This window comes from Haemaphysalis longicornis, unplaced genomic scaffold (genome assembly GCF_048455015.1).
Source record: "Haemaphysalis longicornis isolate Haplotype H1 unplaced genomic scaffold, Haemaphysalis longicornis Haplotype H1 scaffold_5, whole genome shotgun sequence".
Lineage (NCBI taxonomy): Eukaryota > Metazoa > Arthropoda > Arachnida > Ixodida > Ixodidae > Haemaphysalis > Haemaphysalis longicornis.
This window is the reverse complement of record NW_027526385.1, coordinates 66,641,713-66,713,307: the sequence shown is the minus strand read 5'-3', so window position 1 is coordinate 66,713,307 and position 71,595 is coordinate 66,641,713. Positions and strand designations below refer to the sequence as shown.

The 71,595-nt window shown below is 48.3% G+C and overlaps 2 protein-coding genes across 3 annotated transcripts; both read left to right on the top strand.

The window, feature by feature from the left end:
* Window positions 1-21,115: 21,115 nt before the first annotated feature.
* Window positions 21,116-53,574, top strand: LOC144138357 (uncharacterized). 2 transcript variants are annotated; one of them, XM_077670600.1, is made up of 14 exons: window positions 21,116-21,964; window positions 22,063-22,203; window positions 24,224-24,448; window positions 27,500-27,774; window positions 28,819-28,979; window positions 30,338-30,429; window positions 32,826-32,948; window positions 35,511-35,660; window positions 37,764-38,016; window positions 41,656-41,876; window positions 42,171-42,323; window positions 43,152-43,280; window positions 47,446-47,597; window positions 51,200-52,490. In XM_077670600.1, the coding sequence occupies exons 1-14, from the start codon at window positions 21,961-21,963 to the stop codon at window positions 51,233-51,235; spliced, it is 2,115 nt and encodes a 704-aa protein (XP_077526726.1). In that variant the 5' UTR covers window positions 21,116-21,960; the 3' UTR covers window positions 51,236-52,490. The 2 variants fall into 2 exon arrangements, with proteins under 2 accessions (XP_077526726.1, XP_077526725.1); XM_077670599.1 differs by lacking the exon at window positions 51,200-52,490 and adding an exon at window positions 52,510-53,574 and having other exon boundaries at window positions 21,117-21,964.
* On the top strand, window positions 52,518-58,605 carry LOC144138358 (uncharacterized). The gene is made up of 2 exons (XM_077670601.1): window positions 52,518-52,632; window positions 56,470-58,605. Exon 2 carries the CDS (start codon window positions 56,591-56,593, stop codon window positions 57,194-57,196), a length of 606 nt encoding a protein of 201 aa, XP_077526727.1. The 5' UTR covers window positions 52,518-52,632; window positions 56,470-56,590; the 3' UTR covers window positions 57,197-58,605.
* Window positions 58,606-71,595: the final 12,990 nt, after the last annotated feature.

The following is a 71,595-nucleotide window of genomic DNA, read 5'->3' as shown; positions in this document are numbered from 1 at the left end:
GTCATCTTCTCATCGTTGTCTTTCAAAATATTAATAATTACCCCTGCCTCTATCATCTTCCGTCCAATAACTTTCAACGTCAGGGCATCGCTATGAACTTTATTTAGGGTGCTCGAAAACTCTATTTCAAATACCCAATGGCGCTGGGCAACAGCTTACGTACAGCTTGAAACCCAATTTTATAAATAGTACCTGAATCATTTTCCCACAAAACAACTTAAATGTGAAATTTCCATTCGAGCTAGTCTGAAATGTTTATTGCCAAAAAGATGCCGAAATATCTCTCCCTTCTTGCTGCCATTGAATAATTCGGTCACACTCAAAGATTGTGCTTTCTTGAATAATTTGTGGCCCCCAAAGTCCACGTGTTGTCCGGTCTTCATGTTTAGACCGAGCTCAAGCTGCACTGGTCATGCACCTTTAAAGAATGGAATGGCTCGTGGAATCGTCTTACCACCCACTAACTTATTTGGCCTTTTTTAAATGCAGCTCTGTCAAGTCAAACAAAGCTACCCGAGCATTGAATTCGGCGTGGCTGCTTACGACCTCGAATACGAAGACCACGAAAACATATGCGAGAGCAACGCCGCAATCAATAAGGGAGCGTTCAGCAGACTGAAGACACTGCGGCAAATTGTGGACTACTTCAAAGGGTGGGCCACCGTAACCGGGAACAAGACACAACAGTGCCTTCAGATTGAAACCCTGCAGTGGACCGACGTTGAGCAAGACTGGCAAGATTCAGCGCTGCTCCGTACATAACCTCGTCGGTGCGCGAAACAGAACGTCACCAGGCTCGACGAAAGACATCTACGAAGTTTTTGGCCGCCGTTTAGAGATACACAGCATGTACCTGCTATCTCGAAGACTTCGTTTTGGGCACACTTTTTTCCACTGGATTTTGTATTTACGTTTGTTGCTGGCACACGCTGCCTGGAGAACTTTGTAACTCGTCCTTTTCGTTTAGTCCCTGCTGCCGTTCCATCGCTATCTGCATAGGCTTGTTCTACCTGATTATATTATTCCTACGGCGTAATAAACAATCACCAAAATGTCGTGAAATTGACCGGTAATTTTACTGACGTACGTAATAATAATTCAAATGCACTGAGAACGTTGGTGTGTGTAGTGAATAAATATATATATTGTAAGGAGACAGGAAGCTTCTCCCAGGGAGGCAGCAGAGCGAACGGTTCCGTCCTTTACTTGCCAGATCGCGATTCCACACACACGCGACTTGAGATGATGATTATGTACAAATGATGATTGTAATGGTTATGGACAGGTGAGGGGTTGACCACACCGGTAGACGGTGGACGGGCACGGTATGGGGCAGTTCACCGGTGCACAAGTAAGCGCTCACATTTTCTCCCCCCCGGCCGCGAGTATTTAAGGTGCACGGTCGATGAAACGCTTCATTCGAGAAATGTGAACAATTTCACTGCCGCGTCTGCGGCGGTCCGTGGAAACAGTTGTCGGCGACACTCGATAGTTCACCGGAGAAGTTTGCTCATTGACGACGTAGGGGCCAATATACCGGTGCAAAAACTTCTCGCACAAGCCAGGTGAGCGAATTGGTGTCCAGAGTAACACTCGATCTCCCGTGCGGAAATGAACGTCGTGGTGAGTGGCATCATACCGTGTTTTCCGTTGTTGCTGCGCGGCTTCAGTGTTTTTGCGGGCTAGCTGACGGCAGTGAGTAATCCGAGAGATGAACTGGTCGGAAAATGGCGTTGCAGGAGATACCGGAGCTGAGAGGAAAGCATTGCCCATAACAAAGGAAGGGGAACGCCCGAAAACGATGAAGAAAGGTGAGTAGCCGGTGGTCCGCTGAACAGCCGAATTATAGACGAATGTTACGAAAGGCAGAACGTGGTCCCAGTTGGTATGGTCCGGCCTAATGTACATTGAGAGCATGTCGGATAGAGTTCTATGAAATCGTTCGGTGAGGCCGTTAGTCTGTGGGTGGTAGCTGCTAGTCGTTTTATGAACGATATTGGAAGCTCGAAGCACTTCCGCAAGAACTTGCGATAAAAAGGCCTTGCCTCGGTCGCTCAAAAGCACGCGAGGTGCACCGTGCCGCAACATGATGCTCTGCAGGACGAAATCTGCGATTTCTTGGGCGCATCCGGATCTCAGGGGTGACGTCTCAGCGTACCGGGTTAATTGATCAACCGCAGTCGCAATCCAGCGGTAGCCGGCAGGTGTGCATGGAAGCGGTCCGTAGAGATCAATGCTCACTGATTCGAAAGGTACCGACGGGCAAGGAAGCGGTTGTAGCGTACCTGGTGCGGGAGACGTACTGCGTTTCCGTTGTTGGCATTTGGCGCAAGAGGAAACATACTTGGCCACGTCTGTGGAGAGTCCAGGCCAGAAGTCTTTTTGCGACATTTGCAACGAAGGGAGCAGATACGCGGCCAATTTTTTTTGGTGCGGGCTTTGCACTGGCGTGACGCTGTTTCCGTTCCAACGGGAATCTTTGAACATTCAGTGGAATAAATGAACGGTGGAGTTGATAAATAGTTGTGGTAAAGTGAAGGATTGGCCGAACGAAGTCGTCTTATGAAGACTTTTGCGGCTAAGTAAGCACAAAACTCATCCATTTTTCAAACCATCCGTAGTGCTATCACACGAGCACATTTTGCCACACGCGGGTAACAATTCCTCGAAACTGTCTACAAACCGTTGCCATCACCTCGGATGTCCAGTTGAGAAGAAGGCGATCTCGCGGTCCGGTCGTTACAAAAAGCTAACAAAGCGTCAAACAGCTGGCGGGGCCGCCTGACAGGTGTCTGCCAGTCAGAAACCAATGAATAAAAACCAGTGGGCATTTTGTGCCGGCTCTGTCGTAGAGGCGAAATAAGAATGAGAAGCGATGCGCGCAAAGTAGGACCCTTATTTAGGTTCGCGAACCTGCCACCAAAGTTTTTAAGTGCGAATGCACTTTATAAGCGACCCTGAATTCCGGCGACCGCCGTCCGTCCACATAGCAACAGCTGCGGGTGCGCGCGCTCCTCGTCTTCCTTGGCAACGGGGGGAGATGGGCGCGCGCTGCCTGGCCGCTGACATGGCACATACCCACGTGGGGGATTGGCCAGGAATCTCCTCGTCTTCCTTGGCAACGGGGGGAGATGGGCGCGCGCTGCCTGGCCGCTGACATAGCACATACCCACGTGGGGGATTGGCCACGAATCGGGCGTGAGAAGGGCTAATGCACCCGCTTAAAGGAGTACTGACACGAAATTTCAAAGCTGAGATCCGCTCTAGCAATCTAGTACAACGACAACACAAATAGGTGTCTGTGCATGGCACATACCCACGTGGGGGATTGGCCAGGAATCGGGCGTGAGAAGGGCTAATGCACCCGCTTAAAGGAGTACTGACACGAAATTTCAAAGCTGAGATCCGCTCTAGCAATCAAGTACAACGACAACACAAATAGGTGTCTGTGAATAAATGCATCTTTCTTTCTTTGTAGTTGTGTGTGTGTGTGTGTGATCTCTCTTTCGCGAACATTACCGAACCGCGCAAATTCAACTCGTGCATTCGCACATTCATATTCTTCCCCTCGGGTAAATGCGGGGAATTTTTTTTAGTCCCCATAACGGGATGCTTCCCGGTAAGACAAGAAAGAGTTTCCAAAGCCAATACAGCGAACGGGTCAATGGCTAAGATTCAGGAGACTGTCTCCAGCGACAAAGAAAGCGTATACCAACAATTCTCAAGGGTATAAAAATTTAATAAAACCAAAAGCCTGTGTATAGAGTGCCGCCTGAGGGTAACACAAGAATTGCACTATATCAACGTCCACCGGCGTTTTGCAAAAAAAGAAAAGAAAAAAACTGCGCCTGGCATTATATTGCTCCTCCTAACGTAAAACAAGGTAACCTAATGCGAACTACTATGAAATGACCTAATGAACAGAAAGAAATCATTTAAAACACCAAAAAATAACCTATAACATAAAAATTATAGTTTAATTCCAAGGTGAAAAAATTGGCCGCGTATCTGCCCCTTTCGTCGCAAATGTCGACAAAAGACGATAGTCTTTGTAGACATTTCCCAAAGAAATTCCCCCCTTCGCTTTCCCGCTCACCTCTCATGCTGTTCCTCTTCCGTCGCGCTCATCCTAAGGTAAACACACTAAAGGTTTGCTCAAGGAGATTTGAATTTACCGCGTTCCACTGCTACATGCAGGGTTCCTCGATGCCAGCGCTGCAGTAGGGCGGAGACGCGCGTGAATCGAGGCGGCCGACTTCAAGCTGTATAAAACCTGTGACAGGCGAGCTAATTGACGAAGTCACAGCGAAGAAGGGCGCGGCTGCAGCTGCCACCCGGCAGAGAACGGAGCTCTGCCTACGGTGCCCGCCCCCTCCGCCAGCTGGAGAACAGGAAGACAGGACCTGGTCGCTGAAGTCACCCTCATTACAATACGACGGCCGCCATCAAGCTGCGACGCTTGGGAAGCTGCAGCCGTTATAATTGGAGAACACGGCATACGCGTTGCCGCAAAAATCAGGGGGGGGGGGGGGGACCAAGGTCCATGTTCTCCTCCCCCAGGGGACGCCCTCCCCCTTCCGCAGTGGCTCTGTCGCTGCGAGGCGTGTGCGAAGGCCAACCTCCCGCCTGCGGAAAGGGTATGCACACACGCCCGTGTGCTAGCAGCTCTCAGTGCACGCTAAAGAACCCACCAGGTTTCTTGGTGGTGAAATTACTCCTCTCAGGTGGTCCAAGCTCTGTTGAACAGCAACTATTATCATCAATTAGGCTAAATTGTAGTCTCCGGGACGGCTGGGAACTTCGATTCAGCAAATGTTTTTGTTTCCGTGCCTAATGGCCAATAAAGTTTCCAAAACACGCCATTGGTGCTCTAAAGATTTTTGAACTCTCATGAGCGTTTTGAATTAGGCGCAAATAAGAGAAGTTTTGCCTCTTGGTTTTCCAATACCTTAGTAATTTTTTATATATTGGGGCTCATAATCTGGGCATGGCGATTAACAAACAAAAGCTCGGGCTGAACAAAAATACCCTCTGTCGATTCCCGTCCCTGAATGATGCAGAGCATGCATATGCGCCTAGAAGGGGTATGGAGAGAACAAAAAATAGACTGTTCTTGATTCCTCTGTCACAGGAATCAGTAAAACATGAAAATGAAATGTGCAGCGAAATCTGCAGCTAAGCACGTTTTGCGGGTCGGTGGCTGTCTTGTGGGTGTGCTTGGCGAGCGATGTCCTGCTGGAGGGTCGCTTCGGCAAAAGTGTGCTGGTGTCATTTCCGGTACGGATATGACGTCAGTGAAATATTGGTGCATCCTGGCATAAAACACTTTTGTGTTAAAATATAAAACCCGAAAACGAACAACCTTAAGCATAATGTACTGATGATGATGATGATTGCTATTGGTTTCTCCTTTGTAGCTGGCTGATCTTAAATCCTAAGATCTTACCAAAAAGGACTAATATACCCAGGTTTTACACTCTTGGTTTGATATTAGCGCTGCATAGGCATAAAAAGCTTATTAAGCGCAAAACACTTTTTTTTACCTGTTACAGGTGGTAACTGTCCTAGGCAATTTTCCCCTCTCTGCTTTTCGTCCACAGCATTCTAATCTTCTTTTCGTTCCCTCGACAGCCTTAAAGTTACCTTCCTCTGTGAGACCCCTAAATCCTAAGTTTCTGGAAGCCCAATATTCCCTTCATATAGATTTGGATGGATACCCTCACATTCTAACACTATCGGCCGCATAGTTTCTGTTTCTTTTCCGCAAACCACGCATACCCCATCATTTTGGGAATACTTCCCCACAAAGCTCTTAGTTCGCAGGCAACCTGTTCTAGCCTCAGAAAGCAAAGCACTGCCCTGGGAATTACCGTAGAAATTTTCCTTTCTGATGTTCAATTTCTCAGCCTTGTACATCTCTAACGACGTTTTAGCTTCCATTCTTTCCCTCCATTTATTCGTTTCAATCTGCCTTGCCTCTTTTTTGGTTACCTTGGCTGTTTTGGATTCGCCACTGTTCTTTCCGTATTTCATCGTTAGCCTTCTAGTCTTTTTTAACCAGTGCGTGTCCACGCTTTTCAAGTATAGGTACCTAAAAACCTTAGCTACCCTCCTTCGTTGATCCATTGCCCTCAACCTCATCTCAAAGCATATTGTCACGGAACACCTATCCGTGATGGACCTCAGCGATGGACCTCAGTGCGGCCACCATTTCGGAACAGCAGCAGGAAGATTAAGAACTGCTACCCCTGATCGGCTCCTTGCAAGGCAACGCCAGCTTGCCGCCTAAGTCTTTTATTAGAGGTCTGCCAACATTCTGCCTTCGCAGCGGCGTGTTATACAAACGAAACTTCGCACCCAATGGCCGGCGTCACCTCCTTGTCGTTCGTCACACTTACGAAACGACATCTTGCAGGCTTGTCATGATGAGCCGTCCGCTGGCCACTTTGGTTACGCAAGCACGCTTGCAAGAATCAAGAAGGCGTATTACTGGCCCAAGCTCTCGGCGAACGTGAGGCAGTATGTCCGAACTTGTCGCGACTGCCACCCAGGCGGCACAGAAAGTGTGCCCCAAGACCGGCCCGTCTATGGCCGCTTTCTGGCATGTCCGGCCAGCATCGAGGTTCTGGCAGCCACTGATCATGCGTTGAACGGCCAACATTCGGCAACCAGCGTTTCGGCACTTTTCCGTCCGCCCGTGTCCGGACGCACAACGGCAGCTAACTGGCAGCCAGATATTCAGTTCTTTCGGCTGCGGATGTTGAGAAAGAAATCGGCCGGAGTACGGCATTAGGGCATCCGTTTTTTCTTCGGAAAGCGGTAATCGGCCGAAGCACGGCAAGCGACCGGCCACAGAATATGCGTATACTTGCGGCAGTTGGTGTTCGAAAGGAGACCGGCCGGAGCGCGGCTGCCGTGCATTCGTTGTTTCAACGATGAACCGCGCGTCCGCGCGCGTCCGGCGGTAGAATATTCGTTTTCTTCCGGCAACCAGTGTTATGAAGGATTCCGGCCGACGTACGGCCCCAGAATATACGTTTTTCATTCGGTTAGCTGTCCTCGGCCGAATTACGGTAAGCGAATGGCCACAGAATATTTGGCAACCGGTGTTCAAGAGGAGACCGGCCTACGTAAGGTATCTGGTTATACGTCATTTTTTCAGCAAACGGCATACAGCCGAACAACGGCTCGCGCCTGGGCGCCGAGAATTCATGCACAGACGTGTTTGGAAGGAGACCGACCGGTTTTTTTCCTGGGGGGAGAAAAAGCCGTTAGGGAGCCGAACGACGGGGACGCGTTTTTCATCCGCTCCGTGTTTCTACGTTTTAAATGAACGAACATCGTTTGTCAAACAGTAATGTGTGTTCTCGGTGAACGGGCAAGGTGCAAGGACTCACTGGACATTAGCAGGGAACCTTTTAGGCCATCGAAATGCCATTTATTGCCACAAGAAGACTGTGCCACACCGACGGGCGAGCTAAGCCTCGCCAGTCATCGCCGCTACCACGCCTCTGCCGCCGGCTTCGTCGACGCATCAGCTCGAGGCTATTCGCCCCCTCAGGAAATGGAGAGCATTGGAGACATCGACCCGGCAGAGATGTCCGATCCGAGATGGAGATGGTTCACCAAAATAACTGGCCTTCAAGGGCGTCGAGCAAGCGGCCACCACGCAGGAGCTAAACCGCCACCATGTCAAGGACTCCCCACCAAAGAAAGGCAAGTGCGAGCAAAAGCGCAAGTTATTCTGCTTACAATTAAACTGCGACAAGCAATGTTGCACTATGTTGTTGGTGATAAACGTAGAAGAGACTCGCTCGTGCATTGGTAGGATCAACTTCATGCCCTGCACTATGTTACTTCATGGGATTTTACGACTGCCTATTTAGAAAAAAAAAATATTTTAAATTTGCGATAACAACAGAGCCTTGTCACTGACGAAGCCTAGCTGTTAATTTAGTTCCGATGTTTGAAGGTGAGCTTAGCTACTCTTGGAATATGACTCATTTGGTTAAACATAATCGCCAGCATCATAGCAAACACGGATTTTGTCAGGATTTTCTTGCTCAACGCAGATTGTTGAGTTCACGTACGATTTGGCGCTTGCAATAGATAAGCTTAAAGTGGTTGACTGTATATTCTTCGACTGCAAAAAATCAAATTATGGTGTTCCATATCACCTTCTGCGTAGTACATTTCATCCTATTAACTGAATGAATCGGTTTTTGCATTGTTATTACTATTGGCCCTATAGCTTTGTTCAAAAGTACTGTGTAGTTTACCGGACTATAGCGAATGAACGTGATTCCGTATACCTGCAGCTTTATTCGAACTTGACAAGGCTCTGTTGTTATCGCAAATTTAAAATATTTTTTTTTTCTAAATAGGCAGTCGTAAAATCCCATGAAGTAACATAGTGCAGGGCATGAAGTTGATCCTACCAATGCACGAGCGAGTCTCTTCTACGTTTATCACCAACAACATAGTGCAACATTGCTTCATCCTGGTGTGCTGATTCAGAAAAGTTTTTGGATGTTAAACAGTGTGTTAACCGTACCTTTACAAGAAAACCGTCATTCCAATTGAATACGTATACCGTAAATTATGCGGCTGTGACAACGGCCGAGGAATATAAATACCTAGGAGTTTATTTAGGGAGTGGTTAGAGGTTAAATAGGCAGGTTCACACCATAAAAGTTACGGCTGCATATGTTTTTGGCTTTCTGAGACGAAATTTCAGTGAACCTCCATCTAACCGAAAAGAACAACCGCATTTCACTCATGTGCGCTCAATCTTGGAGTACGCATGTGTTTTCGTGGATCCCTACACCGAAAAGCTGGTTGATACGCTCGAAAACATACAGAATATGTCAGTGCGATTCGTATTAGGTAATTGGCACGCTCAACTTAGCATGAGAGAAAGTAAAAGTAAACTGAAATGGCAGGACGTGAAAGATCACAGACGAAACCGCAAATTGAACTTTTTTCGTAATATCTATCATTCGAAAACTGGAGTAGAAGGGGAGAAGTATGTCAGAGCGCCATTCTACATATCGCAAAGTGGGACCGCTAGCTTAAAGCAAATTATTAACTTTCCTTTAAAGGTGACGCCTTGCGCGATTCATTTTATTTTACATAAATACTGCAGTGTAATTATCTTCCACGTGTGATTGCATTAACTGTTTATATTGACGATTTTCAGCGCGCTTTGTAGAAATATTTTGTTATTTTGTCTCATATTTAATGCTTAGTGTTAGGTATCTCCCTTCTGTAATGCATGCAAAGGCAAGCAGGCATCAAATAAATAAATAAATAAATAAATAAATAAATAAATAAATAAATAAATAAATAAATAAATAAATAAATAAATAAATAAATAAATAAATAAATAAATAAATAAATAAATAAATAAACAAATAAATAAATAAATAAATAAATAAATAAATAAACTTCCAGAGGCGCAAGTTTGCCTCCGACGGGTTGAGAACCCTACGCATTCAACCTTGAACAATAAAATATTTATTGCCCTATTCGTTGCAGTATGCAAGGTTTCCTGTATGCATGCTACCATTGCTATGTTATTGGTTTGAAACAAATTATGTAACTCTAATTTTACGCCTTTCCTTGCGTGAACACAGAGGGATACAACTGCAGCCACCTGAAGCAGGGCGTCATTCGCAACGCGTCTAGAATTTTTTGAACGTAGTATGACATTAGAAGAAAATTAAGTTCTTTTGGACTATTAAGTGGTGTGGACGTAACTCATGAAAACAACATTAAAATACATTGAAAATGAATGCACCTGTTCGATCCTTCTTAGGATCAGCCCTGCGCAAGATCATCAGAAAAGTTGATCGAGTAGAAAATGTCTTTGCAAGAAAAATGGGCAAAAACTGGACATACTTTTTTGTGAAGGAGTTATAATTAATGATCCTGAGTGTATTGTTGAGAAGCAAAACGCTTCGTAAACGCATTCACGCCGGGTTTATATACATCAAAATTGGTCAAGCAACTGTTATAAAAATAGTTTATGTAGTCATAGCATGAGTGTTCCGGAATATTGCCCTAAAAGAAATTGGCTAAAAGCAGCGCAATTTATCTCTCTGAAATTCAACCCACTAAAGTATGCGCCCTCCGCCGCCCCCCCCCTCCTCTGTCCCCGCTTATTACAGGTAAGCCGCCCCACAGAGGATATCAGGACCTGGACAATACATCTATTCAAGCTCTACAAAGAACTGAATATTTTCGGTGTTCGGCAGTAAATGAGGCACAGCAATTAAAGGAACGACAATTTGTGAGCACTGTTTAATAAATGAATTTTGCTGTCAACTGAGGCTGTTAATTAAGCAAGGCTGCGCTGAAAGCTTGACGGCTGGTTGTTGCGCGCGAGCTCACTTTGATGTGGCTGCATTGGACCCAAAATGCTGGGTTTGTGCTGCTTCTGCACTGCGCGAATGAGTCATCTGCTTGCGCGACATGCCATGGCCGGCCTCAGTACAGTTAACGTACTGTGGCTGAACTCCAATGCCCGTAGCACGGCCGCATTTCCGGTAGCTGTAGTCCGGCTGGAGTCCGACGACCGCATCTCGGCTGTCCTCCGGCGGCCGTTCTTCGGCCGCACACGGGTGGCTTTGGAATGGCCGGAGCCCTACGGCTGGAATCTGGCCGTATGACCGTAAGCCGGTCGACTGGCCCACGGACACTGGCCGTTGGACAGCCATGGGAGTACGGCCGTATACGGCCAAAAGGCCCACATTTGGACACGGGCCGAACATGGCTGCCGGAAAACGGCCGGACAGAAAATCACCGGCCAAAGTACACCGGCCTGTTTTAGGCCGAACAGTCCTGTGCTGCCTGGGCAGAGATGCAAGGCGCAGCCCGGCAGACTAGCCGGATTTCTCCAACCAATTCAAATTCCCCAAGTGCCGTTCCAGCAAGTGGGAATGGACCTGCTGGTCCCCTTTCCCACCTCTACAGCGGGAAGCAGGTGGATAGCAGTCGCCACTGACTACTTGACCAAGTACGCAGAAAGAAGCTCTTCCAAAGGCTACCGCGCTTGAAGTGGCACAGTTTTTCCTTACAAGGATAGTTCTCCGACATGGGGCTCCCAAAGTTATTATTACGGACCGTGGAACCGCATTTACCGCGAAACTTCTGCACCAAGTACTCACACTCAGCGGCGCGTCTCAACGAAAAGACAGTGCGTAGCACCCTCAGACGAACGGTTTGACGGAACAGCTCAACAAAACCATCGCCGACATGCTCAGCAGGTACGCTGATGTTGAACACCGGACCTGGGATGCAGTCATCCCCTACATCACGTTTTCGTGCAATACAGCCCAGGAGGAAACGACTCGAATGACACCGTTCACCCTCCTCTACGGCAGAGAAGCTACAACAATGCTCGACGTCATGCTGCTTCACGACATCACCAACGAATATGACACCTCCTCCCAGCAATTCATACAACGCGCTGAGGAAGCCCGGCAGCTTGCCCGCCTCCGCATCACCAAACACCAGCACCTGGACGCCTCCCGCTGTGACGTTCGCCGCCGTCACGCGGCATTGCACCGGGTGACCTTGTTTGGGTTTGGATAACCGTTCGACGTTGCGGGTTATCGACGAAGGTACTGCGCAATTATTTCGGGCCGTACCAGGTACTTCGTCAACTTAGCGAAGTAACTTACGAGGTGGTACCCGAGAATTCCGGTGTTGCGGTCGTTATCGATCTCGACCAGAGACGGTCCATGTAGTGCGTTTGAAACCGTATGTTTCGCGCTAAGCCAACCTCACGACCATTCTGGCTTCAGACCCTGTTAACAGTGATCTTCGGCATCGGGACGATGCTATTCCGGGAGGGGGATAGTGTTACGTGTGTAACCAGTGACAGAGCGCAGACGCCAATCGTCCGGAGCCGGTGTGCGCCGTTCTGGCGTGTCTCCATCATCCTCATCCTCATCATGGAAAGCACAAGCATGGTCATCACCGCCTATGCTGCGAAGAAGACGAGAACGTGCCCCTTCGTGAGCGCGTGTTCTTGGTGTGACTGCTACCAGGCATCAGACACAAGTTTCCGGAAATACACCCTCTTTTCCTCTCTCCTATTGACCTTCATCAATTGTTGCACCGTGACAATATTTTACTCTGTGCTTCTCTAACTTCAAACGACGCCCAGCCCATATCTCCCTGAACTGCTTCGTTGGTTGGTTTTCCATGCGCGCCTAAGGCCAAACGTCCTACCGTTCTCTGGTTTACTTCAAGGCCTGATAGAACGTCGGATTTTAAGCAGAGTACAGCATTCGCAAACGTGAGACCCGGAGCCATTACTCCTTTCCACATTCCTCTTACTACTTCATATTTGTTATACCCCCACAGAGCTCTATGCTTCATTATAGCTGCTTTTCGCTTTCCCTTAACCGTAAGTTGCTCCTCGTGAGTTCTTAAGTAGTTATCCCCTTCGTTTATCCACATTCCCAAATGTTTATATATTTTAAAGGCCGAACTCTTTAGTATTAAAGGCCGCTTAGCCGCAAGAAGACCCTGTTTACAGGGATGCACCCTTTACAGGCTGCTTGATTCGTTGTACTGGCGGCGTATTCCCAAACGATATCCCATGAGGAGCAGGCCTCTCAAGCTTGGACGTTCCCTGTCTTCCCTATAGGCGGCGTAAAAATCGACGCCCCACGTGACCAACCTACAGCGCTGTTTTCGACCATCAAGCCCACCAGACGGCGCAGGCAAAATGTTACTTTTGGTATAGAATACAAAACATTCATTCCGTGACTCAAAGAGCCCACACAGTTCGCTTACAATGTGTTATTTAAAAATACTATTAACAAGTTCCGCATCAAACATCCGTTGAGCAAAAATGTACGCAACTTTTTACGAACAGCCGACTGGTGCACCACCTCGTTTCTGAATTCGCAACCACAAAGCCGCCAATTCAAATTGAAACCGCTGCAACGGCCGACCGTTTCAATGTGCGCGGAGCACCGGTTTCGTGACTGTTATTGCTGTTATGTGCTTTTGCGTCCATCAGTTGTTGAGAGGACTGGCAAAACACGGGAATTGAGTGCTTGTGGAATGACAAATGTGGGAAATTCCGCATCGGAAGGCAGCTGTCGAGCCAGAATATTCGATTCTTCCAACAGAAGGTGAGTGTTATGCACTCCGCTAGAAAGACGGTGCAAAGGAAACCGTTGTCGCCGTCAATACTTCATTTGTGCCCTTCGTTCGAAATCTTAGCGCAAGTGAACGAGTTGTTATGGAAAAAAAAATGTCACGAAAGCGACGTACAATTGCAGCGATCGAAATGAAATGATGTCCTGGCCTCTGTAAACTTGCGGATGTCAATAAACGATTTGTTCTCACTTGCTGCTCACTGTGGTCTGTGCCAGTCGAGGCCATCTGGTCACCTGGCGTAACATCACTTCACTAGCGCGGCGCAAGTAAACACGCGACCAGCGTGCCAGCCAGGAGCCAGCAGGAGCAGCCACGGCCGGACTCGACGCCCCTTTCGCGCGCGGGAGGAGGAGAGTCGAGTCCGGCCGTGGAGCAGCGAGCCGGCGGCCGCCGTGCGAGGGCAGCCATGTTATTAAGGAGCTCAAGCGGCCTGTGCAAAAAGCATCCGCCATGTTTACAAAGCCGTGTTTACAGCGCCATCAAGCGGGCGTACTGGGTAGTTCACGACGCCGCCACTACGCTTTTTCTGGCACTACAGGCAAAGCTAGACCTTTGCTTCTCTAAAATCCTCCCTGTTCTGTGGCCTATCAGATAAATATGTAAAGGTTAGCTTCACGGATGAGTCCAAAAACAAACGGTGATAGAGCCCTTGTGACCGCGCAATGTAGGTGGTTGTGTGGAGGCAAATAAGAATTTACTCGGGATGCACCTGCAAGGAAATGCTTGAGCGCGGACACCACCATAACGCGACTGCGCGCTAAATCCTCCCAAGTGGCACGCATAATCAAGCGGCTAACAAACGACCGGAATGGAATGAGGGAAGATGACACCGTCCGAATAGTACAAGCACTGATTATCCCTCGTATCGGCTACAGTCTACCATTTCAAAATCTCACGAAGTCGGACGAGGAGCACATCAACGCGGCCATAATACGTTCAAAGCTGCGCTCAACCTACCCCAGTTCATCTCCGATGAGAAACTCACTCACCTGGGGTTCACAACACCATGCAAGAGATGAAACACGCCACCCTTCAAGCGCAACGAATACGACTAGAAAAGTCCCGCACGGAGAGGGCGATCTTATGGCAAGTAGGCGATCCACTCAATCGCAGATGCCAAGAGCAGGAAACAGACATAAACCCTACACAACGATCCCACATCAAGGCGCTGCCCCTTCCCAAAAACATACATCTATAATATCCACGTAGAAAGAAGAAAGGCCAGGGTCAATTTCCTGCAAAGGAAATTAGAACATCATGTATAAGGTGTACGTCGATGCAGCGAAGTATGATAACAACAATAACAAAACCATTGCAATACTTTATTTCAACCCAGGAGGGCTGGGGTGTGCTGGAAAGGCCAAAGGCCCATACCGAAAGGCCCAGCACACCGACTTTTACAGTGCAAGAAAAGGAGGGAGTGGATGAAAAGGATGTAGAGAGAGAGAGGAGAGGATTCAGTCGTTCAGTGGACCATTCTCAGATGGCGCACTGCTTGGCGGCAGAGGCTTTTCACTTCATCCGCGTCAGTGGCAGCCTCAGGTTGGCTCCTGAGCCGCCTAAGCGCGCTTGGGGGGGAGCGCCACAACCTCACCAGGAGCGGAACGAATGAGTTCTGGTGGCGCACTGTGCGGGCAAGGATGGGGCCAGTGCGACGAATAATACCCTGCCAGTGGGTTGGGGGCACCAAGAGGGCCAACGACTGCCAGAAGCAGCCGGAGTGATGCAGCGTCGTACCTCTGCGTAAGGGACTGCCAACCGACAGCGCGAAGCTGCTCCGGTGTTCGGTGGCCGCGGTAAGGGCGGTCGGGAAGGGGGGGGACCTCTCGAGGATGGCAAATGCTGCACACCTGTGTACGCTCGCGAGACGTACAACAGGGGAGGCCTGGTGCGGCAACCACACAGGGGCACAGTACTCCAACTGGGGAAGCACAAACGCTGTGAATAGTGTTCGCAGGGCGACCGGTCCGGCGCCGAACGTAGCGCGCTGGCGTCTGTGTGTACGCTGAAGGAGAGTCTGTTGTCGATGGTGACACCTAGAAGCTTTATCTTTGTAGCCTGCGTGAGCGGCGTGTCAAGTATCTTCAGGACAGGGAGGTCTAGTTGGCTGAGCGGCGTGCTCTGCAGATCATAGAGGTGCATTTTAAGAGATTTAGCGGGAGCCGATTACGATTGGACCAGGAAACAATTTGTTCAAGTCATTCTGCAAGGAAAGAAGAGATTGGGATGTTCGGATCGGTTGGATGAGGGTGACATCGTCAGCGTACAGTAGGTTTGATTTGATTGATTGTAGGGTTTAACGCGCCGACGCAACGCAGGCGATGAGGCGCGCCGTAGTGGAGGGCTCCGGATTAATTTTGACCACCTGGGGATCTTTAACGTGCGCCGAAATCTCGTACACACGGGCGTTTTTGCTTTTCGCCTCCATCAGAAGAGCGGCCGCCGCGGCCGGGAATTGAACCCGCGACCTCGCGCTCAGCAGCGCAACGCCTTAGCCACTGAGCCACCGCGGCGGGTAGCGTAGCGTACAGTAGGGGCATGGACTCAAGGTTGTTGGTTATGTCGTTGATGAAGATGTTGAAAAACACTGGCCCAAGGACGGAGCTCCTGCGGGACACCCGAGTGAACTGGTGTGCGCTCTGAGCGACAGCCATGAAAAAGAACCTGCATGAAACTGGCGATGGGCAATGAAGTCCGTGAGCCAACAAAGAAGGTTGCCGTGTATGCCAAAGAGAACAAGTTTTTCAACAAGAAGGGCATGGTTTACCCTGTCGAAGGCTTGACGAAAATCGATCTGCAGGACGTGACAGGGTACCTTGCTATCCATATGGTCGCTCAGGATATGGACTGCAAGAGCAAGCGAGGCACAAGAGCGGCCGGGTCGGAAGCCAAATTGGTATTGGGAGAGGAGGGAATTTTGCTCCAGATATTCGGTGAGTTCTTTTGAGACGACACGTTCCATGGTGCGGCAAACAATGGAGGTAACGGAGATTGGCTGGTAGGACGAGGTTTTGTCGGTTGGTAAACTGACACCTTTCAGAAGAGGTGTGACAAACGATAGTTTCCAGTGTTCGGGGGAACATCCCATGATGAGGAAAAGAGAAAACATTGATGAGAGGACGGGGGACCATTTGAGGGGCTGAAGCTTTCAGTACTGCAGGTGTGATGCTGTCGGGTCCGGCTGCTTGGTAGTGGTTAAGACAGTTAAGAGCGCACAGAGTTGCAGCAGGGGTAATGGCCGTCAAGTCGAATTGGGTATTAGGGGGGCTAGCTTGTAAACCAGGTGCTGCAGTTGGTGGGGTAGGATCGGCAGTTTGAGTTCGAGAGAAGTGGCGGCTGAAGAGGTTAGCGATGGATTGGGGATCGGTGATATCGGCGTCTTGGGTAGAGAACTGCGGAGCTGGTTGGGACTTCCGTTGTGAGTTAACAGGCCCAGAAAAGCTTGGGGCACTGCGTGGCTTTGGCGGCGATTGACTGCACGTAACGGCCATGTGACACATAGATGAGCCGTTTCAGTTCACGCTGAAAGTCCTTTGCTCTGCTCAAGTGGCTTGGATTCCCGGTAAGCTTGGCCTTGTGAAAGAGTTTCTTTTTTGGCGCCAAAGTTTTACAATGTCATGGGTTATCCAGGGGTGACGCGAGGAAGAGGGACGTGTGGGTAGGCACTCTTTTTGGATGTCCGTCTTGAAGTCAAGCCAGACTTCGTATATATCATTGGGCGACTCCTCAGAGAGAGCCATGGACCATGGGGCCAGGTGCACGAGCTGCTGCAGATGTGGAACATCCATTCTGTGGAACAGCTGTACCGCCTTAGCAAAACGGCCGTATTTAGGCAGGTGTTGAAAGATGTCAACCGCGAGTGCGGAGTGGTCTGATCCTGGGAGACTCGGAGAAAGCTTGCAAATGTGCACTAGGGTGGCATTTGTGGCAAACGCCAGATCCAGAAATGCTCTCCTGCCAGATTTAGCAGTGTATGACGCCTCTTGAGCAAGCTGAGTGAGACCAGTGCCATGGACAACTTCCAGGAGGTAGTCGTCGACGGCATAGGAAGGGGAGGATGCTTCAACGTTGGACCAGTCGACATGAGCATTGAAGTCTCCGACAACATACACGTTGACGTAATGCTTTGAGGTGTCGTTCAACCGGGCCGCACTGAGCATGTCGTACGACTCCCTTAGTAGCGGTGGGGGGCAGTACACGCAGCATATGAGGGACGTTCCCTTGGCAAACGTCACCTCTACGAACACTGCCTAAAAGTCCGGAGACTCAAGGTCAGCCCGTCTACGGGATGGCAGCTGCGCTGGCGTTGCTATCAAAACTCCGCCCCCAAGGGAGACGCGGTCACGGCGATGAAGCGTATACAGTGCCCCTCCAGTTACTTGGCTGTGGTACACTGACGAGACAAGCCATAAGTTTCACACAATGCAAAAATGTGCGACGGGTGGGCCTGGAGACTGGCGTGGAAGTCCAGTAGTATGTTCTTGATTGATCTTACGTCGGAGAGCCAAATTGTGACAGTTTGCGAGGGTGGGTAGCGCTTACTGGGAGTTGAGCCTTGCTCGGGCAGCAGGGAACTTCGACAGAGAGCTGCTGGGGCTGCGTCTTCGAAAAGGTCGTCGGAAAAAGTAGAGAGGGAGCACCCGAAACAGTGCCACGAACAGTCGGACCGGCCGAGCCGACGGTACTCGGCGAGCGGCATGCGAACACACGCACGATGAGACCACCGATTGCACGTATCACAGCACAACGCTGCTTGATCGTCACGGACACGTTTGTCGCATCGTTGACACAGCGGGGCGGTGGGACCGGGATTCGGACAGACATCGCCGCTTAGTAGCAGCGAGGGAGTTGCACCGATGGAGGAGGTTAGGAGCAGGAGCAAGGAGAAGGAGGTACTGGAAGACGTTGAACCGGGTGAGTGAGGACGCCGGAGTAGGCCTAGCAGCGTTGCAGGCAGGGAAGCTGGCTGGGCAAGCGTAGAGCGGGGCTTCTGGTCGTACGCAGAACGCACATTGACGGCGAGCACTAACGAGCATAACACGATGAACGCAAAAAAGATTCAGGGAGGCGAATGGCGGCGGAATTTCGGAGCACGTTTGTGGCGTGTACACACACCACCCGCCATCTTGAAAAAAAAAATGAAGAAACGGCGGCATTAGTGGTGACCACCCGTGAAAGGGACATCATAGACTTCATCATAATGCGAAAAACCGCCACAAAGCACGCGGAGAGCGGAGCCCTCCTCGCGATTCGCTGGGGAGGACGAAACGACCGCGGCCTCAACATTATCATCAATTCGCAAGAGGCCGTGCGAATACTAGCGGCAGCGAATTCCACTTGCACTTGGAAAGGTGCTCCCTCGAGAAAGTTCACAAAATTACGTAGACCCCCGGACACTATAGGGACTGCCGGGTAACGAGGCGGCGAACAGGCGAGCGTGCGACTTCACTCACCACCCCCCTGTGACCGATGCCTTACGATCCCTAGCACCACTACGTATGGTGAATACCTACAAAATGCCAGAAAAGAGCGGGCTACATGTCCACACCCGCATCGCGAACTAACGCCAACTGAAGCCCAGATGCTACGTAAGATTCAAACAAATACCTTCATACATAAATCTCGCTGGGCGAATATTTTCCAAAAACGGCACCCTGACTATAGAGAAGACTGCAGACTATGCGGAGAGACTGCTACCCTCTACCATGTCGTGGGTCCTGCTCACACCTCTGGGCAGGGGCCGAACACCAAAAGAACCCGCTACTGACTTCGCGTGAAGCATAGGTGACCGCCCTCGTAAGCCCCGACTTACAGATCCACAAGGACCTAATCCGCTGGGCGAATACGCGAGCAGAAGCCACTGGAGCCCTGGAGAAAGGGTGCCACCTATGATTCTCCCATCCCTTTCTCCCCTCCCCCTTTCCTCCATCTTTACTTCAATAAAAATTATTCAGAACCCAAGGTAGCGGCGAGTTGGACAAAAACGGCGCCCTGTTTAAGAGCGCGCTCTGCAAGGCGGACAGCGGTTTCAGGAACTTCGGCCACTGCTGCTGCTGATTTGTTTTTTACTCCAGCAGCAGTTACGACTGCAGCAACGATGTGGATTCTTCATATTTTAGTTCTGATGAAGACTCTCCCATTCAAGAGCCTCAGACTTCGGCAGGTGCTGCCAGGGAAGGGTTGTTTTTTGACTTCGCACTGTATTTATAAAGAAAACGTGCCTAATAACTCACGACTGCGGTATTACTTTTATATATAGCGCGTGGACAACGCGCTGCGTGGATATTTTGGCAAATGCACCGCGCGGTATCGCGTTATCACCTTCAAGATTGCTTGGCGCTCATGTAAAATGAGCGCTGCGGAGGGACGTGCGCTGCTTCTCAAAAGCGGTAAATTTTTAAAGCAAAGCTTTGCTACTTTCGTCTAGCGGTTTCGCACCGGAAGCGCCATTTCACCTTTTGACCGGAGACACACCCCCGGCGACACACCCATCGAAGGGCATCGCGTGATTCGCCGGGCCCGCTTTCGGCGCTGCGCACAAGGCCACGTTTTCAGTTGTTCTGCGCAGCACGAGCGGCGGCCGCCGCCGCAGCTTCGGCCGATCAGCTGATCAGCAGCCGATCATCCCCGCAGCCTCCCACGTATGCGATATGCGCCGCTGGGTCACCTCGGGCTACGTGACTCGTCTCGCGCCCGGCGAAGAGGAACGGCGCGTTCGCCGTGGATGAATGCCACGTTCACCCAGGCGAACGCCTGGCCTCCTTCTGTGAGTGTCGCACGGGACCGAACGGCTATGAGCCGTGGTCGGCAATGCAGCTACATCAAAGGTTAACCAAGCGAAACCAAGACTCAACCAGACTAAGCCAAGCTTTTGCTTTGCATATCCAAGGTTAGCTGAGCCAAGCAGCAGCAATTTTTTTGTTGCTTACGGCTGCAGAGATAAGTAGTGTGTATTTTGTGTGAAAAACAAACAAGCATGCTTGGATTCATATTTTAGAGAGACCGACTGCCTCTCGAGTGGCTTCGCGGAGTGGCACATTCGTCAGCGCCATTAGGTTGACGGGTCCGCAAACATCCAAAACTTGGTGTACAGCGCTCATTTATATATTGAATCATAGCCAAGGAACGTAGGAACAACTTGTAAATCAGAATTCTTAACATAATTTTTAGGCTCACTACAATCGCCTACATACGTTGCGTGTGCATACTTTTTCGTGCATTTTTTTTTCTGATTAGTAAAATGTGCTGTTGGGCTGGTTTGGTGCATATTGCTTCAAGAAAAGGAGCGCTGAAACCAGGACAGGAAAAACAAAAAACGACGTCTCGTCGTTCTTCGTTTTTCCTGTCCTGGTTTATAGCGCATCTGTCTCGTCGTTCTTCGTTTTTTTCTGATTATTTGACCAATAAGCTGTAAATAATTGTACCTTTCACAAAACTGCTGTTGTGTGTTTGGAAGAGCAATAAATAAGCTGCAATCTCAAGCAAAGCAATACTAAATGTGTCCACTAGCTACAGAAAAAAAAATTGTGTTGTGGAAGCACTCAAGATTGGCTGTTTTTCCACCGTAACGAAAAAGTTAAAGTTTTATTTACACATGCGAAAGACGTTTTCTTTTGATTTTGATGTGGTTCAATCCAATCGTATGCACGAACATAGCGTGGTTTTTGTTTCATGCGAACGTTCCTCAGCTCGTGCGGCGCGGACACAAAAGACATCATCAAATAGACCCGTTACACCTCTTCGAAGGCGGTTTTCCCCAAAATGACCTGAACTAAGCGGCCCGTGCGCGGGGCTGATGTGTAAGCTAGGGGTCACTAGCCAACAGGATTTATTGTCTCCCTTTCCTCGATTCCGCGACATGAGGCGCTCGACCATTCCTATCTGAATAAATTCATTCATTCATTCATTTACAGAAGTCTAATTACCTGGCTGCTTGCATGCAGACATCTTTGCGTGCAATGAACCCGATACAAGAGACGAATTCATCGCAACTGTTCTTCTGTGAGACGCAAGCGTATTGAGTTAAAGGATGTTGTGCCTTACATGCATTCTTACATCGTGGCGACCTTTAGCTACCAATTTTCAACTCATTTGCCTGTTCCCTGCGCTGGTATGTGAATGTTTTGAGGCCACCCACGCGGCCCTCATAACCGTCACCAAAACAAGCAAGCATACGACCTTGCGGTGACAGTGTAAGCAACGGCATCTGAAATGCTCATAACAATATCGCCCATAGCTCTCTAACAAGCACTTCATTTTCGTCCTTCTTTACAGCCCCGACTCGTACGCAGTAGCATATTTGCGTTCCCGCTCAGTCGACGATATTCCTTCGAAACGTGGCGTTTTTTATTCGGTTTCAAAAGCCGCGGAAGACGGCCGGTAGCGGCGGCCGCATGATCGAGAGCACCGTGCAATCGCGCCACCCAAAGCCTGGTAGCACACACGCAATGGCATATCGCGATAGGCAGGCAGCACCACGAGGCAAGAAGGTTATCTTGCTCCGTGACGCAGCATCAAATGCCTGGTCATGCATGCCCCAGTGCCCGCGCGGCTGCGACTTGGAAGTTGTCTTTTTCTGTCATTTTGTTTTACAACTGGCAGAATGTTCTGGAAGGCGATAGCGATGTAAAGGAGTGGAAGGGTAGGCGGTAGCTGACCAATAGCTGCGCTCTGTAATGCCGGGATAAACGCATTTTAGAACGAGGGGCACGCCATCTTGCCCGCCTGTTGCCCGGACGCGGAGTAGCTGGAGAGCCGGCGGCGCGCTGTCGGCGTCGATGGATGGGTGAGTTTTTTTTTCCACGAGGTACTGTCTATTGTGGAAGTTTGGTTCGCGCTAAGAGTTGTTTTAACTCTATAACTGTTGTCGTTTTATTTTTCTAGAGTCATTTTTCTTAGTGCCTGTGCCATTCACCGCTCCCAACCCGGCTCGCTCGGACAAGCGCATCCAGGAGGGCCCTTCCATTGCGAACTTGCCTCACGTCAGACCTGCGCAGGCTGCTTCGCCGACAACTCTTCCAAGCGGTGAGTTCCGTGGCCAAAGGCCCGGGGCGACGTGCGGCGTACCCACGAAACCGGCTTTTGTCTCGTTTTTTCGCGCCTTTCGCGCATTTGGATTAAGTTTCAAACCGGGCGCACATTCGCCTTGGAGCCGAACGTTTCGTGGGCCGTCGCGACACAGGGACTCCGACTGTCACCAAAGCTTTGCGGTGCGCGTTAGTGAGGAGCCCCGCCGACCACGCCCCCCCGCAAACACACCGGGTGGTAGCAGACACTTGCCTTTAAAAACAACCGAACGTCCCCACGCTGGTTACCGTTGATTTCTGTGTGCTCACCCTCGTTCAAAGTGCGAGAGAAAAGTTAAAGGGAGATCCGAACGGTAAGTTTTAAGCTTAAACTGATTTTTTTTTAATCGCGGGGGAAACGAGGCGGCTGTGTATGGGCGCTACGTATTAACTAGACGCACTATGCATTCGCAACGGTTGAAAAAGAAAATCGTTGATCTTTGCAACGTCCACCCTTACTGATATGTTAAAGAAATGTTCTGGAACTCGAGAAACCACATCTCTGGAACAAATTTTTGGCCGGTGGAAGGAGCAGCATAGTCCCTAGAAGCCTCGCCAGCTTTAGCGAGACTTGCAGTAACGATTGCCGAGTGAAGAAAGCAAGGTGCTGGGGACGTTCTGATTTGAGGATCATTGGAAGACGCCACCCTTGTCATCGTCAACCTGTTGACCGCCCTTGCAGGATGAATCCAACATCATCCAAATCCATTTTTGTTTTAAAACTTTCTCATCTTGGCGAGCCCCGAAGTTTACGCCCCATAAGTTAGCACTGCAAGTACGCATTGGTCGCTACTTTTTATTACGTCATAAATCTTCCAGAAAGCACCCCAGAAGTGATAACTTTTAGCATTTAAGCACCCAGGTTAGGAGGCTGGCTCACTGCTGTGCTATTTAACATTGACTTGATATCTTCGTAGTTACATTTGAGCCTAGGACTGAGCTAACTTATGCAGTTCCTGAAACTTTCATTTGAATTCTTCGATGAGTTCACTGAACATGTCCAAAAATCTCAAAGCTCAAGTGTCTCCCATTCGCTTGTATTCCTGGTTCCCCTGCCGTGGCTTACGAACGCCTCCTTAATAACCCTTTGTCATGCATGGTGGCTATTGAGCAACTGATGTAAGAATTGATGTTATATTAGGTCATGATTTGTTGAACCGAGACAGGCGTCCCAAGAAATGAATGAGGGGAAGCCGTACTTTAAATTTTGTGTTATAAGCAAATAAGGCAGCTTTTGTTACCGAACAAACTCCTTGATAACTATAAATGCTGTAGTCTTTGCATTAAATGTTTGTTTCATTTTATGTATGTGTCTCTTGAGATTTGGTGGCTTTGACAATAACCATTTAAATGTTCAAATGACCGTGTTCTGACAGGCGTATCAAGAAAGATCATAATCTTAAATGACGTTTGCATGGATAGTGCAATGATGCATTCAGGTGGACCATGCATAAAGTTTTTATTGTCTAATAATGGTTAGCTGCAGCCTTTAGGAGTGTGACAGCGTTGTTAGGCATTGGGAAGTATGTAAAACACGGGCTGAAAAAACAAAACACATTTATTCCGAAGCAGATGTCTACTCACAAAAAATGAAAACCCTTAGTGGGTAACAGAGAATGGCTGTTAGGGGGCTGATGATCTGCATACACAAGTCAGTAAAACCTTGTGGAGAAGTTCACTTTTAAACTGCACTTCTGCATGAAAATGCAGACTCCTCCCGGACTGTGTTGGCTTTAAACATTTCAGTAAATCTTTTTAGTTATTGAATGACCAAACAATGGTTTTTGTCGTTCTTTGGCCATTAGTGCTCTTGCGCTAATAAAGTACCCATACTACTACTACTACTACTACTAATTGTATTGGCCAACTTGTCTTGCCTCTGGCAATTGCTAGAGGGTACCATTGCTGAGAGAAATCGCTTTCGTCGCTGCCTCTCAAGTTAAAGCAATACATTCTATCGCACTGACTTCCCCCCGCAGGCATGGCAGACGGCGCAGTGAAGGTCGCCGTCAGGGTGCGGCCCCCCTTTCCCCAGGAACAGAACCAATGTGTGGAAGGCTCCATCGAGGTGCTTCCGGAGCAAGCACAGCTCGTGGTGGCTCAAGAGTACGGATTCACTTTCGACTACACCTTCGACACCACTGCGACGCAAGAGGATGTCTACACCCGCTGCGTTGCCGACCTGATTGGCAAGGTCACAACTGGTGAGTCGCTATACATTTGGAAAAGTGGACAACGTCAGGAGGGAGAAGCATTCAAAATGGTTAACTTTTGTATAAGTGAATAAGCTCTTTCACTTATACAAAGTGAATAAGCTTTGTGGAATCTCTGACAATTGAAACATGTATATACCATGGATTTTTAAACCGAAGTAGGGGCAAACAAAGACCTGCGACTATCAGAGATGGCTCGAGAGGGATCCACGTGGTGAAGGTGGTGTCACTATGGCAGGGCAGGTACCTTGTAGCATGGCTAATAGGAGAGAGAGTAACAGCAAACACTGTGGGCTTGGTAGTGCCACCGTGTGGAGTGCCCTGATAAACGCATCACACCCCTTAGTCAGTCCTTGGATCTGTTTCCCCTGGCAGCTGCCCACTTCTGCATGCTGGATACCTCCTGATGTTTCCTGCATGTGGACAAACCTTTAAAAGAGTACTGAAAACAAAAATCTTATGTTCCTTTTTTATAGCTTTTATTGACACTTAATGGCCTGGAGAACTCGACAAAGCTCTTGAAATACTTGAGCGCGCAATAATTAATTACATTGAACGGCCTGAAAATCGTACGTTTTGGTTTTCTGTGCTTCCAGCTTGGAGGGCGCATATGACAGAACCACGGTTTTGTACCGACAGAACCTCACCTGTATGAACCTGTATCACAGAACCTTACCGTTTTGTACCAGTGGAGGCATTGTTTCGATTGCCCCGCCTCCAGAGAATTTAGGCCTACCATTGCGCCGTAAATTTGATGACTGCTTTCAATAAAAGTCCTTATGGCAACTTTTATACCGATTTTGGGCAATAATATATCAGGAGCCAATATATATATGGGAACCAATAGTAAAGCCAATAGGAGCCAATAATATAATATTGGCTCCTTGCCCATGTGTGGAACTTTATTTTTGGCAAGAGTGCCTTTCTGGCAAGCGGTTGTGCCTCTAGCTCAGTCTGCGTGCATCAGTTCATGAACGCACTAGTGCCCAGTCGCCACTTGCCGGGCCATGCGTGAGAAGTGGTGTCACCTCTTTTCCCTACAACTAAGTAATATCACGCCGGTGTCCATTTCCTGCGCACCGCTCCACATGCTGTCCTGCCGGCACGATAAATGAGATCGAATTGATGTTCCACACATCGCAGGCTGCTCATGTTTTAGCTTGGGTATTCTGTTGAGTAAAGGAACCAGAATGTAACAGTATTAATATCGAAAATTGGTGTCAGCACCCCTTTTTCTGGCCACCCGAGACACTGCACTTTCCTGTCTGCGCACCATTCTTTTCCAAATGTACTGAGATCAAAACTGTTAATAACGCACGAACACCTAGCCATCGATACGTGCAGCGCAGCCGGCTGATAGCCACTGGCGTGACCAGCGAGATTAGTGGACAGCGCTGTGGCAGCTAGGCATGGGAAAGATATTGCGGATGCTTCCGCGCTTTGACATACAGTTCCTGACCACGACAGCTGCCAGCACCTGTTTTTGAATTTATCTTCTGCAAATAACTAGTGAAGTTTTGATCTCTTCTTTGGCACGGTTCTTTGGCACAAACAGTTATTATCAGCGCCTTGAAGTTTAACCACTCATGCTCAATCATGTGAATTGGTGGGGACATGCGTGTGGCTTGACACTTCGTGTGTCATTTTTTAGAGTAATCGCTTGCAGTATAATTCACGCAGTCGCTCCCTTTATTTTCGCACCCAATAGCACGACCAAGACTCATGCTGCATGGCTTTCATGTGTCTGGCTGTCACAGCGCCATCCACTAATCTTGCTGGTAACGCAGGTGGCTATCAACAGGCATCGCTCCACGTATTGACAGCCTTGCATTCGGGTGTTGTTGACAGTTTGACCGCTGTACCTTTGTGAATGAGCACTGAAGACAAGGGAGACAGCAAAAGAGAAAACCAGGAGTTTGACTCGGCTACTGCAGTGGAGGCATAGAATAGTTGTGGAGAAGGTACAGTGACAGTTGATAGTCACTGGTGTCACGCATTCTAGCATATCATCCATGCAAGTGAAATAGCTGTGGACAGATGTGCGCCGTCTGCTGACGCCATGTAGCTTTCTTCTTCACTGTCGTCACTGTCGCAACCTCTTGCTCACTTGCACAAACAAGAGGCGTGAAGGTTGATCAGCTCGTGCGTGTGCACGCGTGCTGAAGTCACTGGTGCTAGAGAGAATTCATGCGCACTCAAACTTCTGTTAAACTACAAAAAAAAAATAAACGACGCAAGCACACAAAAGGGGCTACAAAAATGCTCTCCGCGGAGCTGTACAACCCAACAATACGACTCGCTGCCTCCCAGGCATGTCCTGCATGGGCTAAGGACTAATAGTGAACACTTCGGACACTAACCCTTGGCATAGACTTTAAACTACATGCTTACCCTAGACGGGGCTTTGACACTGCATGCTAATCCTAGGTATCGCCTTGACAATACACGCTAACCTTAGGCATTGCCTTCACAGTACTGTTCGACAACGACAAAGCTCGACGACGATACGTCGGCTTCGCTCGGCTACTTGCTTATGTTTTTGGGACTGGCTTGCGGAGTTGAGATGTTCTTGCGGTTCGCGACGATGATCGAGGAGATTCTGGATCCTCCGTGCAACTGGTCGTGCCACTGTGAACCTATTGATCGGACTTCCGCTAAAGAATTTTCACCCCCAGTACCCCCAGCTACTTGCACCTGGTATGAATTCCAAGCAGCTTCCCTCGTTCTGGCCTGCACGTGTCTTTAAGCTCCTGATGAGCCCACTGAAAAGGGAGCCCAGCGGCTACGCTGTCCCCAGTTGGCCCTCCACTCCTCTCGCTTGCAAAAAAAAACGGGCTGACTCATGTGTGAGACGAGGGAGGAGCAACAGAAAGAAAATGGCCGCCCCCGGCGAGGGAGCTGCAGTGGTGGACGCCTAAACGAATAAATTGAGCGCACTGGCCAGGTGTTCGTGACAGTTTCTTGCACGAAAAGTGCCTGTACTTTCAAGACGCATGTATTAGCCTCAGCAGTTGTCATATTGTCTTCCTCCCTCTCCCGCAGGCTACAATTGCAGCGTGCTCATGTACGGCCAGACGGGCTCGGGCAAGACGTACACGATGGGCACCAACTATGGCCAGAGTGAGGTGGCCGCTGCCAACCCGGGCATCATCCCCCAGGCCGTGCGGGACCTGTTTGCTGTCCTGTCCCAACAGCAGGGCTGCTGGACGGCCAAGGTGTCCTTACTGGAGATCTACAATGAGAACGTCTTCGACCTGCTGGCAAACCCCAAGGAGCGGGAGGCCATCCCCATCCGAGAAGTGGGCAAGGTCATTGTGGTGGGTCTCCTCCTTTTGTCATAAATTGGCTCGTGTTCACCTCCTCAGTCGCCTTCTTCCTTGGTAGCACTCAAGTGATGTCCTTTGCACCAGTACAATTGGAGTGCTGAAGCCCGTTTTGTTGTACAACTAGGGTTAAAAATTGGCAAAGCTTGCACTAAGTTGTGCAAGGCTTGAACTAAAGCTGAGCCAGAGGATTTCTTTCTATGTATGCACTGAAGGACACACCACCACACATTGCATTAGGTTTGAAATTGTTTATTTAGCTGTTCCGTCGTTGCTTTTCACTGTGGTAGTAGTAGCGATAGTCATGTCCATCTGTATCGTTGTCTTCCTCGTGCATGACTGGTGGGCCTGGATCGTTTCATCCGCAGGCTTTCACATTTCACGTGCTAGAACCGGCGAGAACTGGCTTCGTGAACTGGGCGTCTGTAGCTCGCCCTTTCTTGTGCTCCCCCCTTGAGGCATAGACGCCCATGAACTGTTTTCTTGGTATATTTTTGCGCCACGCGCAAGCCTGGACTACGCCACGCACTCCTCACAAGGGGCGTGCTCACGTGTGTGGTAATCAGTTGAAGTAACTATGACTTTGTGTTTTTTGGTACCGTTGCACACATTACAGCCAGAAACGACAGCTCTGCTGTTAGAACACTGGCACGGATACGAGGCCACATCCTTGTAAACAAAAGTAGTTGTAAAAGACCTGCATGCTATCTATAAGGTAGAAGAGCTTGCGGCTGGAAGTTTCAACTATTAACACAGCTTCTTTTTTACGCAGCGGCGGTGTCTACTAGTTGGAAAGCGTGGCATCAACTTTTGAGTGGCTAGTACAGTAAAATACCGCAAGCTTTCAGCTCATTTTTTTGGACCAGATTCACTGTTTATTCTTCAGTCAGTGCATTGCCCACGTAAAAGGACTTTGCATAAACACCCACGTGCTTGTGGAGATGCAGCCCGGTACACTTCTTTGGCGCGGGTGACATGATTGAGTGCTCAAATGCAGCGATTCAAGGCGAGGGTCCCTGGGGTTTCTCGTTGGTGCAGCTGCCGGGGCTGGTCAACCAGCAGGTGGGCGGTCCAGGGGAGGCCCTGCAGTGCCTAGAGCAGGGCAGCCGCAACCGCAGCACGGGGGCCACCCTGCTCAACAGCTGCTCCAGCCGCTCGCACGCCATCTTCAGCATCCACCTGCAGGGACACGTGCAAGGGTGAGGGAGGACGGGCTTTTAGGGGCGGAGCCCCTCAGGGTCTTGGGCTGTTGCCGTCTCCTGTCGTTGTCGTCGTAATCGTTGTCTCATGTAGTCATGGTACTGAAACATTGGGACACTCTTTTACGCTTCACACTGAAACGCTTCGTAACGCGTACTGAAAAAATGCCGGGACATTCGTTTACACCTCGCGCTAAGAGCTTCGTGCTTCAAAGACACGAGACTTGTGCAGCAACACTGTATACCTCTACCCCCAATGGTTTCATCTCTGTTGGCAAAAATGCCAAGGCGCCAAGAATACCCCTATAGACTGCATGCTTTGCCCCTCCCCAGGTTTCACGTTAATGGAGATGGCCCGCGATTTTTTTTTTTAATGAAACTGGCCAGGTTAGCCTAGCAAAGACACGTATCTTACTATGCCTGGTGGATGAAAAAATTGACACTTAAATGAATTACCAGTTAGATGAGGATGTGCTTGCATGTGTGGTTATTTAGAGACACTAACGTAATCCTGTCAATTCAAGAAGTCATCAGAGCTTTGGTCGCATGGAATGAATGTTTCAGACTCGGCTGGGGGCCTAATATGTTACTCGGTTGTAATCTTCCAGTAAGTGACTGGTTCAAGGACACTATAAGGGATGCACTAGGTGCTGAAAACCACACGCATTTACATTTCAGGTAATCTAAACCTCCACGTTTGTCACGGACTGGGGAAGTGCCCTGCTGCAGCTAAAACTGGGAGTACTCTGTGAAGCTACATTGAGCCACATGTTGTGTAGAGCCACTTCATCATGCTTGGCGTGCCCGTGTGACATCAGAGATGACTTGAAAGGGGTCTGTGGAGTGAAGCGACACGCACTGGTGTAACATGATAGCCCACATAGATCGCCGAATGCTGCTGGCAGTTTTTGATGCAAGAACTAAAGCATCTTTCCTGATGAAAAGGTGATGTAATTTTAATAGGTCATGCACCCTCGGTGCCGCAGTGTCTGCCTTGACATTTCCACTTATACCACTGAAGTTCTATGGGATGGTGTGCCTGTGAGGTGTGCTCAGGAGGTGCTTTGCTGGATTTTTCCTCTTCATTCACTGTCTCCCTTGCTCTTCAAAGCAGCAGCCCTTTTGGTTGAATGGACCTACTCCTTGATACAGTGAGCAGTATTATGAGTTGTATTAGAAACCTGGTCTTACAAGGGGAGATAAGGTGTTGTTTGGTGGAATAGCAAGGGAATTGGGATCTTTATACCCAGGAGTGTACTAAAGACCCTCATACGTTATCTTTGCTGGGATTGTCTTTTTTTTTTTTCTGGGCCGCTTTGATGGAACTCTCTCCTGATGTGCCAACATTTGTATTCCAGGACAATGTTCACGTCAAAGCTACAGCTTGTCGACTTGGCTGGCTCAGAGGCTGTCAAGAGGACCCACAGCACTGGAGACAGGAGGAAAGAAGGTGCAGAAACAAGAGGGGGCATCATTCATGCGCCTTTTTCTTTTTTTTTTCCCGGTACCAATGACACAAGAGAAGAGGAGCATATGATAATCCCACCCTTTTTTATTACCGTACTTACCCGATTCTAACCTGCACTTTTTTTTTTCCGAAAAAATAGGCGGAAAAGTCGCATGCGCGTTATAATCGGATACGAAACCGAAACTGCCGAAACAGCGGAAATTTTGTCCCACCCATCGTCATCGCCATCTCAAGATGGCGCCAACTTTCGGACCATCCATGTTTCAGACGCAGGAAACCTAGGCTTTTCTATTGGCGTTCGCACAAATCGTCAAATTGTTCCACTTGCACGCTTGATACAGCAATGGCAGCAGCAGCAATGAAGGTGCACCGCTTCCCCGAGTGGCTTACGAGCGGCTTCCATGCTTTCAAAACGAGCGGTCGGCTGAAGCGTGCCCCTCTGGAGAAGCTTGCGGGATAGGCGTGCGAGGTGTGGACCACGATGCCATCGACCATAGTTGAACGTTCGTTCAGTAGTGTGGCATCGCTAACGCGCTTGGCAGCACCAAGGATGAGATGTTGTAGTCGGCAGAAAGCGACGAGGAGTAAGATGAGAGATTACTTCGGGAAATAAATCGCCCGTTTCTCTCGCATTCGTTTTTCTGGGTCACAAAGTTCTGTGCGCGTTAGAATCGAAGGTGCAAGTTGTTTAGGTTTTTTTGCCAGAAAAATCGGGTGCGCGTTAGAATCGGGAAAGTATGGTAGCTTAACAAATTACCCACCGTGGTGGCTCAGTGGCCAAGGACGCAGGTTCGATTCCCGGCTGCAGCGGCCGCTTTTCTGATCGAGGCAAAAAGCGTAAACATCCTTCATGTGTTCGAGATTTTGGCGCACGTTAAAAATTCCCAGGTGGTCAAAATTAATTGGGAGCCCTCCACTATGGCACGCCTCATCGTTTGTGCAGCATCAGCGTGTTAAACCTCATAATCAGTCAAATCTAATGAAGTGAATTAACTGATCAGTCCGCCTTAATGAAATAAGAATACACTCCTCCATTGGCCAGTTTTCATGGTAGGACAGGCTACTTCAATTGATAGTGCCACTAACCTATACTAGCTCATTAGTAGATGGTGCCTACACATAGAAATAATTAGTTGCAGAGGTGAAATTTGTGGGCATACAATTTCGGCTCCACATTAGCTTACACTGCACACTTTGCCCGTTTCTATTGCTGCGCGACATATGTCTGCACGCCTCCGAGAAATCAAAAACCTGCATGCTGTTGCTTTGTTGAGCATCCTCACCTTCATTTGAGAACCCTGAACAAAATGCTGCTTTATCTCTGTAGTGAAAAGCACCTCTTTTACTTTTAGCTTGCACTTTTCTAAGGCCTGCGACTGCAGTAGTGAGCCAGGGTGGCTGCGTTCATTTCAGTGCCTGACGGTGGTGGTGTCTTGATGGTGTGAAGCACACTCTTTAGGTCTCGCATGGTCCCTACACACCTATGACCCCGCTCTGTGTTCGAAACAGGAACGAACAACATTTAACCCTCCCCGCCTTTTTAAGTGCAGAGCACTTTAGGGGCTCGCCTTGTCGTCGTAGCTCGCTCACTGGACCCATGGCGTACTGCGTAGCAGAGTCCCGTCGTAACGGCGTCCCACAGAGGCTTCGAAAGCCAAGCGGTTTAAATAATCATACGCATCCGAAACTCGTGAACCGCTGGCGCCTGTCATACATATCCCCAATGTTTAGCACAAAGAAAACTGCAGGTACATTCGAGGCAAAATATTGTTACGTGGCGGCAGAACAGAGATGAGACGAATGATGCGAAGGGGTGAAGCGGTCTATTTACATTATTCACATAGCCGCCATGAAAGAGATCGCGCAACGTGCGCGCCAAGCACTTCGTCGTCGTCACCATCGTTCTTGAATCAAGGCGCTGTGAGGCATTGCCCACCGGAGTCCTGTAACAATAAACGTAATTAACCACGAGCACCCATGTTCATTTAGTTAGGAACGCTTGTTTGGTTGTTTTTCACGATAGCAAGCGAAGAAAAAGTGGCAGTGCAACGCCAGCACATGCTGGAGAAAAAGCAAGTACGAAAAGAACAGAACTCCAGCTGGCACAGTTTCAGGCAGGGTGTGTGCGAGCACTGCAAAGGTGGGGAAATGTGAACTGCATTGGACAAACCTCCGTTCCATTCAGAGGAGTGAGACAGGGTGGCGAAGAGCGTGATGTGTGGCAGCAGTGAGTGGATAACGGCGCTACAGCCATTATGGTGACTCACTGCTCTGGACTTTCGACCGCTTTGACATTGAGCAGAACGGCTTTAATTTTTTTTTTCTCTCTCTCTCTCTCTCTCTCTCTCTCTCTCTCTCTCTCTCTCTCTCTGTTTCAGGTGTCAACATCAATCTTGGCCTCTTGGCTTTGGGGAACGTCATCAATGCACTCTGCATGCAGGGAGGAGGAAAGCCCCAGTTCATCTCGTACTGTGATTCTGCCCTCACACGTCTCCTGCGAGGTGAGCACAATCTTGAGGCGCACAATGAATTTGCACAAAAGCAGACAAATTACGCACCATATTTACACGATATTAAGTCGACTAGAATGTAGGTCGAACCCCGAAAGTTGCATCTCTCAAAAAAAAAAAAAAAAATTCGAGCGCCGCCTAGAAAATTGTATCGCAAAGAGAAGCTCTTCCGTCAACCCACACGGCGGCTCTACCATCAAAGATCGATGCTCCCAGAAGAGCCGTGCGCTCGCAGTATGCGCGGTAGATGTTAAAAAAAAAAGCTTTTGTATAAGCACCCGGAATAACCATGCGCTGTGGGTTGAGCGGGAAGAACACATTCGCTGCGAGATGACAACCATCGAAGCAACTAGCAGCGGCCACTGCCGCGTGATACCAAAACAAATAACATGGCGGCTGATGGAAGCGGCCGCGCGCGATTTACTTTTGAGCAACTAGCTAAGCTAATAGGTTTTGAGAGAGGGAGGGCGGAGAGGGGGAGAGAAAAGGGCCCGAATTTGAGCGACTAACCTCCCACCATCGTGTTCGGAAGTGTACTGAACAATGCGATAATGCCGCGAACCATGTATGGGTTTGTTTATTGTTTGTTTTTACTGCCGGGCCACGCCCGGCTGTGTTATCTGCGTTCCAAACGAAGCGCGTCTTCCATTCTTTACTTTTATGCCGCACGGGCTATCACATTCAGATAAGCAGACTGTTTCGCCCTAACGTCACTAGCCCAGAACAATCTTCTGTGATCTACAATGTTCTGGATGTGAATCGACGGTTCCAGAAACACTTCCGCCGAAAGATAAAAGCCTGCCGAGCAGACGCTGCGGCATTCGATCTCCGACGCTCATTTGAGTACGTCACTTTGCTGACTGCTGCTTCGCCGCGTGTGTATTATTTGAGTTGTTAGGGGAGCACAAGTTCGCTTCAATAAACGTGTTTTCTTTCAAGACAACTGCGTCGTCTCTGGCTTCGTGACAATATGATTTGGGCTACATCAGCGCTGCGCATTGAATCAAGGGATTTGCTAATGCTCATTTTGTTTATTAGAGATGAATAAAATGCTTCTTGACACGTTCTTGCACACGATTCGTGCGCGTCGGTGTTGCGTGGGCGACTTTTTCATGCCCGCGTCGACGATTCCGCGCGCGCGGCAACTTCTAAGTTATACGTTGGTACATGGTCGGTATGACATGTGACGAGCGCGGCAGTGGGAGGAGCCTGACGTCTTGCCCCAATGGGGAGGCGCGCTCTTCATGGCGGCAGTTTGAAAGCACTTGGGACAGCCGGCTGGCGCCCCCGGAGATGTTTAGGCTTACCACAGTGGCGGATATACGATTGGCGCTTTCCCTAGCAGCGCGGATGATGCTTTATAGTGTCGTTTTCAACCACACTATCAGCTCCTTTCCTGCACAAACATCTTCGTTTGTGCCTTCAGTGATATTTTAAAGACTGGTTAGAAGCGGTCGCTGGAGCTACGCGCACCTCTTCGCGGCTGGTGACGCCGCCATGTTGCCACCGCCGATCGCGTAGCGCACAGCATGCGGGTGGTATTCGCGGAAGCGGCAGCGCGGCGCATTTTCGTGAGCAGAAAACGCCCCATGCGGTTCACACTTTAGACCATAATCATGGGAACGCGGGTGCAAAGCTGTCCCCACCTTGTAGCATTTCCGATTTCTCGTTTCTCTTGCCGTTACTAGCGGTAGACGGTTCGATTTCAATTCTAAGTCATTGGATTGTCAAATTTGAAAAAATAGGGTTGACCTACAATCGTGTAAATACGGCACCTATCATGCACTAATGGAGCTCTTTTGAGTTTACATGGGGGAGTAATCTCCTTACATGCAAAAAAGAATCGGCGAACAATGCCAGACTGCTGCATCATTGCAATCATAAGGCAGATCATTCCTTTGGAACTATAGAAGAGCAAGGTGCTACAAGATTGAGGTCCTAAAGAAGTCATCAAAGAGAGATGGGTTCTCTTTTCTCACCAATTATGGTGGGGTGTTGCTTGCCTAAAGAAGTTGGGGGGGAAGGGTGCGATGGAATGCTTCACATTTAAGATATGGCAAGCATGTAAAAGGAATCGAGGAGCTGTTGTCTGGTGCAGAGTGCTTCGATACATACAATTTAAGAAACTCGCCTTAGCATGAGCACCTTCATAGTAGTAGTGCCCCCTTTTGGCAATGGATAGGGCATCTATGCAGGCACGAATTCTGTCAGTGAAAGAAATAAATGTTCAAAAGCTGAACAAAAAAACATCATAAACCTTTGCTTAGCAGTAACAAGAATTAGGTCCTTCCACTACGGTGAATGTGAGTGAAGCACTCAATAGGGTGGGCAAGTGGCGCTTGGTTGTTCTTGGTTATCTTTAAGTTTTTCTTTACCTTTCAATGAATGAAATAAATTTGGCAATCTGATTTCGTCTTTCTTTCACCTTCTTGTTGGGTTTTGGGAAATTGTGTTCCCACGGTGAAATAAAAAACAATTGACAGCCAGTTTGGAAACTTTGCAATTATTATTGCCCTGTGGCGTGTCTTCCCTTTCCTTGCGTTTCCACCCTAGACTCTCTCAACGGCAGCAGCTTCACAGTGATGATTGCCTGCATCAGCCCGGCCATCGGGAACATTACGGAAACGGTGAACACCCTGCGCTATGCGGACAGGGCTCGGCAGATCGAGACAAAGCCCGTCATCAGCAGAGCCAACAACAAAGGTGCGCTACTTGTCATGCCTACCATTGGGGTGTGGTGACTGCAAGGCTGTGCAGTTGAGGTGGCTAGTTTGACTGAGCTGGGGCAACAATCATTTCTGCGCCTCCTGTATGTGACATAATGGGCACGTTAGAGGATTCCATGTGACGTATCAACTCGAAGCCTTTCACTACAGCATGCCTCGCAGACTATTACGGGGCAATTTGGCACATTGATGGCAAACTTTCAATGACTGCCCAGAGGTTGAGATGTTACACTGCTGTGCAGAGGGTTGCTAGTCATGTAGCTGTTAACCGCCCTTTCTCGAGTTATGTCTCAAGATGTAATTGTTTTTAGACCAAGACAACCGCTATTTCTCTTCGATACCTCCAGGTAACGTGCATGCAGAAATTTTGTGGAGAGCTGTCTAATTGCTGATGCTTGGAACCGTCTTCTTCTATAAATTTTATTATTGCGTGGTAACTTTTATACTTGACATTCCTTGCCAGTGTGCTAACAGTTATGCAGCTGTAATTGTGCACAACTGCATCGTGCCTTTAGTTGTAGAACATAATGTACACCTGGCACCGTGCAGAGATTTGCTTGTACAGACGTAGTCATCGTCATAATCGTGGTGCGCTCACTGCTAGTAGAATCGTGATTCTCTTCTTCACAGGGATAGTAGTGGGTTGGTCAGTTTCTCATGGGGAACATGTTCTGTCAGCTGCTCGTTATTAAAAAGCAAGTGGGAGGGGAAGATGTTGCGTATCAATGCACATGTCATCATATATTTCTCCTATTGTGCAGTGAAGCAAACTTTTTAAACCCATGGTGGTGCCACAGGTTTAAAATGATAACTTTGTGTGTAGCTCTGGAAGAGAGCAAAACGACATGCAGTGCTAATAAAGAAATGTGGATATGCTTTAGCTGTTGTAAAGGGTGTTAGCTGTAAGAGACTAGCTGCATGTAGTGAATGAATTGGAGTATTGGTGCCAGGGCGTGGGAACAAAAGTACTTTTTATGTTCTGGTTTTTGTATTGCTCCTAGTAGGATGGTTCAGTTCTGGTTTAACGCCCAATTAAACAAAAAAATAGTAATCTCGAACGGTTTGAACCATTGGACGGGCAAAAAATAATAATAGTTTACGAAATATCAACAAATGACTTCTTTGTTTTTCTCACCAAACTCAAAAACACGAAAATTCCACTGCGATGGGTAGCGATAATGCAGCTCAAATTAGAAATGCGCATTCAGGGATATGCACTGGATGCATTGTGAATTTAGTAATTAGGACAAAAATGAGTTTTTGCAATTGAGAATAATTTGCGCATAATACCTAAAGTGTGCCTTGGTGCAAGGTTATCTCATGAGTGGGACATAAACAGGTGCACTTGGTGACTTAGGCACCTATGGTCTGATGAGACAAAGTTTAGTGCTAAGTATGCCAAAAGCTACTTGTGCCAAAGCACAGATTTTTGTGTAGCACTCACATTTTTCTGCTCAGAACTATGTGTAGGTGTCCCTTGGAAGCCATAACCTGTGTCAATCATTTTCAACAAACAAGCAGTGTTGAGTGGGCCTAGCAAGGTTGTCAACTGAGACTGCTCTACATTCGCAGTTTCCGTCTCTGAAAAGTGCCTCCAGAGCATACAGCTAGGGTAGACAGGCTTAACACTCTTAGGTGGAATACATTGGGGTGGGTTGGCGTACGGCTCAGTAGCAATATGACATCAATAACTGTAAGGTCAACCTTTTGGGTTTGCTTTAGAGACTGAAAAAAATATTACATTTTCTTTTCGCTGTTTCCTCCATCTTTTTTTGTGTGTTTGCATGCGCGTGTCTGCATTCACACGTGCATTTTTTTTTTCAGTGGTGTTGGAACACCCTGATTTGTAGGTTTGTACATACAAAGTTACTGCTAAGCAGGTGCCATCTGGTACCAGAACTGGAGGCACAGCAGGAGAGCATCATGGGCTAGGCACTACGCGAATGTAGTAAACTGAGAGGTGAAAGACCGACAGCCTCGTGATTGTCAGCCTTCTAGCAGCCTTCAGAGGTGTGCTAGTAGAAACATTAGCCTCCAGGGTGTCCCTCCCTTCTTGCATCGGTGTCCTCTCCCTTTGCAGAGAACCTGCCCTCCCGCAGAATGCTGGAGCCGCCACTGCTGCCACCCACACCATCCCAGTGGCAGAGGACGCCGCTGGGCGCCCATGTTCATCGCCGGTTGCTTCCGGGTTCCGCCAGAGGGCAAAACGTTGCTGCTGCCAGGCAGCTGAAGAGCACGCTGCTGGGCTCGCACGCGGAGGAAGATAGCGCCGCTCCAGTCGAGAATGCCTCCTTTATGAGCCTGTCCCCCGTACGGCCAACCCTGCCCCTGACGTGAGTGCAGCTGCAGCTACGTTACTTCGCTGCCACTGTGCTTGACAGCTGAGGAAACCAATTCTCAGATGCCAGGGTCAAGCATGTTGTTTGAACAGGTTACACGGTAAAACCAGCGCACTGTCATTGCATTACCATATTAGCACAATTGCAATGCGCACCCTTTTTTGCTAAAAGTAGCCTTCAAATATGTGCGTGCATTACAGTCGGGTGCAAAACTGAAATCGGCTTCAAAGCGTCCAGCGCATAGCCATACAGACTAATACCCCTGTCACACGGGCACTTTCAATCGCGATTGAAGTGAATCGCGATCGAGTTTTCGAGCGCGCTCGGCGTACTGCCGCTGCTACACGGCACGTTTCAATCGCGATTGAGAAGTTGCACAAGTTGCGCTCGTGTTCGCCAGATGGCGCTAACCATGTACTTGCGGCCGGCGTCTGGTAACTTCGCGCGGTCGTAGGTATACGTAACTATGTAAATATTACCTCACGCTTATTTGGGTCAAGTTATTTGACCCAATTTGTGGCGTTAGTTGAAGTTGTCACATTCGGTGCCATTACTGAGCGGGGACGAGAGTATCGCCGCTTTCGTTCGATCGCGCTTGGAAGCCTCGATCGCGCTTGAGAAACCAGGATTGAGTTCGAGCGGGATCGAGCTCGATCGCGATTGAAACTGCCGTGTAGCAGGTGCCCGATCCGGATTGAGCTCGATCCGGATCGACTCAATCGCGATTGAAAGTGCCCGTGTGACAGGGGTATAATACTCCTGTCACACGGGCACTTTCAATCACGATTGAGTCGATCCGGATCGAGCTCAATCTGGATTGGGCGCATTCTACATGGCAGTTTCAATCGCGATCGAGCTCGATCCCGCTCGAACTCAATCCTGGTTTCTCGAGCGCGATCGAGGCTTCCAAGCACGATCGAACAAAAGCGGCGATAAGTCAAAACCCGCGATAACGAAATCCCGCTGGTACGAAATTCCCGCGGCAACGAAATATTTTCGGATCCCCGGCAAACGTCCATAGACGCCCGTGTATTTTATATCTCGCGGCAACGAAACGTTTTTGGAAACTGATTCCGCGTTAACGAAATTCGGTGCAAGTTTGGTCGGCATTTTACCTACCCATTGGAGGGTAACTGTATCCGAAAAGTGCTCAGTGCATTTTTTTTGGACTCAAAGTGCGTAAACTTCAGCCACAGCACGTTTGCATGGCCGCCGCCATATTTGTTTACAAAAGACCGCGCAGCCGGCTGCGGTGGAGGCAGCCTCGCAGCGGCACCACCAGGGGGCGACACATGGTGACTCAAGTCACGGCTTTGGCTTGGGCTACGCTAGCCCACTACCGCTGAACAGAACGCGTGCGTTTGTTGTTTGTGCGTGGCGATTGGCATGTTTGCTCTCAGTAAGATGCCTTCGCCAGCCCAAAAGTTGAGGTTTTTATCGCTACGAGATAAGGCAGCCATCATCGCCCAAGTCAGTGGCCCAAGGGAGGATAGCGCCGACGAGTTTGGAAACGCCTGCAACTAGCTCAACCATTTTGAAAAGCAAGGATCCCACCAGTTTTCAATGGCGCACGTGCGCAAAACAAAACAGTGACAGCTGTGACCTTTCTGGACGTCTAGAAAGCGGTGCTCACCAAGTTTTGTAAACAGTATTGGTGCAACGAGGTGCCACTCTGTCTGGCAAAGTTCGTAAACAGAAGAAGCTGGGCTCCACTTGCATGATCGGACGTACTCGGTGCCGAGGGCCGGGGCGGAAACGTGCAGAGAAGGTGAACCCACGGAATGTTTTGGATGCGTTTGACACTATCTCGTTCTTGGGCGCGCACGACGACTAGCAATGAACCACTTGTACAGTGGTAGCAGAACTGTGACGTTGGCTGCAAGGTAAGGCTCACGAAGTAATATAACCGACTTTAGGAAATAAATTTTTGGTTTGTGGCCAATTTTCCGGTCGTTTATGTCTCATTCTCGCGGCAACGAAATTCCCGCAAAAGCGAATTTTCTTGCTTTCCCCGGCGGTTTCGTTATTGCGGGGTTCGACTACTCTCATCCCCGCTCAGTAATGACACAGAAGGTGAAAACTTCAACTAATGCCACAAATTGTGTCAAATAACTTAACCCAAACAAGCGTGCGGTAACATTTCCATAGTTACATATACCTATGACCGCGCGAAGTTACCAGACGCCGGCCGCAAGTACATCGTTAGCGCCATCTGGCGTACACAAGTGCAACCGGTGCAACTTCTCGATCGCGATTGAAACGGGCCGTGTAGCAGCGGCAGTACGTCGAGCACGCTCGAAAACTCGATCGCAATTCACTTCAATCGTGATTGAAAGTGCCCGTGTGACAGGGGTATAACTCCTCCCGAAATCCAACTCAATCCAATGCAAGACAATCTGCTAGCATCATGTGGATAAATTTTGGCATACCTATTCCTTAGTGGGCATACCACAGCCACCTGTTGCAAATGTTTACTTTTAAATTATTTTTCAAAATAAATTTTTTGTTCGGATTTTCATGAGTAAACTTTCCTGCATGTTACAATCAGGGGCACGTTAGAATCGTGCAAATACAGTAATAAGGGCCAGTTGGTTATTGAAACATGGCACATATTGAAACAGCAAGGTAAGGAAGAGAAAGGACTCGCAGTACTAGCGCTGGTCCTGTGTGTCCAACTTCTTAAGTTTCGTACTTACTGCATTTTAATGTTTCACTGCTCCAACACACTGGCCTCCAGCTAATGTGTGAGGCCTGTGCACAAGCATTCAATGTTTCCATGTGCCAGGAAAGAGCACGCCGGAAGGCAACAAAGAACACTTCTGCCTCTTATCCCAAGAACCTTGAAAAGGAAGCCAGGAACGCCTTAAAGTGGGAATTAAACATTTGGGTAGTATATTAACCCAAGCATTAACGGGTTTTTTTGGTGCATGATGAATTTTTTTTTCCTATGGTGTGTAAGGAGCAAGTGGAGAGCAAAAACAAATACGTCAGTGGTGTGAAAGCAGGAGCGTGAAAATTCTTTTCTTTATGTAACCTCCTCAGCTTACCTGGTGATGAGTGCTTTAAAAAATTTTGCGTAAAACAAATTTGTCATATGTCTCCACCATCCAGCATGTTCGTCCAGGGTGGCTAAAGTGGGAGGAGTCTTCATTTTACTCAAACAAAAATGTTTTATGAACTTAAATCTTCTTTGTGATTGGTTTTAACATTTATTTGCAGCAAACGTTCAGTAACAAATCTTTTGATCCAGTAAGAACAGTTCTCACATTGTTCAGAAGGAGTCAGCAAATTTTCTGCTCCTATATCCAGTTCACGGATTCAGTTGCCATGCTGTTAGGCATATCAGGACATCCAGCATTTTTTTGCCAGCTGCAGTTTACACTTCCTCAAGTTATCGACCAACATTCGTTAATTTTTTTAAGTGTTGTCGACGCACTTAATCTCCGTCCAGCACTCCTGTGCTTTCCTGTGCTGCATTAGCCCTTAGCAAGCCATTTATCTAGGACTCAGTACGCTGTAGCTGGCTGCGTGTCAGCCTCTTATAAACCAGATATTTCATCTAAATGTGTGCACTACACGCGTGAAAGAATGGTTTCACAAAGTGAAGCTGTGTTTGTGCGCCGTGCGTTTCAGTCCCCTCGTCGAGCGGCTGTACCAGCGGCTAGCGCCAAAGTTATGCGACGACATCAGCAAGAAGCTGGACAGTTTCATGATGACGCATTCACACCTTAACACGACCACCGTTGCCGCACCAGAGCCGACACTGACCGAGGAACAGCAGTCTCTGGTGGACTTGCTTGACACCACGCTGCAAAGACGCAAGCGCAAGACCATGGACTGCACGCCCTCACGAGGTACCTGTGTCGTTGGACACAAACTGATTCATTCGGAGTTTATCCTGGGCCACATGAAGATCTCTGCCATCTTTTTTTTTTCTTTTTTTATCCAAAGCACGTTGGAAGGAGTGGTCTGTAAAGACAGTCGGTGCATCTGCAAACTACAGTGCTGTTCAGTGTTGCTAAAGAAAAGCACCTCACTTGTAGTTTCCTTGCTTGCAGGGCCTGGCTTGGCTTGGCTTGGCTTTAACTTGGTACGCGTGGTATGCCTCACCTTTTGTTTTATGCTTTGTTTTTTCTTCCCGCGACTAGGGGAAGTAGCCACGCCAGTAACTGTGAAGAGAAGGGCGCTTACACGTTCCGGTTCTGAGGCCCGGAGGAGTGGCTCGCTGGGTTCATCGCCTAAACTCGAAGCGTCCAGCAGTTGTCAACAAGACGACACAGTTGTGTACAATGTGGAACTGGGTAAGCTGGATACACTAAAAGTATTCATGTCGCAAAAAATTGTCCCTGACTAGATCGAGGCATCGTCTAGCTAGGTGGGAGTTGAGGCGTCCTTCATAAGGATTAATGAACGACGGCAACATTTCAATCCCCATTGTAATAAGCAAAAAAAATGCATGGTCTCTCTCTCTCTCTCTCTCTCTCTCTCTCTCTCTCTCTCTCTCTCTCTCTCTCTCTCTCTCCCCCCCCCTCCACACACCACATCCACAGCGCGCTTGATTCTCCCAATGGTTCAATGGTGAGGTATGCGTTCTCCACGCAAAAACGATGTCAGGACTGCAGCGACACAGAAAACTTTTCACACCTCCATGTGTCTTCAATCCATCATAATCTTATCGACTAATCAGGATGTTCGTATCCCACCATCGGCATTTGCTTCGGTGTAACGCGAGCTTGTTAACACTCTCACATTAGAACTAAGGGCTTGTAGTTCTGAATTAAACATTGGTGCCCAAGCCGAGTGAAAGATAAACTTGCTTTACATGGTACCAAAGAGACTGCAGTTGATGCATTTGACAATACAATTTGGTTTCTTGCATAGCAGTAGCTTCGTTTAGCACTCATAGGCTGTGGTAAGGGGCCTCAACAGTGTCATGGTTGTGGAAAGTCCGAACTATTGACAGGGACAAAAGAAGAATGAAGAATACGACGAAAAGCGCTTTGTGTCATCGCTTTTTTTTGTTCTTTCTCTTGCTTCTGTTAGTTCACTCTTCCCACAACAATGATGTCATACAAGCTCACCCAAGCAGCCACTTTTTTTATTATGTCCAATCCTATCGCCCTTCGCAGTGCCAAATCCTCCACTTTCGTGTGTTGCCAATCGCACCCGAAGTAGGACCTGCGTGTTCCAGAAACGTGTCTCACCCAGGATGGATAACGTTTCCAAGCCAAGAGTGACCCGTCAAAGCACGGCTACCGGTGGGTGTCACAGATATGTTGGACTACAGTGCTCTGTTCATGCATGGCACATCTTATGTGTGAACCGCCTCCAGTATAACAAAATTACACGGTTCTGTTTCCTCTTACACCTCTTCAAGCAATGGCCATTCCTATGTACAGTGCAAAACGGCTGGGTGCAGTTGCTGCCTCCTCTTTTCTACAACAAAGCATACATTGTTCAGAACAAATTCTTTTAGCACACACAGGTGTTCCTCACTTGGCAGTACGAAGGTGAGACTTGTATCTAAAGGTATATGCATTTCTTGCTGCGCAACTGCTAGCGTGAAGTAGTAGCAGGCCTACTGTAGAAGCGATAAGCAGCACCCGCAAACACATTCTTAACTTACCTTCAGCTACAGTTAGTGTAGCTGTACAAAGAACTAGCAATAGACGCCATTGAAGACAACATCCAAGTTCACTTTGTTGAAATGATCAGGATGTTTGTATCTCGCTGCCAAATGTGCATTGCAAAGGGCGACTTAAAAAGGCTCAGTTGGTAGCACATTCATAAGCTATGTGCAAGATAAGATCTTGGTTTGATGCCTGTAACAGGCAGGCTATTAATATCTCACAGGCCCATGACAAAACGGGCAGACAGAGACGTTTCACCGGGACAGGGGGCAGCTGTGCTTACTCACTTTGGGCACTCAGTGTGCCAGCATGACAAAGAAATGCTTCACATTTCTAAATTTGCTTTCGCCATAATACAACATGTTTTGGGCAATAGCCAAGAATAAGCAGTTAGCTTGGTGACACCATGCCAAGTGGCACAGCAGAGTGAAAACTTTAAAAAAGCCATGCAGACAAAACACAAGTGTGGTTCATTCGAAAGATTGCCTCTTTAGAATCGTTCTGACACCATTTTTAACGGAAACTTCGCTCAAATAAGCCATATAAGTAGGAAAAAAGGCAACGGTCATGCGACTCACTAGCTCATCTCCTGCACTAGAACCTATGACGTAATGTGCACAGCTGTGTGATTGGCTGAGGCCGGCAAAAGCAAACGCAAGTTAGGCAGAGCTTATAAGCTTGCAGAACGATCTATTTTCACTTAAGTGTAATGCATATTTAAGAGCAGTAAGAATGGAAACAATGGAAGTTATGAAGGTGCACAAAAGCAAAGAAGTACCACTGAGTACTGCCGTTGGTACTGCGCGCACTATGCTTGTTATAGCTGCCCAGCAGTCTGGCACGTGGTGGTTGTCTCACACAACACTGGCCGATTAGCAAAAGCGACATTGTCGTACATGACCCTGTTTGTCGAGCATACCCCATGTTTCACGAAATGATTACGTCCAACCATAACAAAAGCAAACCAGGTGCAAATATGGTCAGAAAAGAAGCAAGGGCAGACAGTGGTGCTGCACAGTAGGGTGGCGCCATCTAGAAGGACTGAGGGTAAACGGGACGTTTTCAGTCCACTGCAGACTAAACAGCATACTTACGTTCGCTTAAAGACCTGCCCTTGCTACGTCTCCGCAAATCTCACAAAACACACAATTTGGCAGGAGAATGAAAATTTTAACTTAAACTGAGTGAGGCTAAAACGAACAATTGGGCGAGTTGGTACATTATTCCTAGTAACAGCACAAACAACACGAGGCAAAAAGAAGAGGGCACAAACACAGCGCTGACTAGCTACTGAATTTTATTGCTTATGCCAGTGATTTTTATAGACACATAGACTTAATCATAGACGAAGGAACTTAAATTGGTTAATTTCTTAGTGAATAAAGCATCGTTTGCTGCCGGACAAGGGCTGGGGGCACTATAAAACCCCAAATATTTGGAATAAAACAAACTTGTGCTTTGTCTGTACGGCTTTGTACCCCCAATTGTGTAATGCAAGTGAAGCCAAGTTAGACTCCCCTCTGGTTTCAGGCAATTAAAGCCTTGATCTGGGGCGGTATTCTCGTAACTGTCCCTTTTGAAAACGTCCCTTTCATCGTGACGTACTTCCGGTTAAGCAGTGGGCCTTTGATTCAAATACCGTAACTGTTCTTGCGAACGCATTTTAAAGAACTGAAACCGTATCAGAGAATATTTTATGTGTTTACTGTTCCGCGAGGGAACCGAGAATAACGCTACGAAAAATCGTCTGCTCCAAATCGTCTGCTCCGAGTAGGCACGGCTCATAGCTCCGCCGTGCTTGTATGCGTCACATCCGGGTGTTCGCTTTTAGCCAATCAGGGCTAACTCAAAAGGGACACTTTCGAAAGGGACACAAAAGGGACAAAACACGGGAATACCGCCCCAGGAGATTATTCATCGAGCAGTGGTAAGCTGGACTGCCTTCTGAGTTCCTGGTGCAAAATTACAAAATAGCTGCAAAACTTACCGTGCCCAGTGTGCTCCTGACGTATTTGTGTGCTGCGTGGGATGCATTTTCAAGCTCTCCTGTGCAAAAGGTAGCACGTTGAGACAAACTCTATCAGATGTTCTAAAATGTGGTTCACAACTTTGAAGTTGACACCTCTGCAATTCAACTACCCATTAAAAAGTTGGTTAGGTAGAGTTAGAGAGGTGTGTATTTTGAACCAAGTAATCCATTATCTGACTATATATGTCACTGCTGCCTAGAGCCTTAGCTCGTCTGTAATGGGTGGCAGAAAAGAGAGCACCATTCACCCGTCATGACTCAACATAATAGCCATTAAGATTTACTCAGTCTCATCTGCACCGAGTACTTCATATCACTGCATGAGCAATAGATGAGGCATGTCAGCAAAAAGTTGGGTCGTCAATCTGCCTTCACTAAACCAGAGAACAGGTAGCGATATGCACGGTGTCTTGATGGGTCGCGTGACTCTTGCAGCTGCTTTTACGCGTTCTGAAATAGTAGGGGCATTTTTTTTTTACCTGAACTGGTGCAGATTAGTGCAGTGTCGTGCAGACCAGTGCAAAGTGCTACTGGGGATATCACTTATTTAATTAAAAAATTAACATATGCTGCACTGCGTGTACCAGTGCAGCCAGTTCAGGCAAAAAAAAAATGCCTCTAGTGTGCAGCCAGTGGAGGGCAGCACACGAGGAAGGAATGGCCATGGCGGCAACGATATGCTTACACTGGTGGGCACCAAAAGGAGCAACAAGGAAGCAACCAGTGCCGCTGCTAAAGTGCGCAAACATGGCCACTGAAATGGTTAGAATGCACAGCAAAGTTGGCACGGTGTGCGAGTAATGTACAGGAAGCAGTGTTGTGAGCTTCTGAAGCCGTAGCAAGGTGTGTGCATCAGGGCGAGCTTCATGTTCATGAGGTAGGGGAAATGGGTGCTCACACATTCAATAAGATCCTCCGGTGGATATTCTGGTGACTCGGTAGAGCGAAAGCGCTGCTACGCTACATCTTCGCAGGTCGCTCATCGCGTCGCAAGTGACCTTCAGCCGCTGGCACACAAGCTGCGCATTTACTTTTTATTGCTTCGTTGTTGGATCCTAGCCACTGCTATGCCACGTGACTAGGCAGGGGTGGAACAGCTGCTTTACCTGCACTTGATCTCTCAATGCCGGTTGGGCTGTCTGCACGCGCTTCAGTGCAAGTGAATGAGGTGACTAGGTGAGGGTTTGATGGCTGCTTCACCACCGGTTAATCCCTCAGTCTAGCAGTCGATGGTACACCGGCTGGGCTGTCTAGGCATGTCCTTCAGTGCATGCCAAAGGATGAATCCAATCATCCAGTGAAAATACTAAAAGGGCAGGCAAAATCTTAAGGAAACACAAGTTTTCACAAAACACTGTGTGCGTAGTCTTTGATTTCGCTCATGATAATTTGGTTTAAAAGATTTAAACCTTAGCATTCTTCTTTTTTTTTTTATTTAGATGCGTGCTGGCTGAACACAAAATGTTGTGGAGGAAGGGATAAGATGAATGTGCTTGTTGATTTCCCAGTTTTTAAGCATTACTATATTTTTTTCTGCCCAAAACTGGCTGCTTTGAAGGGCTACAGATTGCCTGCTTTTCAACGTAACAACAAACATGCAACCTGCTTTCAGTGTGTTTTTAAAACATCTGATAGAGTTGCAAAGTTTGCCATGTACAACGCCGTGTGAACAACTCGTGCAAGCCATAGCAACAAGCTCTGCACTTGTGCCTTTAACGAACATACTGACATAAGATTTATTTCTCTTTCTCTCTCTCCCTACAGGTCCTGCTAGGACCAAATCGTGCGATCTGGTCTACACAGGGTCAGCTGAGAAGACACAGCGTGAGCACAACCGAAACGTGCTCGAAATTCTGAACACGGCTTCGGAGAAACACCTCCAGTGTCTTGCACGTGTCGGCCCCAAGGGTGCACGGGTGAGCCATTGTACCTCCTCCATCCCTGCGCGTACCCTTGATGTTCGCACGTTCAGTTTGGCGCAGTGGTCTACATGTGTAATTTGAAGCTAGCTTAAGCCTGCTATCGCAGGCAGTCTTGTGTGACTCATATAATATGGTGCTTTTTTTTTATGTTTCACCATCATTACATCACGAGATAAGCTTTCTTTTTTTAAGTGTGCGAACTATAAAAAAGCAGGTGCGTGCTCTGTGTGTCAGGCAACATATATAAATGGGCTTTGCAAGTGTGCAACTATGATTCGGTTAGCTCTTATTGGTGCATAAAAGAGGCAGGCACTGGGGGAAACAAAGTGGGTGTGCAGCTTATGCAAATAGCATTCTTTTTGAGTGCGGTATTGTATTATAAATTAAATAGTATCTCAGTGCACAGTGACGCACCGACCCTGCAAGACTCCACTACCCAATACTTTTGAAATAAAATGCCATGTGTGCATTAACGGGTGCTCCTAAAGCATGGTTCCTATATCCCATGCAAGCCTTTGAAAACATGCCTGTGCATTTACCGTGTCCCAAATAGGCCATGCAAGAACAGAAGAGTGTTGCACAGACCTACTGATTGGCGTAACTTTTGTCTGTCCCAGTTGTGACTTCAAGCTGGGAATAGCTCCACACAACTGGCAGCACCGTGACAGCTCATTTAGCAGAACTGATTGCATTCCAATGGGCTCTCCAATGGATTCAGGCCTAAGAGCTGTTGTTGTTTTTGCAGTCCTGTATTAGTAAAGGGAAGGGCATGTGGCCAAAATAGGGGGGATAGGAGGGGAAAGGAGGAGTAGCATAATTGAAGAAATGATGTGTACATGAAGGCCACACAGGAGCTTCTTTTAGACAGCAGAGGCCCGGCTAAGGTAGATCATATCTCATAACAAATTTTCGCAACTGGGGTAAACCCAGGTCTGCACTAATCTTGGGAGACTGCTCTCTACTCCGGAAAGCCCAAGGGCTGTAAGAAAATTGCGGTTTTCAAATGGGCGGTCATCTTGAGAGGCATCGGGAGGCGCAGTGTTGTGGAGGATAGGCAGACACAGAGGAAATTCAGAGCAGCAGCCGATTAGGTGGTCGAGGGTGTCGAATACGGTTATCCGGCAGTGGGGGCAGTAAGGAGGTGAAGACCCCATTGCGAGTCCATTTTCTAGTGATGTGGGGTGTGAGGGCTACGTTGGCCCTAGCTTTGTCGACGAATACTTCCGCAGAGCGAGGCATGGGGGGAGCCAGAGCCAGATAACCAAGGGGCGCTAACGGAAGAAGGATGGGACTTCCATGCCTGGCGTGCGTGGTGAAGTTGAAGGCAAGGGCAGGGGAACGAGTGCGAGGCGTGGTCGTCCAGGGGATGCTGCAGTATGTGCAGCCTGGTTGCCCCATCCGGATCCCTGTGACATAGCACTCATGCCAAACGGGTAGCGGCCCCATTACGGGCCGGGGTGGTGGTCGTGTGCTGGATTCCATGCACAGTTGGGTGATTGGGGAAGGGCTTGTGCAGCTCTTGAAGGGCTTGGTGAGAGTCCGTAAGAATGTGAATAGTGAATGTTGCATGATCCATTGTGCTAAGGATGCTCTGTAGTTCCGCTTCTGAAGGGGACGAGTTAAATGCGTGGTGCGTGAGGGAGCCGTCCAGGTCCGGTCGAGCTGAGAAGCGCCAGGCCAGGCCCATGTGGGAAGGGGAGAGGCTGGCATTCATAAAAATATCCACCTCATCCGGCAATTTTGCTGTGAGGATGCATTGAAGTGTCTTTTCATGAGCAGTTGGATGGGAAAAGGGAATTCTGGTTTGCTAGTGAGCAACTGTAACAGGCAGGCAGGGCCAAGGGGGAGAGGGTGGTGAAGCTGGCGGATGCACTGGAAGTATACGTTCGTCCCAGTTAGGGCCTGCCGAAGCTCATGGTGTTGTACGGCTTCCGCAAGGAGCTCTTCCGTCGCAAGGACCAAAGCAGCCCATTCAAGAGCATCAATGCGAGTATGCCCTGGAAGTCCAGTGGAGGCATAGCCCGGTAAAGGACAGCTCAGTGCTTCCTGCGAGTCGAAGAGAAATCATAAGCTGAGGCGCCATGAGTGAGACAAACGACGGCTACTGCCCTTGGGAGCGTGAAACACGATTGATTAGCGCCACCAAATTTGTTGGAAATGTGAGAGAAACATCGGTCCCCAGTTTTTGCTCAGCTGCATTGTCGAGCGCTGTTGTGGCTAACGAGGGGAATGCCTAGCAGACGAATACGGCCACAGTGTGAGGCAATGGGTGTCTGATGCATGTTGGCAGGTGGTTGGTGCTGACTGTGGACCAAGAGAAATTCTGTCTTCTCGGTTGCCAGTTCAATGGTGGAGAGGCTGTTTGCTGCCGCCTGCAATTCTGTAGCCATGTCTTTGGTTTGTGTGTAAAGATTTTTGCTTATTTTTGTGTTTGTCACAAAATTTTTCCGTACAGCTTTTTTCTTTTTTTTCACATAAATATTCATGTTTGAAACAGTTACCATTGTAAAGAAAATTTACCCCCCTACCGTACCCTCGCACCATACTCCTATATATATTTATTTTTTGTCAGCGGGAAATACTTTTTTGCTAGAATACCCAAAATCGCTGCTTTTCTCGTGGGCAGGAAAGTGGTAAATTCGAGTGGATGTCTCTTGACATTTTTATGGGTGGCTGCACACATCTGCACGGCAGACAATGACAAAGCATGTGCGATAACAAAAAAAAAAACAGCCCAAGGACAACCTGTGGCGTATCCAATCATGATGGGAGCCCCAGACGAAAATCTTGACCTTCTTCTAGTTGTGGCTTCGCTGAGTCAAGACTTCAGCACTGGATCTGATGCCATCTGTCATACAGATGACACCTTGAGTGATAACAGTGGCTATGCACAGGGCACTAGTGGGGGACAAGCTCTCGAAAATCTCTTGCCAGATGTCTCAAAAGTAAAAAATTTTCCCATGAGCAGTGGGAGAGGGAATTGGCCAGCTCCAGCAGTGAAACTCCACTTCGGCTGGTGGCACGCGCGGAGAAGGCAGCAAACTTCCATGGGATCTTGAAACAAGGAATCCAGCTACATTCTACTTTCTCTTTTCTTTTGCAGAATAAAGTTTACCTTCTCTATCTCGCTTGTGCGCAGACGACAGAACAGGATTGGCCGGAGTGCCACATTTCCAGACGACGTTTCAAAGCTATAGACGACGAGTTGCTGAAATGTTAAATATGACACCTTACATGCTAAGTAAGCATTGCCTTCAGTTCTCTGAATGTCAAGGAGAGGCTTTCATTCAACAGGCCCAACATCACTCCTCCTCCAGCCAACTTGAGTGGCACCTATTTTCTGCCTAATGCGCCTTCCTGGAGTCGTGATGTCTCAGTAATGTTCTTTGATTTCGCCCCCTTTTCCCTTCCCATCCCTTCTTTCCTCAGACACGTAAGTGCGTGATGACGCGGTGTCTGACCACTCCATAATTTTGACAGTGTTGGTGGCAAAATGCATTTATGAACTATGCGTGTCGAAATGAAGACAAAGGCCTGTGTGTACACGATTTTTGCGCACCTCACAATCTCTCTTGTTTTGTAACCCTCCTTTACAGCGCAGCTCGAGGACAACGTGCACTGGCTTCGCATAAAACCTGTAAACCTGTGTTCTTGTTAAGTAGGGTCAGTAAGTCTGATCTCGGCCTGGCATTCCAGCTAAAGTTGCTGCCATTGCACCCTGCAGGAAAGCCAACTTAAATGATGAATGATTGTGGGTGAAGTGAATAAAAAAATGCTTCTCATGGCAGGAATCGAGCTTGGGTCCCTCACGTTATGAAACCGGCGTATGCCCAAATTCTCCATTTTGACATGGTTGAAGTGAACGCCGAGACAGGTACTGATTCGCGCCGTACACCCCAAGCCCAAACGTGGGGCCTACAGAGTGCACACCCAAGAGTTGCTGTGGGCATTCTAGAGCAGTGGTGCATACCTCCAGAGTAGCACATACCGCACTTACCCGATTCTAACGCGCACTTTTTTTTTCAAAAAAAAAATTGGCCGAAAAGTCGCATGCACGTTAGAATAGGATACGAAACTGAAACTGCCGAAACAGCGGAAGTTTTGTCCCACCCATTGTCATCGCCATCTCAAGATGGCGCCAAAGCTTTTAGCCACTTCTAGCAACGACTTTTCGGACCATCCATGTTTCGGACGCAGGAAGCTTAGGCGCCTAGGCTTTTTATCGCCGTTCACACAAACCATCAAATCGTTCCACTTGCGCGCTTGATAACAGCAATGGCAGCAGCAGCGGCAACGAAGGTGCACCGCTTCCATGAGTGGCTTACGAGTGGCTCCCACGCGTTCAAAACGAGCGGTCGGCTGAACCGTGCCCCTCTGGAAAAGCTCGAAGGATAGGCGTGCGAGGTGTGGGCCACGATCCCATCGACCATGATTGAACGTTTGTTCAGTAGTGTGGCATCGCGAACGCGCTTGACGGCACCGAGGACAAGACGTTGTAGTCAGCAGAAAGCGACAAGGAGCTCTCGAAGAGCAACGAGCAGTAAGATGAGAGATTACTTCAGGAAGTAAATCGCCCGCTTCTCTCACATTCGTTTTTCTGGGTCACAAAGTTCCGTGCACGTCAGAATCGGAGGTGTAAGTTTTTTAGGTTTTTTTTGCCAGGAAAATCGAGTACGCGTTAGATTCAGGGGGCGCATTAGAATCGGGTAAGTACGGTACTCGCAGCGTGGAATCGGACAATCAAAGAATCCATCACGAGAAAGCTTCGCGTTCTACCATCGTCGTCGTTAGATCTCCGGAGGAGTGCATGATTTTTTCCGCTGGTTCCAGACTGAAATTGAGTGTAGCATCTGCCTTACAGTCCCTGTGTGCCTTTATTTTTGTCTGCGTATTCTCCCCTTTTCAGATGCTGTATTTACACCGGCTTCTCCGAGGGAAGTTCGACACCTTTGAGGACCTCAGGAAGGTGGAGGGCCTTGGGAAGAATTTCTTCGACAGCTTCATGTCTGCCAACAATCTCACCCTATAAGTGAGGACCTCCATTGGTTTCAACTATTTTCATCAGCATATTTTTCCTGTATATAACTTCCATCCCCATTACTCATCAACAGGGTGCTAAAATGCAATTTTTATCACTGACGCACTAAAATGTGATTTTTTAATCACTTTTAGCATTATGCTTTCCTAAAATACGATTTTTTATCACTCTTATAAACATTTTTTTGCAGTTATTTGCAACTTATGCTTTATTGCTGCAAGTTTACCCAGAAAGGAATTTGTGAGCCGGCGTGTGCCCAATTTCTCCATTTCGACGTGGTTGAAGCGAACACAAAGACAGGTACCGATTCGCGTCGTACACCCGCAAGCCCAAACTTGAGGTGTACGATTGGCCTCGTTTCTCGTGAAAGAAGCTGGACTACTTTTAAGCTTACTTTTACCTTATTTAGCATAGCATGTTATTATGCTTGCCATAAACCAGCATTTCTACTTTGTTACTTTACATAGGGGAACAATATCTACGAGGTGCACTGCAGGTTATTGCTGTTTTAGCCAGGGATAGGGATCGGTGGAATGGTAGGTTTTTAAAACATCTCATAATCTCGCGTACAGTTAAAAGGACGTTGCCGCACCGGTCTCTGTCATGGTTGCTAGCTTGCCACGTATGGCTGGTAGACCTAAAAATTCCATTTCAAAAGTTCTAGGGTGCTGTTGGCAATACCGTTTCGGGTTACAGTGTTTTAAGTGATGCCCTTTCATTTTTCATTTGGGATCAAAAAATATACTTGACAGCGTTGTCTGTGCCTTCAACACGCTGCGAGCTGCCAGCGAATTCGTTTTACGCTCCGAAAACGCTATTTTTCTCGTGAAGCAGCAGTGTTCCTCTCGTATAGCAGGGGCTTTTTGTAAGAGCAAATATGTCCTTAATTTTGTGTATTATGACCACAGCTCTCAATAAAGCAAGCAAGGGCACGTGTGAAAAAAATTTATTTAATAATGAAATGTATTCTCCTAACCCTGCCCCAAACATCTGTAGCAATGACTTTTGCCCAATGGCTCCATTGTATGACTCTCTCTTGCTAATTACAGTATGCTATTTACAGCTGGAAACAACAGTGCACAAAGCAACAGAACAGTGTACGAAGTAAAAATTACGGCCAATAGCTGCAAATAGCAAGCACATTCTGGCAACTTAGTGCCACTAGTACCCACTGCATATCAAGCATGAGCACTGTCCCAATCCTGAACTTGGCACTTCCAGCACACCTGTAGTGTATTTAAAAACCTCAAACATCAGCATAGCCATCATTTTTTAGCTGTTTTTCGCAGTGAGATGTCAACATCAACGAGTTTAGCTGGCCCACATCAGTCAACGAATGAAATTAGCAGCAACTCCCAAGTTTGAACAGACTAGCATGTGGCGTTTGCTGGTTGACAGGCACACTGTGTAAGGGCTGTGTAATTCAACAACGAGTGACAAGCTGCTGCCTTTCGCTCGTTTCTGCAACCCATTAAAATAACAATGAAGATAGATTTAAATGACTGCATGCAACCGAAAACCCTGCCCCATGAATTTTTGGGGTCTTTCTTTGCACTAGAAAATTCATTCCCATTCCTGTACTTGGACAATTACGTGACACAATATGTTCACAGGGCGTTGCGCAACATATCAGCACAGATACCCTATATAAATTGCGGTCGAAACGAAAAGTCAACTTGAGTGGAACTGGCAGAAATGTTACTCATTTTTTAAGACCTGCTGGTACCAGCCCATACTGCAAGCCTGTCTGACATCGCTGCAGTACTGGAGGCCACTGTAAATGCTGCCTGGTATTTTCTTTCTATTCAATCCTTAGAAATGAACTGATGCCTTTGACTCATTTCTACGCAGTGCAATTACAGGTTGTAAGCATACTACACAATGCAACCACAAAATGAGGGTTAACACTTTCATTTCAGTGTTGTTGTTTTTTTTTTTTGCTTTTGTTTAATGGTTTATGTCAAGCACAGCTCGTGGTCAGGAACTTCTGTCTCGCCACTCGCACAAAGAGACTGCTGGCGTGCAGTGTTCTTTTTTTGTTTTACGTTAGTGAACAGTGGCACAAAAAGTGCAATGTTCCCCCCTTTATTGCTTGCACTTTTTCCCTACTTTAACTAAATGCTTACAGAAGGTAAGCAAGTTTTCAAACATTCCATTGCTTGAAAGCTTAACTGCATCACTTAAAATACCCAAATGTGCTGCTTCCCACGCGCTGCCACCTGAACTGCTTGGCTCTCGCCAACCAGTCTGAACAAACGGTAGCCGATGTCTTGGACACTTCTTTGTTAAATAACCAGACACTTTTTTTTTTTCAACACCACTGTACTGAACCAATGGGCAAAAGCTCTGAAGAGAAGTGGCCCGTACGCCCTTCAAATCCTGATGATGGGGAAGTTCTTGTGCAGGGTAAAGTCGAACTCCGGCAAGCTGGCGGAGTCCTTCTTGTGTCCGCTGAGCAGCAGCTTGACGACAATGAAGTTAGTCTTGGCCACTTTCATCACACTGGTTAGTTCACTGTTGAGGTCCGGCACGTTGTCCAGTAGCATGCGCGCATTCTGGAAGCACTTGCAGGCCGCCAGGTACTTGTACGGGTCGGTCATCTCCCGGTACTGGGCGTACTGCACCGGGGGCGGCGTCAGGATGCTGTTGAACGGCGCAAACCGGTGCTCGTAGCGCACCTGAGACAGAGTGACGTGGACTGGGTTAAATTTACGCACCCGTTTAATCCACCCCAGTGTTGATATAAAGGATAGATAGTTTGCCTTTTACAGCGCTAGCAATACTCCTTCACCAAACCTATCCGAGTAGGACAGGAGAGGAAGTGGACATATGAAGTGGGCTGCTGTGACTTGCTCGCTCTACTTGGCGGGAGATTAAAAAAATGGGTTTATTATTTTCGTTGACTGTTACGACGGGGTGTGCAACGTTGGCGGGGGGTGCCCCGGCCTATCCCAGGGCTCGTCTCCACGGCGCATGTGGCTGCTCGATTGTTTGGCACTGCTCGTCGTAGTCAGCGCTAGACAGTGCCTCACAGGGGCGTAGCCAGGGGGGAGGGGGTTGTGTTTCAGTGTGAACCCTAGGCGCAACAAGCCACAAGAGATTTCATGTTAGGCTGTTTGCAACGGGTTCGGACGCCTTCCGACGGGAGGTCTTCCAGCACCTCCTCAACTTCCTGGTTTTGACATGACTAGTGCATCGTTTGTAGCCGTCGAGCCTTGAACGAGACGAACTCGACATAGACTGTCCCCCACTCAACTCCTTTTTCCCTCTTTTTCTCTCTTCCTATCCTGAAACGTCCTTCCCTTCCCTGGACTGGGTTGTATGAGGGTAAACTCTCCGTTGGGTTCAACAATATCCCCAGTTCTCTTCCGTGCTTTCTTAATAAATCACCGCCACCCACCCAGAATTTTCTGACCGGTATACCCTATCCACTTTTCCGCCTTTTTCTCGTCGGCGCACTGTTCACACTCCGAATCGGAATATTAATGCGCAAAAACAAAATACGAAAATCAGATAAGGAAATGAAATGACGTTTGTGCGCAGGATTGCCCAAGGGGCTTGGGAGAAGAGAGGGAGGGGTATTCCATAAGTGATCCCCCACCCGCGCGATATGAAATGTAGGGGTGAGGGGGGCGGGTGAGAGGATTGCGCAACGAACAATCGCTATTGAGAAGGGACGGCCCGATGTCGCAAGAGGTAAGCGATGAGGGAAGGGGCCAATAATGCCCAGACACAAGTCCAGAGGGTGTTGAGGACCGTGCACATTGTATAGCTTAACAGTCAATCATTGTAATCTTGAACCGCACGCTCCGCTTGGTGGTTACACAGCGCAGGCGCAGCCGTGGCGTCTCCGGCGCCGGGCGGCTCGCCGCCACCGCAGCCCCTGGACCCCAACGACCCCATCCTGACCAACCCGACGGTGGCCTTGGCCGTCAAGTCCTTCCGGAACATGCGCAGCGCCGCCCTGACGCCCGTGGCCCGGCGCCTCCGCGACATCATGATCAAGCGGCAGCAGCTACGGCAGCAACAGCAGCAGCAGCAGAACTCGCTGCAGCTGCCCGTCGCCGAGGCGGCAGCGCCCGCGGCCGACTGGACAGAGGTCAGCATCGCCTGTCCACCTCCTGGCACCCGCCACAGCAAGGCGCGCTTCCTGATTCCTCCTGGTCAGCTTCTTCGAGACACCCTCGGCGCCGAGGTGCTGCTGCTGCTCGGAGCGCTTCTGGCCTTCCTCGGGTCGGCCGTTACCCTACTGGCCACGTACGGCCGCTTCGGCAACCCGGAGTCCCGACCCACGGTGATGGGCTTGGGCCCGCCATTGGTGGGCATCGGGTTCCTCTTCTGCCTGCTGCGGCTCTTCTTCTGCCGGCCGCAGAGACTGCGAAACGCCTGCTGCGGGTGGCTGCTGGCCGCTCGCAGAGTGCACCCCGCCAACCGCGCGGCACACCACCGCAAGGCTGCGGCCGCCGCCGTACTCGAGCACGGTGGCGGAGCGGCGGTGTCGGCGGCGGCCGCCTACGATGCGACGCGCTTCAGTCAGACGTGGACCATTACGTGAATTGGACTGCCCGCCCGGTGATCTGACTTCTGTGTTGTGCAGACAGCTGGTGACGAGCTGGGGAGGACAGACTTATGGGATGGATTCCGCTTACAGCGCCGTCTGGTGGCCGAGCAAAAAATGTTGAGCTCTCCTTCCAGAGGACGCCAGTTAGTTCACTGTGCGCATGCGCAGCAAAAAGAACTTGCATTCTGGGTTATTGCCGCCTTGAACTAGTTGCCAGGAATGTGGGACAAAAAAAGTTTTTTTAACTGTTTTTAACTGTTTTTAACTTTTTTAACAACCTTTTAACTGTTTTAGTGCAATACTAGGGTCAGCACTACCGCTGGCCAGTGCTCCTTCCAGTAGACGGTTAGACCTAAAGTAAATTAAAACCGTGCTTCATCTTCTACGAATACAAAAGAATTTAGTATTTATTTTGACCAGAGTTAAGCGATAACTGAGTGAACTATTGACGAGAGGCACGTGGAAGCACTGGCCACCAACAGTATCAACTCTTTTTAAAAAATGACAACACAGCTGTAATGTAATACCTAACTACTTCTCTTGCATATAGCCGAAGGAGGCACAGGCTATAGTTGTTCCTACTTTCGAACTACTGGAAATTATGATTAGACGAGCCACCTACGGACGAAACAAGTACTGTACAAACTCGGGCTAGTTCCTAAGGCTGCATGCGTTTTACCTAGCAATTGTTAATAAATGCAGCAAGAACATTTGCTGCAAAAAAATTGGGAGGAATGCTTAGAACTTTCTAATATTTGAAGGCGAAAGCCTAGTTGGACCTTCTCTTGAACTTTCATGTTGTCCTCGTCGGTGCACTGTCGCATCTTCACCCATAGCCGCTTCCTCTCAACGGCGCCGACAACAAAGCAGCATTTCAAGTTGCCCTAGCCTTTTTCGCCGTGGCGTACTTTTTTGGACTTCTCTGTCCGTAACTACCCAAGCAACTACGGACGTCCATGGGATGTCCGAAACACAGCCGAACATCCACTGCCCAGTTTGGACGGCCACTGTACGTCCATGTTTGGATGGACATTTTCGGACTTACAGTGGACATGTAGAAACAGATGTACAAGTATGAATAACATCTGCCAATGGTCGTACAAACTTACTACAAACCGTCAAATGGCTTACATTGAATATAAAAGCCAAAAACGAACAAGCTACACTGCTTTTAGATTAAAAACATTGTGTACATCAACACCCTGACTTGTACAATTCAAGTTTCATCTGCATATTTCTAAAATTATGCTTACTCTTTTTAGTTTTTTGAAGCACCTCACTTACTCCAGCAGTGATCTCTTTGGGGAAGGATGTATAAGAATTAAGAGCCACTAATGAAACATGTGAAACAAGTTCCATGTGTTCATGTGTGCCTGTCTGCCCAGTAGTGCGTTGGTCTTGCGCGGCCTCGTATTCGTTGCAGGAACACGCTTCTCGTTATGCGATTCTGGAAATTTTCACTGAACATCCAAAATACATCCAGTTTCCGACGTAACGTACATAGGTGTTAAATCTGGACGTCTCACGGACATGCATGATACGTCCATCGGCCCTGAAACAGACGTCTAGAGCCGGAATGAACGTACGGGATGATGCGAGGGCTGCCTGGTGCATCGTCACCCACAGCAATGTGGAATGAAGCGGCTGCTGTTTCCCTTTCCCAGGGCACCGCAATTTTTCTGAGCACGTTTCTGTACCTCCTACACCCGCTGCGGTGGCTCAGTGGCTAAGGCGTTGTGCTGCTGAGCACGAGGACGTGGGTTCGATTCCGATGGAGGCGAAGCGCAAAAACGCCCGTGTGTACGAGATTTCGGCGCATGTTAAACATCCGCAGGCGGTCAAAATTAATCTGGAGCCATTCACTATGGCACGCCTCATCGCCTGCGTTGCGTTGTTAAACCCTACAATCAATTAATCTGTAACTCCAACGTTCTATAAGCCATAGAGATCTAAGGCTTTCACCTTAAAGGTGAACCATTCTACGAGTGCAAAACTTGCAACCATGCATCCTGCTGACATCTGAGTGTTGACAAAGCTAGGAAGTATTCTTTCAGACAGCGTTAAGCTCAAATTGCACCACCAAGAAATATTTGCAGACCAGCACACAAAAACAGACTACAATGACTCCAACAAAAATATTTTAATTTAGCGAAGCAGCAAGAAGTAATTTCAAAAGTCGTTAGTCCTTTCTTCGCGAGTGGATGGTACCGCTCCTGAAACAGCCAGAAGCTCGATGACACTGGTTGCTGCATTGGATAATATCAGACTGGATTGGATTGACCTAGAGAAAGCTGGATGGCTTGTTCTGCCGACACCTTTAGGATCGAGTGTGTTTTTTCTCTATCCTCAGTGGTTCCTTGACGAGTGGATGGTGTCACTCGAAATACAGACTTGAGCTAATGGCTTGACGGCAGTGGTTGCTGCATTGGAAGAACGGGATTGGATAGGCTTGACCTAGTGAAGGCTGGACGGCTCGTTCTGGCGACGCCACCGGGACCGAGCCCGCTTTTCCTCTATCCTCCGGGCAGCAGCTCTGGCCTGCCTGCAGTGCAAACACAAGGCAACCCCATTCCACAACAAACTCAACTTCGACCCCTCTTATGCACCACACAAAAATATCAGCGTATGCTTCAAAGCAAACTGTTGCTTTTTTTTGGCGATATTCTGTCTTGGGCTGTCTAAATGCAAAAATTTTGGTCCATCTGTCTGTCACTGGATTCATTTGCCGGGCCAGAAATTTAAAGCATGCTTGAACAAGAAGTATTTACAGGCAAAACCTTCCAAGCTACTGGAACTGGTGGTGTGCATCATTCATATCAACATTATTCATCAAAAAGAAAACATTAGGCATATTTGAAACAAAACATAAGTACATAACTGATAGTAGCAGCATTTTCTAAATTAAAAATTGATGCACGGTTGTTTTTTTCAAACAAAAACGTGGTAAACACAAAGTTGAAGGCAGGCGAGATAAAAGTAAATGCAAAAACAAAATGTCTCCTCCAGCTGTTCTAAGAACGAAAAGAAAAAGTCCCAGTAGACGGCGCATGAGCAGTGTGAATGCTGGAAAACTAAATCGATTGAGCAAACTTTTTTTTTCTCGTGTGGTAATCTCATCATACCAGCGTCATTTCCAGCCAATGCTAGAAGAATCGAGGATGGTAAAGCGCTGGGGCAGACGCAATGCATGACCAGGGTCATCCTTTGACGACAAAGGCAAAAAGCGGCCAATACAAAAGTGACTTTCGCTAGGCATTTCTCTTTTGGGGTGAAGCTCCTTAGGGGCCTGGGCTGTCGCCGTCTTATGTCGTTGGCGTTTCATGTAGTCACGGTACTGAAACACTGGGACACACGTTTTTCAATGCCTCGCGGCAGAATGTTTCATCTCCATGGGCAAAAACGTGTACTAAAAGAACACACTGGGACAGGACACTCGTTTTACAATACCTTGCGGTACTCCTTAGCATACTTCTTAGCATGCGGTAGTGTGTGACACGAAGACAACTTTATGGCCAGTCTGTCTCTCATTTAATTTCTTAAATCCAGTTCAACGCAAAAGAGGGCGCCACCGCCTCAGCAAGCGCGCGATTGCTCCTCCCACAGGCCATCCTCCAGTGCCAAATCAGTGTGTGATGTGTTGCAAGAGAGAGACTTACAATCTTTGAATACGGTTAAAGGGGCCACGCAGACAAAACGCAAGTTTGGTTCATTCGAAAGATTGCCTCGTTAGAATCATACTGACACCATTCCTAACAAAAACCTCAATCAAATAAACTACGTAATTAGGAGAAAAGGGAATGGCCTTGCGACCCACTAGTTCATTTTCCGCACCAGAAACTATGTCATGTGCCCAGCTGTGCGATTGGCTGAGGCCGGCAAAAGCAAACGCATTTTAGGCGGGGTTCATAAGCTTGCCGAACGAGCTATTTGCGCTTAAATTTAGGGCACATTCCTTTTATAACTGCAAGAATTGTGGGGTGAACATTAAAGTTACGAACAAACATGTAAACACCGAAGCAGTTAGTGCGGCACTTTGGCAGCTGATGGTGCCGAAAACAGCCGTCGGACGCATTGTACTTCTCTGACACAACACTCACCAACTGAGACAAGCGGCATGGTCACTTACATGACCAGGTTTGTCGAGTCATAGCTTGCGTTTTAGAAAACGAACAATTACGGTAGTATGAACTGTAATAAAAATACAACAGGTATTGAAGTCCGGCCAGAAGCAAAGTGCGAACACCGGCATTTCAATGGTACTGCACCGCCATTGGCGAAAGTGGGCGATAAACAAGATAATCAACAAGCGCCTGTGAGATGGTGGCAGCCCTGGTCAACAGGCTATCTTTACCTCTAAGGCCTTGCTCTGGATATCTCGTTGTCGATGCCACGAAAACGCATGATTTAGTGGGAGAATCGAAATTTTGGCTTAAAATGTTTAATTTCTCAGTGAATAAAGCGTTTGCTGCCGGACTAGCTCTGACAGCAATAAAAAAAACACTAAATACTTCAAATAAAGCAAACTTGTATTTTGACTGCATGGTCCCTGCATGCTTCGCCCCTCCTCAGGTTTCTCGTTAGTGGAGATGGCCTGGGATTTTTTGTGTTGAGTAGAACTTACACCCATTCGATGCAGGTTACAGCAGAAAAACACTGAATGCCCTGAGAAGCTGCCCAAGAAAATGAAAGTGGTCACGCCATTCTGACGAAGGAACAGATGGTTATTTAATGAGGTGATAAATTCCATGAAAAATATCTTAATGCTTATACTTTTTTTTACCTGCATTGTTTACTTTTATTTTGCTATTAAACGACACTGTAGAAACTTTATAGGGGTCATCATTGCTGCACCGATGAGATAGATTATCATCATCGGTGCCTGTCATCACGCGGGAGCAGCTCTCGCTCGAGCTGCTTCGTCTTTCTGTCATCCGCCATCTTGTTAATAGAACCACCATCACATCACCGGGACGTCTCGGCCCTTGGTCTCTCCCCTTATTTTAAAGACAAAAAACTTATCTTTATGATTTCACTTCTGTTGCCCCATAACCATACCTAATAGGTACGTACATAACTACCTAGGTCTGTTCATATTCAGTGTTCTCACTTATTCACATTTTTATGACTTCCCTGCATTTTCTTTCTTCGGCATGTTTTGGCTTGTTTTTCCAACTGTGGTGATGGATAGCAGAAATGGCTTTGGTGGTGACTACACTAGCTAGTAATTTTCATTCTGATGTCGGCACATTTGTGTCGCGTGTGAAATTGTTTATCATTTTTAAAATTTCGCTGATTCCAATTTCACGCCAACCACTTCAGGGTTGACCTTCCTCCTGTGTTTTTTTCCTCAGTTTGCCTTTCACATTAAAAAAAAGAAAGAAATACAGTCGAGCACGGATATATCGAACACGGGTATATCGAATTATTGTCTATATCGAACTCATGAATTATCCCCTTGAAAATTATGTGTAAAAGTATAGGAATTCGTACGTCTATATCGAACGGTATTTTTCCCAACATTTGGTATATCGAACACCGCACGAGCTGGAAGGTGCTCTTCGGCAGTCGCTGCACCCCCGATTTCCGCGGTCGCTTAGTGCCTTCGCCGAAACCCGACAGGGACAGAAGCCGGGGTGTCGGAGCGTCATGCTTGCCTTCTCATGGATAACTGCTCGGTCAACCAAACCACCTGCGAGCTCGACAACATCGAGCTCAAGTTTCTGCCTCCGAACACAACAGCCAGGCTGCAGCCGCTCGACCGCTCGACTAAGTCGTTCAAGGTTGGGTACAGGAGGCGACTCCTCGATAGGCTTTTGATGAACCTCCGCGTGGGCACCGAGCTTAAAGTTGACCAGCTGGGGGCCATACACATGATGAGGTGTGCCTGGAACAGCGTAAAGCAGAGCGTGGCCAACTGCTTCCGGAAGGCAGGCTTCGTGACAGCCGAACTTTCGGAAGCTTGCGAAGACGGCGACGACGACGAATAGGGCATGGACGACACGTTTCGCGAGCTGCCGTCCCTTTTCCCGGCTGCTGTTCCAGCCAGACTGTCTGCCGGCGACTTCGTGAACGCTGACAGCAATGTTTAGGCTGTTGCGAGCGTCGGTGACGAGGATTGCAGGAACCCAGGCTGATAGCTCGAGTGGCGAAGATCGTCCGGACGTGGATGCGGCTACACGATCGTACTCCGCCGGTGAACTGACGGCTGCGTTCAGCTTGATTCTACGTAGTTGCGGCGACATGGGAGGAACTGGGCTGTCACACCTGGATAGCCTCGAAAAGATCGAGACCAGCGTCTTTAATTCCATGTACAGGACGAAGAAGCAGGCCAAGATCAGCGATTTCTTTTCACGCAAATAAAGCATTCTGTTGCGTCGTTAGTTCGGAATTAGTTGTCATTCTTGAATGCGCCGATCGGTACGTGGTCGTTCGCCATAGGTGAGGTCTCAAAGCCCATATTTTTTATATCGAATTTTTTATATATCGAACTATTTCGCGATCCCTTTGGAGTTCGATATATCCGTGTTCGACTGTAACTCATCGTCGTGTCACTAACAAAAGAAAACCACCATGTGCTACAACCTACCAGCAAAGAGTGCACCTCAACTACAGAACCTTATAGATCCTTATAGAACTATAGATCCTTGCTGCAACCATTTACTCTTCACAAGCATAATGGTTACAATCAAATCTGCTGGGAAGGACACGCAGACGCAGACCACAAATGGTTGCCAAGCTGCTTCACAGTAATGCGTCCAACATTTTTAGTATCAAGAGCACATCAACACGATTCCCAGCCATTCACCACCCCTTGTATACACTGTGGCTCCACGCCAGAACACACCATTTCACCACGGCCGGTGCCATCTTGTGTATGCAGCACCATCTGATTTACTGGCTTGGGTGTTCTCTGTGGCGAATGGGAGCAAGCTGTGACTCTTCGTTCTGGCGCGTTGTACACTCTCCTCCGTAATGTACTTTAAAGGGGAAAGTTCTTGCTTGGAAATAACTAGAGTGATCCAGCTTAAATTCGCAGCATTTTGAGCCTTAGTGAAGTTGAAATTGTGCTGAATCAGACATAGCTGCCAAATTTAAAGTGGAGCTGTCCTTTTCGTCCGTCTGCTGAACGTCGTGCGTCAGGCAGGGGTAAGAGCAGGTTCCCGGACTCGCCAGCGGCTTCCATTGGTGAGCCCGGGAACTGCCTCGCCGGCGGTTCCCAGATCCACCGATAGAAGGGGCACTGGTCTCGCACGGGAGCCTCCCACCGCTGAAGTTGAGCTGGCGATTCTCCTTTAGGTGAATTGTAGAATTCGCACAGCGATGACGCTGCCGTTGTCGGGCACGCAGTCATTAACACTTCAGCTGACACAACACAACCACAGCTGCGCTGTTACAGCAGACTTCACACTGGGTGGATATGGGTTTAACTTTTGTGATTGAAATCACGTATAGCCGGTATTCATTGAAAAGTTTAGCTGTCAATTTCTTCATTTGGCAACACTGAAATGGCCACGGACATGGCCGAAGCGCCACAAACATGGCGCGGCTTATGCCACTGCGGCCGCACGCCGAAGAACAAAAATAACACCGGCGTGCGTCGTCTATTCGTTTTAAACCCGATTCTAAACGGTGGTGCCAACAGAGTTGTTATTTATCGCACTCACATTTGAGTCGAGGCATTACTTTGCGATCGGCGGGCTAGAGCTTGGAATGTCTAACGCATATCATGCGCTTAGCATGGACACGGACAAGTACTGCCATCTCGCGGAGCCCGACGTAACCAGTGACGGCGCATTCACATGGTTGCCTGCATGCACGCCTCGCTATTGAATACAGCCCATAGAAGCTATATTGAAGGTTTTTCTGCAAAAACAAACAACCGTGGAAATGACCTAACAAGCGTGAGTGCCTTGGTGGCTACGGGCAACCAGCAGAACAGACTGCTCGAATCAAATCTCATAGGGTGTTGAACATGTGGTTTTTGGTAAACTCGGTAAGTACAGTAGAACCCCGCTCTTACGTTCCTCAGTGCTGCGTTTTCCCAGCTGCTACATTGCTTTTGTCTAGTCCCGGCGCACCTCACACAGAGTCCCAAGTATTGAAATCCTCACTGTTACGTCGTGGTTTAGAGTACATTCCGGGATCATTCGTCGCAATCTGACACTCTGAAACCGCCCGGGCAACATGCCCGGACCACCATTTTGACGTCTGACGAGCCTTGACCTGGCTTGACTACGGAACTGACTGCATGAAGCCGCATGTGGGTGCGATCTGTCACCACTAGATGGCCCTGTGTTTTCTATGCTATCACCATCATCACTGCGCTTACAAAGGAAGTTTCCCTTTGGAATGCCGGAAGTGTGTGTTTGCCATAAAGCACCACCGTACGATTAGCATGCACTCTCGTCGTCATCATGCGCTTCAAGCTTTGAGAACACCGTTGAACTCGCAACTGCGAACTTTGTCGTGCCTTGATGGCATTGCAAAAAAGGGAGGCACTTTCCCTTCAGGACAGCTTGACATACTAAATGCAGTAGACAAGCAGCCAGCGCAGAAGGGAGTCAACATCGCTAGGGACCTTGCATTGCCACGCATGGTGTTTCAGTGATAGCAAAAAGCGGCAATCTTACATTCTCAAGTGTTTTAAGGTTCGAAAGCCAAAGTTGCAGAAATACATGGTTGCAAGTCAAAGATACATTGTTTTTGTTCATTTTCGCAGGTTTCCTCACTGCTGCGTTTTCCTGGTTGTTACGGTTTGTTTTCCCGGTCCGGTGAAAAACATATGAAAGGGGTTCCACTGTATCTGGCACACTTTCTGATTACATTTTCAGATCGACACACCAACGCCCCCCCAACTAAAGCCAACTCTGTAGTATAAACAAGATTTCCACTTGCTGAAATTAGAAGCTGCAACAGTTTTGCCGTGCAGCTACTGTTCGGTCTACATAAATAAAACGCTTCATAAAGCCCTTTTTATAAGGGCGAAATAAGCATCACTCGGCAGCAAGACAGTCGTTCGCTGTTGCGTCGCTCTTTATTTTGATGTTGCTAGTGGAAAACATGTTTTGGCAACAGGACAATTTCTTCATTGGGGGCAAACAGGACAACCTAGTGAGGCTCTGGTCGCTGTCAAAATCGCCGAGGCTAGAAGTAATGAAAAGCTGTCCCAAACGGCAAACTAGCTAAAGATCTGAGGACTGTAACACCGGCAATCCGCAATGACGTAAGCGCACCTTTCCGCGTGTCGCTGTTGTGTGGCAGCATCTGGTCCGGAAGGTGGTGGCGGTCGGCAGGCTTCTTCCACAAGTGCACGCAGTCGGTCGAGGCAAAGCTGTTTGTTGGCTTCCTGGCTGCGGCGCTCGTCACAGGTCAACACCAGGTCACCCTGCTTGTTCACCAGGTGTCCCCACTGCACCAACAAGCAATGTGCAGGACGATCAAATCACTCCGTCGTTTCATCGTACAATATGAATTTGACAACTTCGTGTCATTCAACTATCCCCCACTGTCTCCTTAACGGGCAGGGTTATCCACCACTAGTGCTATTTTTGGACTGCACTAGCTACACTGAGTGTAACACTAGTGTAACACCGGTGTAGCCACTGCAGGAAAAAAAAATAGGCCTCCTGTCTCCCACAAGGTGCAGAACTGATCGTCCCATTCATCCTCTCACAGTTCACAATAGTGAGGAGCTGATCATCATAAACAACGACATAATGGGGTGCAATGCGCATATGTATGCGCAAGCCGACAAGTTTTTAAATTTAAAGCTAGACACATACTCTACGATGTAACATCTACCTTACAATGTGCGTGCTTGAAACAGAGGGATCTAAAGCCCCAACCACATGGAGCGATTTCGCAAGCGACTTGGGGAGCGACGCGACTAGCGACGAACTACTTTTCGCCGCGGACCAAGTCGCTCATCGAATCGCTCAGTTCTGGGCCGCCAGAAACAGTCGCTCGCCTCCCGGAAGTGGCCTCAGCGACTAGCCAATAGGAGAGCCCCTACGTAAGCACGCAACCTCCGGTTTTGAAAGAGAACGGGGGGAAGATTTTGCAAATCCACGCAGACGACGTTTGCGGTGCAGCGGCAAAGAAAGCTTTGCGTGGCAAAGCTTGTGTACACGCTGAAGCAGAAGCAAGAAGGCTCCCGCTCACACTAGGTGAGACCCGTGTGGGAAAAAGGACGTCAAGAAAGCGAATTCTTCACGGCGTTCATGTTGGAGCCGAGAAACGAGGCGCAGAAGGAAAAGCGTGCGCTATCGCTAACCCAAACCAGTTTTAGAGATGCGGTGAAGTGCAAAAAGCAAGGTAGAAAGGCGTAATACTTTTTAGTCATGCTTTTTATGACAAATGAACAAAAAAAAATGTTTGCAAACATCCAGCGTACCAAGTGCGTTACTATGCGCAGTACGGAAACATTAAAATCGCCATCCTCAGTCGCATGCTCAGTTGCTCGAGTCGAGCCGTCGCTGTCATGTGGTTGCCTCGGCGAGCGACTTCGGTTCTGCGACTGCGGATCCTAATCGCGTCGCTGGAAAAATCGCTCCATGTGGTTAGCGCTTAAGGCTTTCGCCTTAAAATAAGTAGTGAGATGTGAATGCATTACAGGACATGCGAATATGAGTCGTCAGCTCTTAAAAACGTACCTATTTGCAATCAAATAGCATGTTCATGGGCAGCATTCCCTCAAACCTCTCCCTCTCTCTCTCAAGCCAAACAAAATTTCGAGGCTGGCTGTGGTAAGGGTTTCATACCTGGCTTCTGATTCGGTGTCGTCCCTCAGTGGGTATCCAGGCGGCAGACTCGAGATGGAAGCGGATCTCCACTTTGCTGTTCACTGCGCACTACCAGGAGGTGAGCTACATGAACAGCCTAGTGGTTCTCTTTCCACCAGCATCTACCTTTGTTCACGTTCTGACCACCAGGACCACTGCTTCGGCAGCAGGAGATGGAAAGCGCTCCTAGAAGCGGCATAGCAAAGATATCCATAAGATAAGTGCAAAAAATCGCAGGCAAGATCGCATATCGAACTGCAGCCGCAGTTTAGGTGTAAAGCACGTTTTCACACAGAATAACAGACTGGATTTAAATGAAACTTGTCGCATACAAAACAAAACGTCACGTTGCATTACGTTGTACTCGCACTGTGTGATTGCCAGTGCGTGCAACCAATTTTTATTTTCTGCGTTTCGTTTTTCATTTCAGCCGTTGTTACAGAACTTGTATTTACTTCCTCACTTTCCTTCTAGCCGTGAAACATAGCCGCGCGAGAAATCGCGACTAGTTCCTGCAATCAAATTAAATATTGCTCTCAGACGTGCTTACCTGAAGGTATGCCTAGGAACGCTTCGTCCTGGTCCTTTGCCTGTTGACAAGAGGAACACAGCCAGTATCAGGCTAATCAGCAGTTGTTTCAGCGAAATTCTAGGCGCGTGTTACCTGCTGGCCAGGCTCCGTTGGCTCAGTTGTGCGAGACCCTGTCGAGAACTGCGGTCCGTAGATGCGAGCATTGCCAACCGCACTCCGCCTCAAGATGAGCCGGCAAGGCCTCATCGCAGCCATGTAAAGCCCATGCATGTTCACGGGCTAGCTAAGAGCCGTTTCGGTTTGATTGTTCCAGTCACAACCAAATTAAAGCGTCCCGATCACAAACTCAAAACAACATCAACACAATCCACGACCGTGGCTGCTACTGAGATAGTGCAGCATGCGGCGGCAGCCTGTGGTTGCTGCCGACTCTGCCACTATCCATCATGGCGCTCGTGTCGCCACATACTCACCCTACTCGTTATGTGCGGTGACAAAATTGCCTAGTGTTTCTCAGTTTGAGGGTGCTTTTATTTTTTTACGTTGCGGCTGCATTGGCTTTGTTTGCTGCTTTGCGACCCCGCCCTTCTCTGTTTTCGGACTAGCACCTAGGCACGTGGTTGTTTACGCTTCGGTTGTTATACCAGCTTACTTAGTGGCTCTAGTAACTCCCCAAACGTTGGTACCGGCCTGTTCTCAAGGGTGAAACTCTGAGGACGGGTGTGTACTCTGTAGCTAGTACCAACGCCGGCGTTACTACCTTACTACTGTGATCTCTGGCTGTGTACCGTCAGTGTCGTGTTGCGGGCGTAGCGGGTGATATCCCCTGTTGATACTGAAGTGCAACGACGGAGCCGATCGCCAAGCACAGGTCGTGTTTCTGTGCGGCGGAAATGGTGCCATCCTACTCCTACGGAGGTAGTGGCACTTCGCTTCCAGCCGTGCGTGCTGTTCTCCGGAGCATGAAAGCTGCCGTCCCGTCTGAGCAAGATCCATAGGTAACGTCATGGGTAACGTCGAACTGTTTATGCCGTGACTGCAGTGCTCTGTTGATGCTTGTTGACTTGTCATTTGTTGCGGCGTTGAAGCCTCTGAAAACTTTTGTGAAGTTTAAAGTCTTACTACCAACTAAGTAGCACTGGTGACAGATGCAAGTACATTTTAATTGATAATCTTGCGCTGTGAAAAGCTTGCTTCGCAAGCCCTTTGTTATTTCCTCCTTGCCTTGTGTTCTGTGGGTTCTAGCGAGCCCACCATGACTCAAAAATGTAGATCAACAGTTTAGGATTCCGTATACAGTTGGTAATTACTTGTGCTTACAAAGCAACTAATTACCCGGAGTGATTATAGCTTTAAGTGAAGTAACAGAACTACATCGACTTGTCAAATTCTAATTTTATTGCGGCTACATCTGTTGTTCAAACTTCTGGCGACTTTTGTAAACTCTCAAGTCGTACTGCTGGTCATGTTAGCACTGGTAACCAATACAAGGACATTTTAATTGATAATCCAATGCTGTAAAAGGCTTGTCTTTTTTGCATGTATTTGCGTCGTGTTATGTGGGTTCTGGCAAGCTCACGATGGCCTAAAACTGCAAAGCAACAGTTGAGGAATCTACATACCCATGGTAATGACTTAAGTTGAGCTGGCAGAGCGATAATTTAGTTCAGGTAATTAGCGTTAAGTGAAATAACAGTGGTCGTACCCCAAAAGTCATTGTAATTCAGTGGAATATAAAGGTGAATTATTGGGGCAAGACAGAAAAAAGGGTTTCGGAAAGAGTAAGAAAAAAACTTATCAATAATTATCTCAACAAAGCCATTTATTCTGCTTAATTAGCATATCTTAGCATTTCTAGTCGTAACTATTGTAACCGGATAGGATGGATTGCCATTTTGAGCATAGTGCTCTGTCTCCATTAGGTTCATTGTAAGCGTGAAAAGTGTGAGCTTGTCAAATTGTGAACGCCATGGGTTCATTCTATGGAGTTCACACTTTGAGAGAACATGGGAGCGCATGGCTGCAGCTATTACCAGAACATCCTAACAGCGCCACACAGAAACAGTGCACGGGAAAGTATACATTCATCGCCCACATCACGTTAATCGGGGTGGCTGCACGTCGTCTACTACTTGTGTGCAGCTGGCGCTAAAGAGCTGTCGACATCGCGAGGGCCATGAACAACGAGAACACGTCCTGTGGCACTGAGATGATTTAGTGTTTCTTGTACTTATCAATGATTGGTGCAGTAAAGCAAGACCAAATTTCTGTTCAGTCCTACAACGTGCATCTCTGCATTGCAGCCTGCGCTATCGCCACGATTTTCGGAGCACACTGTAGCAGCATAGACATGCCCATAACTTCAGGCAGCCTGGTTAAAAGTTGCGGCCACCTGCTAGAGTTCTGTTTCTTGAGCATGACATTGATAGCAAAGGAACACCACTGATGCGCTCATTGCTTGCCCAGTAGCAGTATGTTTGACCGGATTATTTCAGTAAGTGCCGCGTTTCAACAGCAGACATAAAAAAGGGCCTCATTGGTACCTCTTCCAATTGTAGTCGCTGGCATGTGCCGACAAGCAGAATATTTGTTCCGGCTCACTCACAGCCAATACCAAGGTTGACTGCTTCTTTAGCGCCAGGATCACGCAAGTAGCAGACGACACGCGGCAGCTCCGATGTTACGATGTCGTTACGATGCTTAGTAGTAGCGGCAGCCACATTCTCCCATGTTCCCTCTAAGTGTGAACCCCATATAGTACAAATTATCTACAGGCTGCATTGTTAACGTGAGGGTGTTCTAGCTGAGTACTGAAGCAAATGGTGCATTTGGAATTCTAGTGCACTCATGTAATTGCAAAATATATGCAGTGTTTCTAGATTGTTAATCTGACTGTGCTAGAAATTTGTGTGAGAAGTGCGAGGCACAAAGCATGCTTAAGAAATGGGCCTTGGTTTTACAGCTGCCAGTCAAAGCTTCGCGGATGAACCTCATCTTCTGACAAAGCGAAGCGTAGCCGCTGAGTTCCATAGTTGGCGCAATGACGTCACTTGCTGAAATAGGCTCGTGATTAGCGGAGG

Coding starts and splice junctions, on each gene's coding strand:
- LOC144138357 (XM_077670599.1), top strand. Junction 22,204..24,223: donor GCCGACAACTCTTCCAAGCG/GTGAGTTCCGTG, acceptor TTCCCCCCGCAG/GCATGGCAGACGGCGCAGTG. Junction 27,775..28,818: donor AAGTGGGCAAGGTCATTGTG/GTGGGTCTCCTC, acceptor TCGTTGGTGCAG/CTGCCGGGGCTGGTCAACCA.
- LOC144138358 (XM_077670601.1), top strand. CDS start 56,591: ATGCGCAGCGCCGCCCTGACGCCCGTGGCCCGGCGCCTCCGCGACATC.